General features: G+C 47.2%; 2 protein-coding genes across 2 annotated transcripts in view; one reads left to right on the top strand and one right to left on the bottom strand.

Annotated features, from left to right (window-relative positions):
- The window catches only part of SCUBE1 (signal peptide, CUB domain and EGF like domain containing 1), a 233593-nt gene extending 222273 nt beyond the window's left edge, over positions 1–11320 (top strand). Inside the window, exons 18-23 of the mRNA XM_044679293.1 lie at positions 469–636; positions 2820–2981; positions 4983–5180; positions 7235–7387; positions 7685–7764; positions 10291–11320. Coding sequence (XP_044535228.1) covers positions 469–636; positions 2820–2981; positions 4983–5180; positions 7235–7387; positions 7685–7764; positions 10291–10443 — 914 coding nt within the window. The 3' untranslated portion in view covers positions 10444–11320. The remainder of the gene's footprint in view (positions 1–468; positions 637–2819; positions 2982–4982; positions 5181–7234; positions 7388–7684; positions 7765–10290) is intronic.
- A 16181-nt stretch (positions 11321–27501) lies between these two features.
- On the bottom strand, positions 27502–62409 carry SULT4A1 (sulfotransferase family 4A member 1). The gene is made up of 7 exons (XM_044678627.1): positions 62241–62409; positions 36845–36975; positions 34992–35072; positions 34771–34897; positions 34057–34151; positions 32376–32514; positions 27502–27614 (listed from the first exon to the last, which is right to left on the bottom strand). Exons 1-7 carry the CDS (start codon positions 62407–62409, stop codon positions 27502–27504), a joined length of 855 nt encoding a protein of 284 aa, XP_044534562.1.
- Positions 62410–71197: the final 8788 nt, after the last annotated feature.

Genomic DNA, 71197 nt, shown 5'->3' with positions numbered 1-71197 from the left:
TGTTTCTGTAAAATGAGTTTGTACTACATGACCTGTAGGGTCCTTTCTAGCTCTGAACCCAGTGAATTCCTACAAAATTTTTTTGCCAAAGAAAAACAAACGAAACAAAAACTGGGATGACAGTCCAGTCAGTGGCTCTCTCAGAGGGATTCACAAGTGGTCCCTCTGTCCTCAACTTTGAATTTCCCATCTTTTTGGCTCTAGAGCTATGGGTTCCACTCTCTAAACTCTAAAGACCTAAACAACCTCTAACTGGCCAGGTTTAGAATTTCTCTCCTCTCTAGAATTTGCCAGAAGAAGTACCTTTTTCCCTCTACTTGTGGGTTGGAGAAAGAGCTAAATCACAGGTGTAGTTGAGAACCCCATCACTGGTCTGCTGGTGGGGCCCTTGTTTCAGAAGCTGTCCCCAGGCTGCTGGTCCCTATTGGACCAGCTTCCTCCCATAAGAGATGACTTTTAATTTTTCAGGACAGTGTTCTCCTGGCTTCTACTCATCAGATGGCTTCAAACCTTGCAGGCCATGCCCTCTGGGCACATACCAGCCTGAGCCAGGACGTACCCTGTGCTTCCCCTGCGGAGGGGGGCTGGTGACCAAATATGAACGAGCTGTTTCTTTCCAAGACTGTGAGACAAAAGGTAAGCGCTCCCTCTCCACATTCCCACTCCTATCCTCTGATGTTTAGCCATAGAAGTGGAGATAGGATAATGCAGCTGCCATCATAGATCAGGGAGGAAGTTCACTTGGCAAGTGAGAGGATTGCAAGAGGGGTCATGCTATAGCACAATCCAGTGCAAGGAGCTATCCTAGGTACTGAGGCTACAGAGACAAAATGAAATGCCAGCTGCCAGCTCCCAGAACACATTCTCTCGGGTTTTAGATCCGATTTCCATCTTTAGTCATGCATATGTGTGGGCACACATATGCGCACACACATGCATACAGACATACACACATATACCTAGAGACACACGCACACATCTATACACATTCATTTGCAAATATACACATATGTGCATAAACACACACATACAAGATGGAGCCTGGAGACCCAGACCAACACAACTAGGCCACCTCACTGGAATGAATCTCTCTCTCTCTACTTGTGCTTTGACTTTCTGGCTAAGTGCTCCATAAAAAAGGGGGGCTGAGCGAGACAGGTTCTATCACTGCTCTAGACCGCTCTAGGTCTCTGTTTTCTCTTCTGTAAAATGAGGAAGCTGGCCTAAATGATGTCTCCAGTGGGTCCTTCAAGCTCCCAAGCTAGGATCTGTTTATTAACAGGTTATTCTTGCGACAGAGGATGGGGCAATCTGCCGAAGACTAACAATAAATTCTCTAGTTCAGAGGAAGGTAAGAATCAGGGAATGTAGAGGTAATAAAGGCAGACTTCATAAAGGAACTGTGTATTAACTAGATTTTTAAGAATGAGTAAGGTTGGGGCAGCCAGGTGGCTCAGTGGATTGAGAGCCAGGCCCAGAGATGAGAGGTCCTGGGTTCAAATTTGGTTTCAGATACTTATGACCTTGGGCAAGTCACTCAGCCTCAACCACCTAGCCCTTATGGCTCTTCTGCCTTGGAACAGATATTTAGTATCAATTCTAAGACGGATTTTTTAAAAAAAGAATCAATATTAAGTATTGATTCCAAGACAGAAAAGTGGTAAGGACCAAGCAATTAGGGTTCAGTGATTTGCCCAGCATCATACAACTAGGAAAGGTCTAAAGCCAGATTTGAACCCAGAATCTCCAAATTCCAGGTCTGGCTCTCCATCCACCCAGCTGCCTGTTAGTATTAATTCTAAGACAGAAGGTAAGAATTTAAAAAAAAAAAGAATGAGTAAGGTTTGGAGAAGGTTATGCTATGATTAAAATTATTTGAGTGGGAGCAGCTAGATGGCTCAATGAGAGCCAGGACTAGAGACTGCAGATCTTGGGTTCAAAACTGACTTGTCTAGGGTCACACAGCTAGGAAGTATCTAAAACAGATTTGAACCCAAGATCTGCAGTCTCTAGTCCAGTGGCTTGATTCTAAGATGGAAGAGTTTTAAAAAATTAATCAAGAGCCTGGTTTTGGGGTAAGGATATCAATTTATTGATAGGCTAGCCCAGAGATGGGCAAACTATTCCCTGTGGGCCAGATCCAGGCTATAGTTTGCCCATCACTGCCTTAAGCATCTGGAAGTGGGGGGCGAGTGATTAGGGAACTGCTTAAGGCAGTGATGGGAAAACTACGGCTTGGATCTGGCCCGCAGGGAATAGTTTGCCCATCTCTGGGCTAGCATATAACCAATAAACTAAGAGGTCAGTTGCCCTCTCAATGACTAAAGACCTTAAGGGTTCTCCAGGCACATCTATAAATATAGCTTGGAAGCTTATTATTCTTCCCAAGGAGATCCCAAGACATCTGATTGATGAACAGTTAATGAGAAGGTTATTCATGAAGGCTCTCAACCCCTCCCCATTCCCATAAGGTAATGGAGTCACAAAGACAGGAAAAGTCTTTATCAATTAACCAGCTTTTATGGTGGGACATTCCTAAGAACAAAGAAGATGCAAAAGTCAACAGACTGGTTGGATTCTTTACAACCCAGGATCCTGACACAAAAATAACACAGTTAGAGAGAAATTGAGAGTTTAGCTGATTTACAAACCTGGACAGAAGCAATTCTTACTTCTGATCCAATCCCAGCAACTTGAGCTTTCTGAAATATTAGTTATAGAGATCATCAGAAAGAGCACAGAAATGCAATGTGCTGCACCCCAATAGTTCTGCATCTGATCATGACTGTGGTAACGATTTCTCCTCTCCCTCTCTCCAGTCCACTGCTCCCCTGGACACTACTACAACTCCTCCACCCATCGCTGTATCCGCTGTCCCATCGGCACCTACCAGCCAGAATTTGGCCAGAACTACTGTATAACTTGCCCTGGTAACACAAGCACTGATTTTGATGGCTCAACCAATGTCACTCACTGTAAAAGTAAGTCATTTCTCTTTCTGAAATGACAGCCATAAACACAGCACTGAAGAGTCTGGGATTCCATTATTGTGAAATATAGTCATTGTTATTATGCATGGCTAAGTAATGATTAAGATCACTGTTCACATCTACATGGCATTTATATATAGTTAACAAAGCACCTTCACGTACATTCTCTTGTTTTAACCATCTCCTTAATTATGAGAAAAGCAGGACAGGCATTATTGTTTCCATTTTTAGAGGGAAAGATGAAGCTCGGGGCTGGAGGCACAAGTATTACTTGGAGACCATCATAGGCAGCTGGGTAACCCAGTAGATAGAGTACTGGATCTGGGATCAGGAAGCCCCGAGTGCAAATACAGCCTCAGACACTTATTAGCTATGTGACCCAAGGTAAATCACTTGGTCATTTTTTGCCTTGTTTTCCTCATTTGTAAAATGAAGATAAGAGCAGCACATCCCTTCCAAGATTGTTGTGAGGGTCAAATGAGATCTTATTTGCAAACCATAAAATGCTAGGTAAATGCTGGATAAAGGTTAGCTCTTTTTCTTACACTGATTCCCAGATAAAATTCATTTTCTTGAAGCAACGTGAGGTAGTTCACTAGGTGTGAAATTAGAGACTAGGTTTAAAACCTGAATTTTGCATTTGTTGACCACATGACTCTGAGCAAGCCAGGCCTCTACTGTAAGTCTGTTTCTTCCTCTACCATACTATAGATGGTTCAGGATATGAGAGGAAGGTAGAGAGGAAAGGTCTTCAGGAGTCCTGATGCCCCTTCTGGCCCTAGGCCTCAAGTTGGATTTCACCAGTCCTGGAAGCGATCATGCCAATACAGAAGTGGGTTGGGAGCACTTGAGAAGCCAATGCCTAGAGCCTGACTTCCCTCTGGATTGGCTCCACATTTTCCATTTGACTTCAAAGGGCTAGCTTTGCAGTCCTGTGTTCCCCTGCTCTCACTAGCAGCACTTCTGTCTCATTAGTGGAGATGAGTTAGAGAAAAGACAGCCTCCATGTGCCATTCCCAGGCCTTGCGGTCACCCACAAGGCTGTGGGGTCAATTTAGAGCCTCCACCCAGGCAGGCTGTATCCATCATAGCCATTCCTAAATGGACAATTCCCTTCAAACTTGGAGGAACCCATGAGGTAGCACTCCCAGATCAAGGCCTAAGAGTCAGAGCCTGAACAGATCCTTTGTTGTCAGATGTCAGACCTGAGGTTTATAGAAAGAACCGAAGAATGTTTTAGGGACAACTTACTGTGATGCCACCAGCTAAGTCACTTGTATGGCTTGGGGCTTTGTTTTTTTGGGGGGGGGTTTGTTTTTTTTTTAATTTTAAAACCCTTACCTTCTATCTTGGAGTCAATACTGCATATTGGCTCCAAGGCAGAAGAGTGGTAAGGGCTAGGCAATGGGGGTCAAGTGACTTGCCCAGGGTCACTATGGTTTGGGTTTTAACCCTACCCAATGTTATGGATGTCATCCTTGTTTAACTATTTATTTCTGGCCTCAACCTCAGGATCAAAGGATTGAAAGCCTCTACTTAATAATCTCCTGTGACAGGAAACCTCTTCCCTCCCCAGAGAGTCTGTTTCACTTTGGGATAGTGCCAGTTATTAAAGAAGCTTCTCATTACAGGAAGCCGGAATTGGTGTTTTTGTACCTTCCACCTACTGATTCTAGTTCTGTGCCCTGGGGCCATGCAGGACAAGGTGAATAGTTCTTCTGCCTTACAGTCAATCAGATTCTTGAAGCTACTGATCATGTCCTCACCATCTTCTCTTACTGATGGGGGTAGGAGACAAAGGTGCTGCTTAGAAGCCCATCAATCCTCACTCCCAGGGCCAATGAAACTAACCATGTGTGGCCAGCAGGAAGCCCAATTCCAATTTTAGTTTCATTCATTCTTCAAACATTAAGGGTGATTAAGGGCTGGGATCAGTACCAAGTTGAGTAAAACATGGACCCTGTCCTCAAGAAGCCTCTGGTTTCTCCACAGACCAGCACTGTGGAGGAGAACTGGGGGATTACACTGGCTACATCGAATCTCCCAATTACCCCGGTGACTACCCAGCCAATGTTGAATGTATATGGAACATCAACCCTCCACCTAAGAGGAGAATTCTGATTGTGGTGCCAGAGATATTCCTGCCAATTGAAGATGAATGTGGTGATGTTTTAGTGATGAGAAAAAGTGGTAAGTGGCTGGAGAGAAGGAACTATGGGGACCTTCAAGTCAAAGGCTACATCTGTTAATGATGAACTAAATTCCAACCATTGTCATTACTACTACTCCTAGCATGATCTGCTTCATAAATGCCATAGCCAAAGAATTCCCTGCTGAATGGTGCAGGTCCTGTCTACGTTGAGATCTAAGCTAGTTTCTGAAGAGCTGAAATAGCCTGTCAGTGGCTATTTCTGTTCCAGTAAAGGGAGTGCTCACATTGGTAAGCCCACCAGAACACCAAGTATTGTCATTATCATTATTACTAACATCTCATTTTTATGATTTGTAAAAGGACTTTCCTCACAGTATCCCATGTCAGGTGAGTATTAAGAGGATTCCTATCCACATTTTACAAATGAGGAAACTAAGGCTTAGGGAGAGAAAATGACTTCTCCAGAATGACAATGTTAGTAAGTATCAGAGCTCAAATAAACAACATTTTTACTGAAGCTCAGCTCAGTGCCACTAACCTCTTGGGGCCAATTAAAGCCCCTGTATCACATTACTCCATAATAGGATGATAGAGGGTAGAATGTGGGAGGGAACCCTAGAAGTCACCCGGCCACCTCCTCATTTTGCAGATGAGAGAGAAAGATGCTCACAACCACCCTCACACAATCCTCTTTTTTTTTTTTAAACTCTTACTTTCCGTCTTGGAGTCAACACTGTGTATTGGCTCCAAGGCAGAAGAGCAGTAAGGGTTAGGCAATGGGGGGTCAAGTGACTTGCCCAGGGTCACACAGCTGGGAAGTGTGTGAGGCCAAATTTGAACCCAGGACCTCCGGTCTCTAGGTCTGGCTCTCAATCCACTGAGCTACCCAGCTGCCCCCACACAATCTTTTCTAAAAGCCTTCCTTAGACCAGGCTCCTCCCAGCATACAGGCCTATTATGTAAATAACACTATTACCAATGTCTTGCAATTTTTTTCAAGGCAATTTCATCTATGTCACTGTCTCTGAGAAGCAGTATGGTGCATCGACGGGAGCCCTGGATTTTGGAGTCACACTGGCCCCCTGGCTTAGGCCAGGCTCTACTAGTTAGGAGCGGTGTGACTGGCAAATTCCTTTCATCATCTTTTTCGGCATCTTAGCCAGGAAATGGAAATAATAATCCCTGCCCTGCACCCCGCCCCCAAGCACTGTTATTAGAATGAATGAGAATAACTAAACAGATGTTTGTTAAACAGGACCTTTTACCTAAGACATAGGCCCTGACCTCAAAGCACTCACCTCCTACTAGAGTGGAGGAGGGCCCGGGATGACCTGACACATACCCAAAGAAGTGTGACGTGAATTAGAGCCAAAGAAAAGGTCCACACAGAGTCCCCTAGGAAAGCTGCAGTGGAGGGAGATCACTTTCACCTGGGAGCAAAGGCAGGGGTGGCCTGAGCAGGGCTCAAAGAGCACTAAGGCAGCGCCTGAGCTAGGCCTAGTAAGGAAAAAGAAGACTGCAACAGGTAGAGAGAAGCAGTGTGTGTTCCAGGTATGGGGCATATTCTGGGCAAAAGCACTAAGGCAACAGAGGAAAGCAAGGGAGCACAAAACATCAAATGGTCCCCATTAGTGGGAGGGGCGGTAAAACTTGGAATGGCTGGACGAGTTGGGTTGAGCCAGAAAACTGGAAGGCTGAAGTCTTTATTTATTCACTAAGCAATTCATGAAATGGCTAGCCCCCGGCATTGGTTACAGTGAGGAGGTGAGTGGGGAAGTCCAATTAGGAACCAATCACCATCACCAGTGGGGGTTGGGTGAGTGGAGAGATGATGGAGAGGGAAAAATCAACAGGACCTGGGCATGGATTGGAGGCAGGGAAGGGAAAGAGAAGAGCCTCAGATGACCCCTCCAGTTTTGAGCATGTGTAGCTGGGCAGGAAGTGGTGGCCAAGAGGAAAGTTAGGGCCCTCCCTTCCCAGGGTATCTGCACCTTCCCACTGGGAAGCATGATGATCTTCATCTTGTCATGACAACATCAGGCAGGCCCCGCGGAACAGCCTCCAACATGGTGATGTCTGCTTCACTTTGCAGCCTCACCCACATCCATCACCACTTATGAAACCTGCCAGACGTATGAGAGGCCCATAGCCTTTACATCCCGATCTCGAAAGCTCTGGATTCAGTTTAAGTCAAATGAAGGGAACAGCGGCAAAGGATTCCAAGTCCCCTACGTGACCTATGATGGTAAGGCTGGAATCATTTCCCATCTTCTGTCCAATCAAATTCAACAGATGTTTTCTAGGCATCCTAAGTGCTAGATACGAAGACCAAGCAAAAATAAAACTGGCTGTGGGTCGGCTGGGGGCCCAAAGCAGATATCTGGGGTGAGGACAGAGACATAAAGAGCCGGAGTCCCTTGAACCTCTACATTAGCCAAATGCCGATATAGTAACTTCCTGGCCAAAAGGAGACAGAAGGAAGGAGGCAACTTCAAGCTGATGGTCTCAAATCACTTTTTTCCTCTCTACCTTCATTTTACAGAGGATTATCAACAGTTAATAGAAGACATAGTGCGAGATGGAAGATTGTATGCATCAGAAAATCATCAAGAAATTTTAAAAGTGAGTGTTTTGCTTAAATTCCTGCAGGGCATGAACGTGGTAACAGACTGTGGCATGTAAGTAGCGTGACATTTGAGGCAGGAAGCCAGGGGACAAATGGCTGATTCAGAATTTCCATTTTTCAAGGACTGATGAATCCCTAAAGTGTCACCTTTCTGTGTATGTATTCCTCAGAGGGACTTCATTCTTAGGGGTTTACTTGGTTGTCATATTAATTTGAAAATGCCCAGGGTGCCTGGCTCCACAGCAGAGAACATGGAATAAGACAGGGCTCTTTAAAAGTGTTTAAAAGCACTTTGCACACATTGCATGCCATCACTTCCACTATTCAATCCGCCTTGTACAGACATCTTCCCCATTTAACAGAGAAAGGTCAGAGGCCCAGAGAAATGACATCATTTGCTCAGCCAACTGGTGGCTGTCAGAGGGAGGTTTCAAGCCCAGGTTTCTCCTGACTATATCTAGCTCCCATTCCTCAATACAAGCTGGTCCTACCCTACATAAAAGGGAAGAGAAAGTGCAGGTTTGATGCAATGCCTTAAGGTTCTCCATTGCCCTGGGTCTTTTACCCTGGGTGTCCCAAAAGTCTTAGGACAATTGTAAACAGAGCTTTTTAAGCTATGGAAGAGCCCAGCAATTCTAAGTTCACAATCATTCTTATATCTGCCTCCTATGCTATTCCTGGACCCCACACTAGTCTAGGCACTTATCCCTACCTATGGGGACTAGGATAACAGGCTCTTACCAGGCCTCCTGCCTCTACCCTCATCCCTACTCCCAACAATAGCATTCAGAATAATCTTCCTTCTACAGCAATCTGGTCCTGTCACTCATCTGTCCTCAAGTCTTCAGTGGCTCCCTACAACCTACCAAGAAAAACTCATACTCCCTGATGTCCAGTTATCTTGGATGCCCAAGGTCCTCCACAGCTGGAGTCATCCTCCCTTGCTAGTCAAACCTGACCGTATTCCCCTCAATCTACAGCCAAACTGGATGTCCCAAAAATGTCCCTTTAAGACACCCTGTATTCTACCACCAGGCCTCTGCCCAGACCAGTTCCTATACTTGAAATGTCACCCCTTCTCCTCTTTGCCTGCTGAAGACCAACTCGAAAGCTGTCAAAAAGACTTCCAAATCAAAGTGGGGGACAAAGTCCTCAAAGTCTATTCTCAGAGTCTGTGCAGTGCCAAAAAGGGGCCTCAGTTTCATTTGATGATTGAAAGTCTGTAACAGAGTCATGTTGGCTCGGATGGGATTCCTGCACGAGCTAACATGGAGATGACCTGTGGTTCTGGTCCATGGTTTTGACAGTAACAGATTGACAGCAGCCAAGTTTACCCTGAGCGTATGTGAGCCAAGGAGCGTTGTGTGCCAAGCTCACAACACTCCTGCCTGGGTGAGAGATGCACAGCTGCTAAGTCTGGGCCTGGGGAATGTGAAAACTGAGGGAAAAAAATGAGTCATTAACGAGGGGTTAATCTGGGGGTTAGTAATATAGTCATCTATAACAGTGCCCTCGTTTCTCTCCTGAGCCCCAGTCACACAGACATCTCAAACTCAACATGTCTGAAAAGGAATTTCCCCCCAAAAAATGTATCTTTTTCTAAACTTGCCTATTTCTGCCCAGATCATCACCATCCTTCCAGTCACTCTGGCTGTTCACATGCTCATGGTCATCTATCTCCGTTCTCTCTAGATCTTCTTAATTCTACCTCCATCCACCCATTTCCTTCTCTCCCCTCACACTGTGGCCTATCTCAGGTCCTCCTTACCTTTCACATGGATTGCTGCAGTAACCTCCTTATTAGTTTCTGCCTCCAGGCACTCTCTTCTCCAGTCCACATTCCACACAGTGAGATGATCACTACCCGCCACTGAAGAGTTCCCATTCTGTTAGTGGAGCTAATTCTGTTGTCCTCCGTGGCTCTTCCCATCAGTCCATTAACGTCATGTCTCTAGTGTCTTTCCTCTTTTGGGTACTATCTTCCCAGTGCAAGATAGAAGTTAAATCTCCATCATCGATCTTTTCACTATGAATGTCATTAGTCCTCTGCCTCTGATTCAGTTTCTTTCATTTTTCTTTTCCAGTATCCAGTAACTCCCTATTTCTATCCACTATCATATATGATTTAGAGGGAAATAGCATTTAGTCTCTGGAAAAGACCCAGGGGAAAATGCCAGCCTCACTATAATGTTGTTGTTGTCTCTGGTTAAAGCTGGGTTTGGAACAAAGGCAATAAGCTGGAAGTAAAGAAGCTGTTAAAAAAATTATGCTAAGGGGGCAGCTAGGTAGCTCAGTGGATTGAGAGGCAGGCCTGGAGACAGGACTGGGTTCAAATCTGGCCTCAGACACTTCCAAGCTGTGTGACCCTGGACAAATTGCTTAATACTCAGTGCCTATAGCCCTTCCTGCTCTTCTGTCTTGGAACCAATATTGCATATTGTATGGGCTTAAAAATATAAGTCATGCTAAGAGTATCACATAATGACCATATTCCTCATGCCATTTTCTCTCTTCTTCCATAGGACAAGAAGTTGATTAAAGCCCTCTTTGATGTGCTGGCACACCCTCAGAATTATTTTAAATATACAGCACAAGAGTCCAAGGAGATGTTCCCAAGATCATTTATCAAGCTACTACGGTCCAAAGTTTCCAGATTTCTACGACCATACAAATAACTTTCCTAGAGCTATGCAATTGGGGGATGGTTGGGGTTTTGGTCCACTTGGTTGGGGGGGAAGATTTTTTTTTGGTTTTGCATTTGTGTCAAGTATTTTATTTCCCTCCACAGTAGAAACATTTGCTGACTGAAAAGCTCTTCCAGAATTCTTGAATTCAGTTCCATATTGAAGAATTTTGCTAACGATTTATATTCATTAAAAGCCCGTGGGGGTAGATATTTTAACCTGGAAGAGAATGTGGGGGAGCCGAGGGCATGACCAGATGAAGACACTGATGCATGCCTGCACCAGCACTATCTGTTTTCAGCGATCTGAAAACATCTGTTTGGAAAAACACTTCTTGGCCCCAAACTTCTTTATTTCCTAGGAAGCCATACAGTACCTTTCTTCTGAGCCAAGGAGAAAGCCCTTAACCCCAACCGAGGCCAATACACTGTGGGAAGGGAAGACATCCAGCAGAAGAAACAGCATTTGGAATCTGAATTGCACCTGAACTTTGTATTTGGAATTTTCCAGGGGAAAGGAATTAAATTGTGATGTTTTCCCCCTTAGTTTCCTAGAGACTTGGGTACAGCAGAAACCAAACAAGGACAAGGAATACTGATGGAGAACTCTTGTTTCACAGTCTACCAAAAATTAAGCTCTACATCCTAAGTTTTTGTCTGCTCTCTTCTAATTTTCTTGAGATCTCATTCCCACATTCCATCTCTCATGCTATGGACACAATGACAATATTTGTCTGCAATCTGGACTCCAAAGAACTTTAAAATACAATGGATTCAAAGTTGTGGAGGGGAAGGGGGCAATAGATGTTTCCCTCTCCATAAAAGAGCATCTTAATTAAGTACTATATATATATAAATATAAAAATATATATACTTCTATTTGTGGGTACATTAGAACTACTACCTTTAGTGACTGTAAATAATAAGTATGCAGACATCTCTTCTCCCAAATATACAGGCACGCATGCAAACACACACACACACACACACACACACACACACACACACACACACACTTTTTTTAGTTTTCCTAAAATTATTAAATCACTGCTCCAAGGCCTTGCAACTTACCTTTATCCCAAAAAAAGAAGTCTACTGAGTTTAAGGAAATTCATTTTTTTATCAGTTGGTCTTTTTAATCTTAAGTTATTTGGTAAAATTAAAGTATTTAACTCCCATTTCCCTTGCTTTAAGGAAGTGCAGAAATTACCCTCATTTTACAGAGAAATAATTTCAGGAAGATGAAGTAACATCTTAGCCTCTTAGGAGTGAAAGAACTCAAAGGGACCTTAGAAATGATCTAGGTCAGTGGTCTTTATACAAGTGTCCCTGAAGGCTACAGATTGCCTTAGAAAGCCACATGTTATCATTATCATGTTGAACTGTATTTTTATTTATTTTGCTAAATATTCTCCAATGACATTTTAATCCGGCTCTGGCCACATTCCCTGGCCTGGTTTGTGACACCTCTGCTCAAAGTCTCCCCTCATATCACGGAGGAGAAAGGGCTTGCCTTTTATTAACTGGAGCTAATCAGTCCTTGAGCCTATATTAAAACTCTCTACTTACACTGTACTTCGTCCAGAAGGGGAAAATACTTAGAAGACATTTGGAATACCACCATTGCGCCAACTTCTCAATGCCTATGCTCAGTCACCGAACAGAGAAGAATTTACTGGTTGGGAATGAGCAGATCTGGCTTGAAATCTGTTCAAAGGGATTTAGTAATGAAGAAACAAAGTTTGCTGTGAGACTGTGTTCCTGAATAAACTCTCAGGACGCTGTAGGGAAGTTTGGTGTATTAACTTTGCTGACTGAGATTCTATTCAAAGAACACTGGCTAAATAGACAATCCTTTCAAACAAAATATCCTAGAATAGCAGAGCAAATAGACCTCAGAGGTCACCTGATTCTCAATGCCTCACACATAGTAGACACTACATAAATGCTTATTCCCTTCCCTCTCACAGGTAAGGAAAATGACAGGGTGGGAAAGGTCACAGAGAATTGGCGAACAAGCCAGGCCTTGAACCCAAGTCTATAAATCCCAGGCCAGAGTTCCTTCTAATACAGGATACAGATTCCACCTAGAATAGTATTCCCTTTAAAAACGAGGATTCCAATGAAAAAGGGATTTACCTTTGGTTATTAAATTATTAAAATTAAATCATGCCCACTCAAGTTCAATTGTCTATGTACATAGAATCACTTAACTTTAGAACTGGAAGAGACCACAGGCAATCCCTTACTAAGAGCAAGTCTAAGGACTGCTAAGAGTTCCAGTCTTTCTATCTTAAAGCAGCTCACCATTTTGGAGCTGAATACAGCACTATCTTCCAGCAAATGGACCAATCTATTGCCACTGACTACAGAATATAATTATGTCACTACTGGTTTTTTTAAATTACAGACATCCTATGGCACAGGTGCCAAATAGGGCACACAGAGGCCTCTCTGTGGGCACATGCACCATCACCCACCAGAGTTAGTTACCAGAAAGGCAGAGGGACGAAGACAGAGCTGCTCCCCTCCCCCTCTCCACTGAGCCTCCCCGTCCCTCTGCCCAACAGCCCAAAGGGAGTGCTTCCTCCATCCCCTGAGAAGAGCACTCAGGCATGGCACATGGTCTCTAAAAGGTTTGCCATTACTGCTTTAGGATGTCAAAGATTCTTTAGTTCATTGGGATGCTTTAAGCTTGAGTAGAATGTCTTCATGAGGTCATGTAACCAAAAAAAATTTACCATGGAGTGGCCACCACTATGATGGTGGTTCTCTCTACCCTTCAATAAGCTAATGCCAAGGGCATCAGCATCCCCAGGCCCATCCTCAAAGCCTGCCCAACTTGATAGGACAGAGCTGGCAGAGCTTGTGCTGTCCTAAAGCCCTAAGGATGCATCAGCGAAGGGGACGATGTTAGTGGATAACTTAAAAGTTATGAATGAAAGAAGAGAATTTTAAAGTGACCTCTGAATCATTGGAGAATCTGCCTCTATGAAATGAAGGGGTTGGACAAAATGGTCCCCCAGATCTCTTCTACCTCAGCATTCCCTGTTCCCAAGTTAATTCCAGTTGTCACATTTGATGTTTTATGGTCCTTTCCAGCTATAACATCCTGTATCATACTGTCCTTTCCATCTCAGACTCTTCCTAGGCTATCATATGTTCTCCTAGGCCAATAATCGAAACATTTAGAAGCAGTTTCCAAATGACTGACTGCTCAAGGAAGCTTCTTAGAAGAGAGGGAGAGGCTGTGACATGAAACATGTCACCATGAAAAAGCAGCTGGGTACCTACTAACAGATAGGAAACTTGCATCAATTATTCCTAAGATTCCAACTGGCAGGGTCTTTCAGGAGGCCCTAGGTTTTAGAGCTGGGAGGAGCCACAAAGGTCATCTAGCCCAGCCCCCTTATTCTACAAAGAAAGCCAGAGAAGGAAAGTGAGTTGATCTAAGTTACAGAGGTGTTAAATAACAGGAACCTTAACTTGAACCCAGGGCCCCTGCCTCTAAAACCACCGACATCTGTTCAGCCTAAATAAAGAAGAAGCCCTGAGGTGAAAAATTATTTCATCTCTAGGTTTTATCTGCTAGCTAAGTGACCTCAAAGAACAATCATTAAAATTGAAATAAACTGAATTGATTTGGATAGCAGAAGCTAGATGCTCTGGTTCTTGACTCCATTCAAAATGCAAATCTAGGCATTTTTCCAAGGCATAAACAGCTGACCAGATATGTGTTTGACTGCATGTACCTTCTGCTGGTTGCATAATATAATTATATCACTTATATTCTTTAAAATGTGGCTACTGACAGACCTTAAAACCAGGGACCATTCTGGACTCCCTCCTCCCCATATCAGATAGGAAGCCACTGTGAGGAAGCATGCACTAACAGAATTGGAATGAAAGTCAGGAATTCGTTCAGCTAGGCTTTGAACTAATTGACTGCAGGATCTCAAACAAATCAGTTCTCTCCTTTGGCCTCCAATTCCTCCTCTGTAAAATGAGGTGGCTATGCTAGATAATATCTCTAACATTCTAAAAGTAGGGACAGAGAAAAAGCTCTGGATTTGAAGGTAAGGGGTTAAGGGGCTGAACTTACTGCTGTTATGGCCTTTAGCAAATCACATAATATTTCTGGATCTCAATTTTTTTCCCAGAAAAATGAGTTTAGACCAGATCATTTTTAAGGTCCCAGTTAATTCTAATAGCCTAGGAATGTGAAAAATATGCTAATTTCCCATCTATCCCTAAAGTCTTCTGCAGGGTTTATGAAGCAAAATGTCTCTTTTTTTTCATCTTCCATCTTGGCCATGAAATATGAGCATAATGGGACTTCATTTCCTAAAGAAGGCATATGGATATCCAAAGTGGCATCTTTTCTAAAAGCCAAGATCATGGTGTTATTCTAGGTCACCATCATCATCCCACCAACAAATCGTGCTTTCCCTTCGATGGTGGGAGTCACAGGATTGGATCTCAGAGCTGGAAAGGGCTCTGAATTCTAGGCCAAACCAACAAAGGCATTCCCTTTCAAGCCTCTCTGACAGCTTCTGCCACAAGACATCTGGTAGATAGGAAACTTATTGGAGCTCAAGGATCTTCTTCTTTGATATAGCTCTTGTTAAAGGAAATCTTTTTTTGCTTTGAGCCAAAATATATCCCTCTGGAGATTCCACCCAACTTTCCGTCCTACCACCATTCTTCTCTCTACTTTAGCCACAAAGAACTACCGGTGACATCTCCTGGAGCATTAATCTCTCACCACAACCCACATGGGTCAGAGACAACCAAAGCCTAACACATGGACTGGGAGGTCAGAGTTCTAGGAAATCTGTCTACCTTCAATTTACTCTTCCACAGTACATTAATATTTGGGTTAAAAAGTACAGCTGCTTAGAGCCTGCCACAACTTCTACTGGGAATCCTCAGTAGAAACAATCTACTATTTTCTACTCATCCAAGAGACCTCAGTACTTTGGTGAAAAAAGAGCCCTCATGGACTGGAATAAGGAAATCTACATTAAGTTTCTCTTCCACTACCAGTTTGCTATTTGACCTTGGATATAATCAATCAAAGATTCTTCTAAGCATCAATCTCCTGATCTGCAAAGTGCCTTGCTTACCTCACGGGTTGTTAAGAGTCAAATGAGTTAACAGAGCTAAAAAGCACAATGAAAAATTAAAAAAAAAAAAACACTAATAGAAATACAAGGAACTATTGTTACATTCCTCATTACATTCCACTCAAGTTGTTTTCCGTTACTGCTTGGTGCTTCCATCAGATTGCTTGGCTTGGAATTTTGGCTCTCCTACTTCCAGTACGATCCTGGCAATATCACTTGTCCCTTTCTCTTATTTCTGGTTTCCTTTATCTGTAAACTAAGGTGGTTCAAACAGATCTCCTGAGACCCCTTCTACCCTAAATTCTATAAACTTATCTATGGTAGGTATCTTTTCACAATGAAATCACCAAGGACCATAAAGGCTAAAGTAAAAGTCCCCTGGATTTCCAGGTCACAGAATCCCAGGAGTGGAAAGAACCTTGGAAGCCATCTAGACCAATCTGAGCAAGGTCTCTACAATCCTCATGATGTAGAAGACAACTGGATCCTCTAAGAGCCAAAACTTCCCTCCCAGCTACATGTGGCTGGTTTTCAATTCATCGCCAGTGATACTCTATTAATTAGCAGCAGAGACACAAGGACTTGAGGAGCCAAATTTTAGAAATCGAAGCAAAAGGTGTCCCATCCATGCAGCTAAAGGTAAAGTCTGTCCATAAGATGACTGAACTAGTTTAAAAAAAAAGAGCACTCCATGTTCCTCCTGTCCATTAGCAAAAATTAAAAATAAAAAAAAACCCTAGGAGCCCAAGTATACCACCCCAAAAGAAAATACTTACCAACGAATCAGTAGTTATTCAAGGAGTGCGTTCTAAGTTCTGGGGCCTGTGTCAAGTGTTATGGGGATGCCAACAATTATAAGATCTGGACCCTGCCTGTGGGGAGCATACAATCCCCCAGCCAATGAACAGCCACGAGGAGCTTGGACCTAGACTTCCTGACATAGTCAGTACCTTCTTATAGGCTCACTTTTCCTGAGTCCCAGCTCAGCATGGTGCTGAGCAAAAGGCCAATTGAAAACTCCCTTAGACACAAGGCACATTCTCAAATTAGCCATGGAGTGTCTTAGGACAAATTAACCACAGGTGACCCATAAATCTAATTTATGCACATTAAATCGCCTTATTACTGACCCTAATTATAAAATTAGAGGTATATTCCTCTGGGGAAAAAATGCACACCCCCACAGCACAATCAAATCATATCCTAAAACCTACTCCAAACAAAATCATTTCTGTGCAAGATGCAAATTACCATGCTGGCCTCACATTTTTTATATGTTCTAAATTTCACAGTATGCTTTCTCCATTAAATGATCCTTCTCTCACAAAACCTCCCAAAATCTCTGTGGAAATAAGTAAAATGGCAAATGAAGAAGTCATGTTTGACCCAAATGGACTCAAAATGTGGTTAAGTTTGCTTTCTGGGGTCAAAAACTACTTGAAAGCAAAGGGTTCTATCCCTACTGAGACTCATTAGTGGAAGAAATCATTTTATTTATACGTTATATTGCCATTTTGCACTTCATCATGGAATCAGGAGAGAAGGCTTTCACAAAATCTTTCCTATGAGAAACCACGTACAGGAAGGGCAGCCATTAGCAGACCACCTTCTTGAGTTACAATCTGCATCTATTACGCCATTTGAGGACAGGAGTCCAACATTTCACAAATGTTTTCTGGATCCTCATTCCATTTTCAATGTCTGAATTTCACATGCCGTACACAGTAATAAATGGACAAGGGACCTTCCTTGGCATGTTCATTCCTAAGGCTGGCTCTCAGAGAGCCAAGGGAAGAAGTTTAAATAACAGTGGTTTCTTTCCATTTAAATCCAAGGACAGAGGAATTCAGAAAAACCTAGGTTTGGAAGATGGCCCTAAATGCTGGGAGTTTCGCTGTATTGTGTCTTGAGAAAGAATTCTGCATTGTATTCAAACTGATCAAGGTTGTAGCCAAGGAGATTCCATTTATAATCTCTATCTTCCTACTCGTTGGGGTGTCAGCACTTAATCCCAGCACACTCTGAATAAAATTCAGATATGACTAAGCTACATGTTACTGAAAAAAAGGTGATTCATTTAATTCCATTCTTCATTGAGCCTGTGGCCATACCATCCAATGGTGTAAAATGCCATTCATTCGTCCTCTTCCATATCTTTCTGTAAATCTCTAGAGGAATAATCAAAGGTACAGTGGGCCTTCCTCTAGCTCTTCAGAGAGGTGCCATATGAAAATGTCTGTCTCCTGAGGACATTTTTCTCTTACGTGAATGAGAAAGTGGCTGGGTCTCTTTGCTTCATTTCTCAAACATCTTTCTTTTCTCCCTGCCTGTTTCTTTTTATTTGCCTTTTCAAAAAATATTGCTTTTCAATCTTTTTGTCCTACAAAAGACATTCCAAAGTTGATAGAAGTAAATCTTAGAGTAAATAAGGGCTGCACAGTGTCTAAGGTCTTGTCCAATCGAATTTTCCTTCTGCTAACACCTGGGGAGGGGTTTTGAGGGCAAAGAGGAGTGTATTTGTCAATGGAATCAAAACCCTCAGCACAGAGAATCCTTCTTCAAAACAGGAAGAAAGCAGGTCTGATGGAGACAAAATGGTTTTCCACCATTATTTCCATCAAACGCTGGGCAAGCAGGGCAATTAGACCAGTGACACATGGCAATGTCTCCTGGAAGAACTCAGGCTGCCATGCTGCCCCTGAATGGTCTATTTTTCATGGTTAGCTGCTCCCCATGGTATTCCAAAGAAGAAAAGCAAAGGTCTGGATCTTTCATTTTACCACGGAAGATTCTGATCATTCTGGCAGGACTCGTCATCTGCAAGAGATCCCAGGAAATGTGTTACAGCATCAACTGTGCTTAGAGTTAAGCAATGAGATGAAGGTGAAAAAAGTCGTGGGGAGCATACAAAGCCATGTCCTTCTCACCACTGAAAGAACCAGATAGACATTTTAGTGTGGCGTGCCCACTAGAGAAGGTGTCACCATCTACATAGTCTGGATCTTGTCTCTCAGACATGACTGAAATAAGAAGCCCCGGCTTACTGACCTGGGATCCAAGACAATTCAGGATGGAGCAGGGGCAGCAGAATATAATGGAAAGGGTACTGGATTAGGAGTCCGAGACCTAGATTGGAATGCTGGATTTGCTATTTACTACTTCTATGACCCTGAATAAACTACTACCCTTTTTTGGACCTCAAAATCAAGCTCCCAGTAAAAGGATTGGGTTGAAAATCATAATCTTAAAGGTTTGTCCCAGCTCTGAATCCAGTGACTCTGTGATCCTAGCGCTACCTAACTGCTGCTGGTGACCCTAAATTTTATCCACTTTGTAAAATGATTTTAATTGTAAATTGATCACAAAAGATGATTTCCCCATAAGTCTGCCCATCTTAGGATGGAGCAATGTTTGCAGATAACCAGAGTTTTTTAAGAGGAGCTAACATGCCAGAGTCTGAACTGTCCCAACACCAGTCGACATCAAAGGCAGAAAAGAAAGACATATTATCTTCTGGCTTTTTTGCCTTGATATATCAAAAACTTCGTTTTCTATGTCAAAGCTGTAGGCAAATAATGTAATTACACTTTTTGAAAAACATTTTAATAAAATAAACATGGAATGGAACTATACAATTCTTCTAGCTTATTTCTGAGACAATATTAGGCATGTGCTAAGTACAGTGGATACAAAAGAGGATAAACGCATGGTCCTTGCCCTCGAGGAGATCACATTTTGATGGATGAGCCAACATGCAAATAACTCTGGCCATACGAAATACATACAGTATAAATTGTAGGCAATATCATACAAGAAGGCGTTACAATTGAGGAAATGGGGGTCTCCTCTTTGAGAAGGTAGGAAAATGATTTATTAGCTGAGTTTTGAAGGAAGTTGGACAATCAGGGATGCAAGGGCACTTAGGGCATACAAGTGGTCCAGGATAAATATCTATCTCGCACATCAAATTTCTGCACAACCAATCTTTTTTTTTTTTTTTTTTTTTGCTAAATTTCATTATAAAATTGGAGATGTGTTCCTCCAAAGTACATTTTGGCCCCAATACATAATTTCACTTTCTAGCCAAGTCAATTCAAAGAAATATATATCCTGCATCTACTTGTAATGTACCGACTTGAGCCCTAGGGATACAAAGATGAAATAAAACTTGGTCCTTGTTCTCAATAAGTTTGCCACCTAATACAAGGGATATGTCATATAAATTTTAGGGGGACCTGCCCTATGATTTCATTTTCAACTCCCCAAGAGAAAACTTCTTTCACCAATGCAGGCCAGCCACCTGCTCTGTAATTTGCAGTCTTTTTTTCCTTTTTAAAACCTTCATTTCTGTCTTAAAATCAATATTATGCGTTAGTTCTAAGGCAAAAGAGTAATGAGGGAGAGGCAAAGGAGGGAAAGTGACTTGCCCAAAGAATTTACAGTCTTAAGGAGCTGTCTCGGCCATTAAAAAGTTAAGGGACCTTCCCAAAATCACACAGCTGTATGGATCAGAAGTAGGACTTAATCCCAGGTCTTTCTGACACTGAAACTGGATCTCTATCCACTATGCTACACTACTGACCACTCACACCATGGAAATAAGTATAACACTATACAATGGTGTGGTGATATAAAAGGAACTATCTAGGTAGAATGTTCTAGGAAATTTTAACACAAGATGTTACATATTTAATAAGAAAACAATTGCTTAAGAAAATATTAATCCTCTAAATATAAAATCCAAATTCATTTGAGCTCTCTTATCAAAATATTTGCTGCAATAACTAAAATGACTAATAACAATTTCAAAGAACAAAATCTACTGGACCAAACAGGTCTCCATGTTCCTCCTTAAGCTTGCTCTGTGAGGACAAAAAATGGTGAGGCCTTCTTACGCTTGGGAAGATGAGAGCAAGAAACCTAGAGAAAGCACTCAACTTGAAGTCAAAAGACCTGAATATAATAACTTCTATGACAATCTTTCTGAAACTCAAGCTTTCTTATCATTAAAATAGGAAAGAAGTACTTCCACTGTAGATCTGGCTTCTGTGGGGAGATTCATGAGATAATAATCATAAGAGTATATAGCTCTGGAGCCAGAAGAGGCCTTACAGGTCATCCCCTATAAGCCTTTCATTGGAAAAGGAAACCAAGGCTGAGAGGTGAACTGCCCAAAGTCACATTGTTTAACCAAAACTCCAAATCCAATGCTCTCCACAATGCCCAGTGTCAAGACACATTGGTAAAGGCCAAAATGCTATATCTGTTAGCTATTCTACATGAGATGTTCACATCTCAAGGGTCCATTGGTAGGCTTCCTCCCTTCATCAAAGCTGATCACAACCCATCCCATTCTTTCTCCTGATTCTAGTCTATTCTTCCACAAATCTTTATAAAAGATCCACCCAAGGTTTGGGAGGCCTCCCTCTGGTTCTTTTAAGATCCCTACTAGAGGACCTTCTCACTCTTGCTCTGTTGTTGGTCATACCCAATCCCAGATGATGAGCTTCAGGCCACTTCTCATATGAAACTCACTATTGGGAAGGTTCTCCAAGCTGCTTTCACTGAATGAAGAAGAGGAGGAGGAGAATGATAATCGATGAAAATGATTAAAGATGATGATAATGATTATAATGAAATGAGGATGATTGAGAATGCCAACTGATAAGGATGATAATGATTGATGATGCTGATTGAATAGGATGATGATTGAAGACAATAATGACTGAGGAGGATGAAAATTAATTATTGAAGTTGATATCAACTGAAGATGATGATGATTGCTGATAATTAGAGATTGATGATGGTTGAAGATAAAGGACAATGAAAACTAATGATTGATGACCCTAACTGATCACGATGATTGCTGATAACACTGGCAATTGATAATTTTTTTTAAACCTTCACCTTCCGTCCTAGAATCAGTACTGTGTCTTGGTTCTAAGGTAGAAGAGTGGTAAGGGCAAAGGGGGTTAAGTGACTTGCCCAGGGTCACAAAGCTAGGAAGTGACTTGCCCAGGGTCACAAAGACCTCCAGTCTCTGGGCCTGACTCTCAATCCACTGAGCCATCTAGCTGCCCCCTCATTGATAAATTAATGACCATGACAGGAGGGGCCACAGGAACCATCTGGCCCAAACCCTTTGGGCCTTTCCCGCCCTTGCCCAAGGGACTCCTCCCCTCCCCCTCCCTTAGAAGAAGCATGAGCTTCTCCATTGCCAAAGGACTCCAGCCATAGCAGAAAGCAAGGGAGATCCGCCCCGCGTGACTCGTTCCTCCCTAAGCCCTTGAAGTGTGGAAGGTGCGGTGGCTGCCTTCCAGACGGGTACCTCCACACCGGAAGCCCCCCTCCCGCGGCTGCTAGGGGCCGCTCTCAGCGCCACGGCCACGCCTCTCTCCGTGGCGGGCTTTTGTCTTCTACCTCACAGAGAGTGGGTGGGGGGCGGGGGAGGGGGGAGGGACCGGATTCGGGGGCACAAATTTCTCCACCTGTTCCTGGAGAGGTTCCACTCCTGGGGAGGCAGCCTCGCCGCCAGCGCCCCTAGAGCCTCGGCCAGACTCAAGGTCTCACTTCAGGCCTCGTCCACGTCCCTCTCAGACTCTTCGGGCCTCGCAGCCTGAGGGAGGGACTTCCGAAGCCCGCGCTCCCGCTCCATCTAATCCAGATCCGGCAATATGGGCCTCAGCGCTAGTCCCAGACGTCCAGGAGCTGACGCACCCTGGGATCGCCCAATGAGCGGCACCCGTAGAGAGCCCGGAGGCCAATCAAGGCGCAGTACCAGATGGAAGGCGGGTTGTCTAGCCCAGGAGGCTCTGAGGAGCCGAGGGCGGGCCTATGGCCTATAGTTCAGAGGAAAAAAAAGAGAGGCACGTGGGCCTTATTGATGGGTGAGGGGAGCAAGAGGGAGGAGAAGGGGGTGGGCCTTAGGGGAGAGGGGCGGGGCGGGGCCCATACAGGGCAGGTTAAGAAAAGGGCGGACCTAGGAGAAGAGGAGGGTCAGGGGTGGAATCACAGTGGGGAGGGGAAGGGCTCAGACAGAGGTAGGACGATGGGCGTGGCCTAAGAGGGAGGAGGTGAAGGGGGAGGGGCCGAATAGAGGGGAGGAGACTGCATGAGACCTGACTTTCTACATCTATTTCAGTCCTCCCTAGATTTCCTGCTTGGAGCATCTTGATTGCTTTCTGGTTCCAGGCTTTGGGCTGCACCCTGATCCCTGATTAGGAAGCCCCCGCCCAGGGCCTTTCCTGCATGGAGGGAAGGAATTTCCCCATCTGGGAGTTCCTGATACCATCCCCAGCCTTTTCTCTCAAAACCATCCCTTTGCTCTTTCAAGCTCTCCAGATGTCAGGCTTGTGGATGATCCACAAGCTTTTGGCCACCCTCCTTTCTTTGTCCTGAGCATGGGCCCCTGTGCTCATCTTCCTATCAAAGTCACCCAGAATCACGGACCTTCTGGACTTGGTCTGAAGGATTTTATCACCTCATTCTCTGCCACAGATGTTGCCAAATTCATGATTATGGGTCTTATGTGTGGGAGTCTCTGCAACATTGCAAGGATTGACCTCACCATCTGGAAGGAATCCCTCTTTGCTTTCCACTTTGTTTTGAACTGACTACAAGTGGCAAATGCTTTGGGTGTGCTTACATTTTCCTGTGCCATCCCTCCCTTAATAAAAGAGGACCGCTGAGCAAGATTATTTCTTGCTTTCTCTTGTATAATTTTGACATGTGCTTTGGAGGGAAGGCTTTCATGTGGCATGTGTCCTCTACACCTTCCCATTAATTTTGTGTTGGTAAAGAAATTGGCTACTGAGAAACTGGGGAATCTTGCTTGCAGACGTATACCTGTTCCCTTCTAATAGCTTTATCATGGATGTCCTCAGTACATATGTAGAACCTTATATAGGGGGAACACTACATCGCTCAGTGGATTGAAAGCCAACCCCAGAGAGGGGAGGTCCTGGGTTCAAATGTAGCCTCAGATATTTTCTTGCTGTATGACCCTAGGCAAGTCACTTAATCCCTATTGCCTAGCCCTGACTACCCTTCTGCCTTGGAACCAATACACAGCATTAATTCTAAAAAACAAAACAAAAGGAAAACTGAATATAGATAGGAAAGCACAGAATTTGGACCTTTGTTTCAAGAAGTTTAGCAGGAGCGGAGTGGCTTCTCAAAGACAATCCTGTCTACCATTTCCCCAGAACCTCTTGATTGTTTTGACTAGCATTTCTCTTATTTTTAGTGATTTGAAGCAACCTTTCATAAGTCTCTTAATTATTTTCAATTCATCTTTTGAGAACTACTTGTTCCACTTTGACCACTAATCTATTGGTCTCTGATCTTATATATTTGTATTACATTTTTTGTATATCTTGGATATCACACCCTTTTGAAAGATATTTTTCACCACTTGACTGCTTTTCCTTATTATCCTAGTTGCATTAATCTTGTTCATGTGAAATCAATTTTAAGTCAAAATTGTATTTCTTCTTTTATGAACACTCTTAGAACTCACCTCAGGAGCTATAGATATGAAGGGATCTGATGTGATTCTTTTCTAATTTTGTGATATTCAGATCTTACATGCTTTTTGAGCTTATTGTATATTGTGTAGAATATTGGTTTATACTTCATTTCTGCCAAATTGCTTTGCATTTCTCTCAACAATATTTGTCAAAACAAGGAGTTCTTCCCTAAAGAATTTATGTTCTTGAATTTATTAAAGATTGTCTTAGTGAGTTCAGCTTTCTCTAGTACTTCCTTACCTTGTCTTTCCCTCTGATCTACTTTAATTTTGAACTAGCACTAAATATTATTTTATAGTATTTATAATTATTACTTTATAGTATAATTTGAGGTCTAAGTGTACAGCAAAGCTTTTTAGATAGTTTCCTCTCTTTTTCATCTTGAGATCAAGAAAGTAAGCATTTATTAAGTACCTACTGTGTCCCAGGTACTTTGCTAGGTTCTGAAGAAAAAGACAGAAATGGCAGCATTGCCTGCTTTGGTGTAGTGGAACAAGCGTTTGTTTGAAGTCAGAAAAACCTGGATTCGAACCACCCCCTCTGGCACTTATGAGCCATGTGATCCTGGAGAAGTTCTTTCTTTCCTTCGCTAGGTCTCTGTGGTAGACCAAAGAGGTTAGACTTGACCTCAAAAATCCCTTCCGACTTCTAAAGTTATCTTTCTATGTAACACAATATGTTCAGCCGGGGGAGGTGGCATGTATGTAGACGGGCCACATAGCCTCCTCTCTCAGGATGAAATATGGGGCTGACTTTAGAGCTGTGGCCGCTCAGTAGGCACCCAAGAATTTTTAATGGAATGTAGGAGCTATTTGGAAGTGTGACTACAAAACTGTCCAATGGACTTCGGGAGAGGTAGCGGATACATAAAGTATTAGGTGGTCAGTGAGTGGAAACTCCACTTTTGCAAAGGTATTGGACCTAATGTGACAATGAGGAAAACTGGCTGTGACCTTGGTCGTGCCTAGACAAAGGGGATGGGGTAGAGCTGGGTTTGGAGTGTTTGTGTGTCAGTTTAAAAGGATTGGAAAGGACAACTCTGGATTAAGTGCTAGGGGCCATAGATGGAAAACCGTTCCAGGTTCCTTTGAGGTCCTGTCTCAGACCGTCATCAGCTGGGTGATAGCAAGCAAGTCACGGCCCTTGCTGAGATCAGCTTCTTCTCCTAAGGTGGCGGGGGGAGCTAGGTGATTCAGTGGATAGAGTGCTAAGCCTAAGCCTAGAAACTGGAGGTCCTGAGTTCAAATCTGAACTCAGTCATTCTCTAGCTGTATGGCCTTGTCAAGTCACTTAACCCCCACTATGTAGCCCTTACCACTCTTCTGCCTTAGAACCAATACCTAGTATTCATTCTAAGATGGAAAAGAAGTTTAAAAGAAAACCAAAAACACCTGGACTCTATGCAGTCCTTTGTGGCTAAGAAAGCCTAAGAGCACTGTAAACCATGATGACGGCGGCATCCAAAAGGACCCTGGGGCACAGAACATGTCTTTATTAGAGAAGCAAGCAAGCACACAGAAAACACGCAGTGCTTAAGGTCAATACAGTACGAAAAATAGAAAAATAGAAATAAAATTTCATGGCAAACAGCCTCACACACACGGCTAAACAAGAGGAGGTACTGGGCCAGCCGTGGGCCACCTGCCCTCCAAACAGCTTCTTCTTCTTTATTTTTAAAAAGGAAAAAAGTATAAATACAGCGTCTACACCTGTGTTTCAAAGGAAGCAGCACAGAACTGAGCCCTTTAGGGTGGTATCTGCCTTTCTAGCCTTAGAACCTGGGTAACTACTGCATCTTGGCTGCTGGTTCGCCCTAGAAGATCCAAGCGTTCTTGTGGCCCCATCAAGAAGGTGATTCAGAATCAGGTGTCAGCAGCCCACCTCCCTTCCCACCGCCCTGCTGACTCTCCTCCCCATGCTTTTCTCTGATAGCCTCGAGGGTGTCTCTCCTTAACCCGCTGGGTTCCCTGTGCTTGGGACCTAGTGGGAAGGCAATGGCCACATCCTCTTTCCCTTCAGATACCACGAGGTTCTGGGCTCACGTAAACAGGACTGAGAACCGGTCTGTGTGAAGTACTGTGGCCACCTGGCAAAATGATTCTCCTGCAGCCAAGAACCCAAGGACAGACAGAACAACATACACGGGATGGAAAGAGGAAGCGTATTTTGGAAGTCTCAGAGGGCCAGTCTGCTCGCCAGCTTCAGCCAGTCACCCGTTGTCTTAGGGGACAAAAAGGCAGCCCTGGAGTAAAACATAATTTCCAGGGGCAATCCGTGACTAATGCTTTCTGTCACTACGAATGTCATCTTCTGTGGGACTACTTCAGACCGGCTCCGTGCCCTCGTGCTGGATTCCTCTTGCCGGGCCTCCCTCACCCAAGTTCTCCTGACAGCCTTCACGCTCACCCGCTGAAAGCCATGTGGAAGGTCTCCCCCTCAGCCCCACCTGGAAAATGGAGTGGCCAGCGCCCACAGCGAGGGGTACCCTCTCTCTCCCCAGTGTGTCCTCTTCCGACACCCTCTCGGGCTGACGTGGCTCACGCGTTACAACCCACCACTATCACTTCACACAGACGTCACTCGACGCATCACTTGACTATTTGCCTCAGACCAAATCTGATGGTCAGGAGCGTGCGAGCACCATTAACACCAAGCTGCTTCCTTTCCAATCTGTAACACCCTCCTTTAGGTCCTAACTACCCTACGAGCGTTGCTTTTACTAGCGCCATGCTTTTATGCTGTTACGCGAGATGTGCCTACATTTCAGAAGAGATCCCAAAGCCTGGGCCCTGGAAAATCACAGAAGGAGAAGCCTTCTTCCTGACTCTCACCCCATCCCTGTCTCCATCGTGGGGCCATTCCTTATCGAAGAACCAGGTAATTGTGCCCTTTGTGATAAAACTACAAAAATAAAGAGAACAGTTAACCCCTGAGATCATTCTGGCATTCCATTGGGCTTGTCACTAATTCCCCTCTGAAATGAACATTTATTTGGTTTACTATGTTTATTCAGAGTCTTGGTGAAAAGCTCTATAAAATACAATAAATAACCAGGAAGGGGCTGAAAAGGTATACATTCTAATTGCATATATGTTACATACTTTATAGTTTTCTATATAATACAGTCCATGATTGCTGCATGTTTTTGTAATGACTTATGTTCATAGGAATAGATAAGGGACTTCAGACACTACAGGTTAGAGGGCTGCTCGGGACTGAAGGTAATTACATGGCCTACAGTTACTTAGCCGTCAGCTTTTTCCAGTTGTTTTACACAGAGCTACCAATGTTTGTCCAGCAAGTCATAAGGGAACGCATCAAGGGCTTCTAGCTAGTCGTACAGGGCACGGGTGCTGCGAGCATGCAAAGTTTTTTGTAGTTTGAGTTTTCTCTGTCTTATAAATAAAAGTCAAAGGTGAGATCACACTTTCCCATCTTCTGTTTGTATACCAGATCAAACTTCTCATTCATGGAAACAGTGAAGATGTCCTTCCATAGCCCGACTCTTCCTGAAATGAAAAGTAGACAAGGTGTCATTTGATCTCTAGACGCTTGCTATGTCAGCTTCTAAACCTGGCAATGTGGCCAATGGAAACAGCAGGCCCCAGATTTCACTTTAGAACATGGTGGAACCAGCAGATCATTTGTAGGACGGCCCTGCTTCCGTGGTTGGACTTTGGCAGACTGAAGTTGTTGGTTTGGGGGAAATATGGCCTGGCCTCAGGCATACCTGAGGACAAGATCACAGAATCTCAGTGTGGATGGGGACCTCCTCCAACCCAGACCCAAACAGGAACGAGTCACCATCCAGTCTCTGTTTTTTAACCCTTCCCTTCCCTCTTAGAATCAATGCTAAGTATCTGTTCTAAGGCAGGAGAGCAGTAAAGGCTAACCAATTGGGCTTAAGTGACTTTCCCAGGGTCACAAAGCTAAGAAGTATCTGAGGCCAGATTAGAAGCCAGGACCTCCTATTCCTGGTCCCACATCCAGTCTCCTTTGAAGATCACAACTGACGAGAAGCTCACTCTTCATAGTGCCTGGCATAGAGCCATCACTTAAGAAGTGCCTGTTTGTTCATTGATTCATCAATTACCTCCTAGGGCAGTCTGGGCTATTTTGGGGTAGTCTTGCCACTTGGGGCCAAGCAGGAGAAGGCTACTCTTATTCTATGATGGCCCTTTCAATGAGGACAATGACCATTTCCTACTAATTCTTCTCTTCACTAGGCTAAGTAGTATCCTTGAGGTAGAGCTAGAAAAGAACTTAGACTCATCCATCCCCCCTTGCTTTGCAGAAGAGGAAACTGAGACCCATAGAAGGCCAATGACCTGCCCAAGGTGACCCAAGTAGTAAATGGTAGACCTAGGGCTCAAGACCGGATCCTATGACTACAAGCTCCACACTTTCCATTGTCTCATTCTGTCTACCAGACGGGATGGATACTACAAAATAGACCACTTTTTGGACAGAAAATTCTCTGGGTAGGCCTCAAGTGTCCAGGATGCACATGTCCCTGTGCTCTAATATGGGCCCGATTCAATGTTGGATTGGTCAAAGCCCAGGAGAAAACTTCTTAGCAGCAATAGAAGAATTTCTCTGTATTACAACATGATTTGCAGCTCCCAAGTAGTAACAAAGGATCCCACCTCTGATGCAGGCTCTCTGTCTGGCCATTGACAAGTGTGATTCGCCACGCTGTGGCTCAGGTTCCTCCTGTGAAAGATGGCGATTCATCCATAGGGTGGCCAGGCAGTGTAGGAGTGAGCTGCCTTTCAGTACAGTGCATGCTACATATTAAAAAGGACAACCTCCTTCTTGGAGGAATCATAGCACGGGAACCTGCTTTGGCTCCGAATAGAATGCGCCCTTCCTACTTTGCTCACAGCTAAAGAAAACGTTCATACTGGGTAGGAACCCTGGCAAGACTGGATTACCTTATCCTGTCTTTTCTTGGGATACGGAAAGAACCCAAAGGGCCTCTCAGAGGCGTGATCTGTTCCACAGAAGGTGGTAAGAGATAGCAGTTATCTAGATTGTCGGACTGCAAATGACCGGATCAGACCACAGAATGGACTTTTTAACTGTAAACTATGCAGCGTGGCTGCCTTCATAGATCACCAAACCCGTACGTTTGCCATTGGACTATTCAGACTAGCTAATAAAAGGTGTGCCTGTACCTCACCATTCAACCACTAACAACACAGTTAAATTGATATTTTTCAGCCAGACAACTTGTCAGCCTTTAGCAACAGATACAATCTGATGGGTTGCTCCATGGTTGGACCTAAATTATTAACGATTGTGCCCCAATCCAGGGAAAATCAATAGTCACGCTATTGTCTGCCCTGGTCAGACTTCATGGGACTCCTGTGGTTAAGGACACCCACAAGCTGAGCATGGACAGGAGAGTCACCAGGATGGGGTGGTAGCAGGAAACCCTATTACGTGATGATTGATGGAAGGAACTGGAGGATTTAGTTTGAAAAAGGAAAAACTTAGGGGAAACATGGCAGGGAGCTTCAAGCATCTGAAGGGTTGGCACAAGACAGAAAGAAGAGTCTGGTTCTGCTTGGTCCCTGAGAATAGCTCCAGGAGCCACAGGAGGACTAGAGGGAAGGGCATTTTGGCTCAACACAAGTTAATACTTCCCTAACCATTAGAGGTGTCCCAAAATAGAGTATGCTGCATCTTTTTTTTTAACTGGAGGCCTTCCAAGCAACATGGGGTAATGGGAAGAATATTGGATTGGCAATCAGGAGAAAGGTGGTATTGGATTCCACCTTGGATGCACACTAGCTGATGACGATGGGTAAATCCAATGAACCCTTCTGGGTTTCCACTTCCTCAGCCCGAAAGTGGTGACACCCACTCTCTCTAGTGCCTGGCACCATGCCGGGCACCCAGTGGGCACTGGTTGGTTGGCCTACTTTTCAGGCACAAGCTGCGCTAGCACTCAGGGGGGATATTGAAGAAAGGAGTCACAGTATGGAAAGGAATGAACTGGAGGCCTTTGAGATATGATCCAACTGGGATCGGGGATGCACTGGGATGCAGAAGTCTTAAAGAAACTCTTGGCTAGAAGGGACTGTAAAGATTGACTTCATTTCAACAAGCATTTATCAATTGCCCCTTGGGAGCTAGGCCCTGTACTTGGTCCTGGGGATCCAAAAAAAAAAAAAAAAGGAAATAGTCCCTGCCCTCAAAGAACTTACATTCTCCTGGAAGAAAGTAGCGTGTGCACAAATAAATGTATATGGCCTACATGCAGATTAGATGGAGAGCGGTTTTGGCAGGTAGGATGAATACAACCAGCCTGGAAAGAAGCTAAGGCAGAAAGGAGAAAGGGTATTCCAGGCATGAGGCACAGCTGAAGCAAAGGCCTACAGTAGTAGAAATGACCAAACTATGAAGGTCTTTAAAGGCCCAACAGGAATGTTGATATTTGATCTTTGAGTCATCAGGAGCCTGAAACCAGCTATTCCAATTGCTTCATTTCACAAATGAGGAAACTGAGGCTCAGAGAGGTAATGAATGTCCTGCCCAAGAAACAGCCAGGCTTGGAACAAGTTTTCTTATCTCAGTCTAGGACCCTTTCAGCTCTCCCACACTCTCCTCTGATGACCGAGTGACAACACTAAAATCATTAAAAAGAGAAATGGAGTCTGAGGTCACTTAGGCTGAGATTAATAGCCGATTAAGATGTCAGGAGCAGGAACTCCAGACAACCAGTTATTGGAGCAGGAAATGTCACCCAGAGTATTCTTTGCTGTCCAGTATGCTGAGGGGGTCTGTAATGTGTTTTTCAAGAGCTTCCTTTCTCCATCAGCCCCTCAAGATCAAGTTTCGGGGCTCCCTGCCACCATCCATTCCAAGAGCCTTCAAGAAATGGCATCCATTTGCTCCCTTATAAGGACTCCTTGTAGAAGCAGGCTCCTGGGTAGGAAATGGCAACCTTGCAAAGGCAGAAATCATAACTGGCATAGAACCAGGGGATTTTTTTTGAGTTCATTAAAAAACTTTCTCCCCACTGGAGGAAAGGAAGTCATATGGGGACTGGTTGGAAAACTTGGAAATGTCCCTCCTGAAAAGGAAAAGATTGAAGTGGGGACAGAGGATGGGGAGGGGATGGGAAGGTGGACTGTGTCCATGAGTATTTGAGAGGCGGCCACAGGAAAGGAACTGAGCCGCGTTGCGCTTGACCCCGAGGGGCAGATCCTGGAGCAGGGAGGGAAGCCCAGAGGAAGATGCCCAATGACTACCCTTAATGAGAGCTGTCCAGGAGCACAGTAGCACAGGCTGCTGGGCTCCAAAGTGCAGAGTTCAAGGGGAGAGAGAGAGGACTTTATTCACACATGGGTTGCATTAGATATTCACTGAGGTCTTTCTCTGAACTTCCTTCCACCCTCCAAGGAGACCAGGGGACAAAGTTAGAAGCTGGTGGGTAGAGCCCGAAAGATCTCCTCTCCGTGGTTAGTGCTCACCTGGGGCAGTTTAGAGCTCGCCGGGCAGTCACTACTTGGTTTGAGTTTTAGGATAAAGATGGTGGAATGTGCAGTCCCTGCATTCTCATCGGACCGATGACCACAACAAAGCCAACAAAAGAAATGACAAACACGCCAGCCAACCAAACCAGAGGCCTGCCTCTAGCCAAATGACTTGGAATCAGTGAGAAGCCTGCGGGGAGAAGCTGGTACTAGAGGGGAGTCTAGAAAACAGGAAGGAGGCAGACAGGAGAGGATTCCAGGCCAAGGGGAGAGATGGAGAAACAGCAAGAAAGCCAACGTGGCCTTCTAGACCTTAGAGTTCGGGATTGTAATGAGCCTGGAAAGTAGGTTGGGAAGAAGATTGTGTGGGGAGGGGGGCGTCCCATGCCAGAGGAGACTTTATAATTGATCCTAGAGGCAATGAGAGGATGAGGAAAGACAGGGGCATCCCTCTGCTTCAGGAACATCTCTGGCTACTGAGCGGCAAACTGATTGGAGTGGGGAGAGACTGGAGGGCAGGAGACCAATTAAATGGCATTTGCAAGGTTGTCGAAGGCCTCGGAAGCCATCTCCTTCCAGCCCCCTCCTTTGGTTCCTTCTGTCAGTGCTGACCTCCCCCTGGCCAGGCCGACCCTCACAGAAATCTCACATCCCTTACTAAGCAGGGAGTGCGGCCCCCGTGGCCACTATCCGCGTTTGTCTTACTGCCAGGACAGCGGGGACTAAACCTTGTGTACGCACACAAGAGAGGTTGGATAATGGCGAACGAGGAAGGAAAAAACGTACCCCTCCCAACAGGCAGGGCCTCCGCGTTGCAGCACTGGTCAATGAGCTGGTGGCAGTGCTCCACCATGGACTCCAGCTGGGCCTTGTCATAAGATACACCCAGGAACCTCACCAACTGCTCCACCATGGTGGCCAGGTCCTAGGGGAGAAGCACAGGAAGCGTGAGGACCACCCGGGCTTGGCGGCACCGACATCCCTCTCCCCCTCGCCCTGTCCTCAGCCACGGGAGGACTTAGGCTGAGTCCATACAGGGCCAAAAAGGACGGATGGGGACAGCAAGGAGCTGAGCCAGAGCTGAGAATCCAGCCAGGGAGGCCGGAGGCTGAGCACCAGCCCCATCCCGCGTGTTAAGAATCAGAAATTGCCAGAGGGGGAAGGGGCGACCCTGCCTAAACGGCCGGCTGCAGGCAGCTCATCCTGTCACAGTCTCGGCTCTGGAGCTTCCTGGGGCCTGGAAAGCATCTAGCCTCCCCTCTCGTTTTACACACGAGGCCCACAGAGGCAGGTGATGGCTCAAAAGCGCACGAAGTGGGCAGTGAAGCCGGGATTCCAACTTCCGGTCACTTCCAAAAAAAGGCCAAAGAGGAAGGCCAGAGGCGGAGGGCTTGTCCCACACAAGGACTCTGCTGGCCAAGAGAGTAAAGTAGCCAAGGGACGGCGCTCCCACCCCTGTGAGACCTCATTTGGCCCGAGTGCTGGTCAGAAAAGGGGCCTCTAGACGGGGCAGACCTCCACTAGCACAGGGGAGAAGGACATCATCAAGAAAATGGATGCGTGAGGGTGTTCTAAGTAATAATAATAATAAAGCGAACACCTACTATGTGCCAGGCGTTTTATAATCATTCTCATGTGGTCCTCACAACAACCTTGGGAAGTAGGTGCTATTCTGGCTGACAAGTGTCCAAGCCAGATTTGAACTCAGTACTCTTGGAGTCCCAGATCCAGCATCATAGCGCCCAGGTGCTGACAGGCCACACCCAACACGTGTGCCTTCAGCAGGGGATGGTGGTGGGTCAGTGGTTTGTGCCCAGGAGAAGCAGAAAACATCACGAGTGTGACTGACAGGGGAGAGTATTTGTGGAGATGACCGTGAAAGAGTGTCTGAGGTGTGAAGGCGCCCAGAGTGGCCGGTGCGCGTGAGACACATGGCGGCTCTGAGCACGTCTGCTGAGAAGGGCTCCGGCGGGGGGCTCGGGAGCCCTGCGTGGGCCGCTCGCCGGCTCTTTGATCTTGGCCCAGCCGCACGTCCTTCTTCTGTAAAATGAGGGTCTTGGCGGGACCCTTCCAATTCTGACATGACACCCCTCGAGTCTTTTCATAGCAATGAGACGCAGTTACCTCCATCGTTTCACAGAGATGATTCTCTGTGTGTCTGTCTCCCTCTGTGTGTCTGTGTGTCTGTCCATCTCTCTTTCCCTCCCTTCCTCTGTGTGTGTGTGTGTGTGTGTGTGTGTGTGTGTGTGTGTGTAGGAATAGGAAGGCTGGCTTGGCTCTTCCTTACACATTTCCTGCAGGTGTCCGCCCCAGGCCCTCGCTGTGGGGGAGCCCATCCAATTTCAGACCAAGCTTGGGAGAGGCTGAGGGTGCCCGCTGATGGGGTGGGCATGGTGGGCGTGTTGCCCGAGGGGCACAGTCATTCCTACGGTCACGGAGACCCCACGGCACTCCGGATGCCACTCACCCGATGCATGTCTTCATACTTGAGGAAGAGGACGTTGGAATCCATATGATGGTCCCAGAACTCCTGGACGTGCTCGAACCACGAGCCGTAGCCTACTGCAGAGACAACAGGGAACGGCTCATCTGCGCGGCTGATCGGGGCAGAGGAAACCTCCCTCCCAGGGCTGCCCCTCCCGGTACTGAGCAAAGGGACGCCCAAGGCCAGCCGGCCCCTGGGAAAGAGCGTCCACTCCTCGGCAGTGGCTGGCCTGTCACTGCCTCGGGTGGCCCCTTCCACTTCTTGCGACGGAGAGCGCCGCCCTGGCCTTCCTGGCTGCTAGTCCTAGCTCTGAGGTCAAAGAACACCAATCCAATGAGGACTGGGAGGAGGAGGAGGAGGAGAGGCCATGCCGCCCTCATCAGTGGCAGCACTTGAGCCGCTCCTACAGACACCCCAACTCCACCCCCATCAGGCTCCTCTTCTTCAAGCTCTGCCCGTGACCTTGAGCCCTCCTAGTCTTCTGCCCCTGCCATCTTGGCTATCCTGTCTGTTAATACCCTCGAGGGTGATTTAGGGAGCAAAAACAGAGGGCCTGAGTTCAAATCCTGAACCCCTCCCAGAGAACATGCGCATTCTCGTAATAGACCTTCAGTTCCACGCCGCCCCCCAATAACTTAAAGCGGGAATCCCAGGCACACGGCCGGCGGGTGGGAGAGGCTCTTCTTGCCCCCTTACGTTTATCGTTCATGAACCTCCGACAGAATTCTTGGAACGTGCCCCTGTAGCTCATGGTCCTCAGAGAGCGGTGGAACTGGTAGTAGGACACCACCAGGTCTTTGGGGTTGCGAGCCATGTAGATCACCTGCCGACGGGAAGACACATTAGCAGCTACTCCCCAACCTCCCCAGGCTGCCCCCCGCACCCCGGGAATGGTGGGGGGAAGGGGTGGCTTTTACCTTGGAGTCCCCGTTGTGGAGGTCGGAAGGCAGGAAGCGGTAGGGGAGGTGGCTTTTGATGAGTCGAGGGGACGTGAGCTCCTGCAGGACCATAAGGAAGGGGAATGACTGTTAATAATAATTTTAATAGCTCACGCTTCCAGAAGGCCCTCCTCACAACTACCCTGTGGAGCAGGGGCTTCCCCTCCTGCAGAATAAAGGAATTGGACTCGGTGACCGCTAAGGACCCCGAATCCCCTAATCCAGTGTCACGGCTGTCTGAGCCTGTTTGCTCCTCTGTAAAATGGGTATCATCGTGCTCACGATGTTTGCAAAGAGCTTCCCTTAAACTGCTCTCTAAGGCAGGGAACAATCGCCACAACAAAAGCCTTTATACAGCCCTGTCAGGTAGGCAAAGGGCTTTACAGAGGTCTCTCTGGACTCTTTTCTAACCCTAAATTCGTTTCTAAATTCAGTCATAACCCTGGAAGGAAGGCGCTGCTATGATGATCTTCATTTTATAGAGGAGGAAACTGAGGCAGGCGGGGTTAAGCCACTTCATGGGTGTCACACAGTTAGTGTCTGAGGTGGGTTTTGAACTCAGGGCTTTCTGATCCCGGGCCTCGCATTCTGACCTACGCATATTTGTATGGATTCTGTATTTGTCTTTTTACGGGCCTGATTCCTCCCTTCACAGACTCATTTTTGTTTAGGGGTCTCCAGTGCCTAGCACAGTGCTTGGCAAACAGCGGGTGCCAAATGAGTGTTGGCGGATGGGTTTGTGCGGCATCAATCTGAATACCACCTAGAATCCACACCGCCAATGACGAGGCCTCCCCGAGCCCTTCGCTTGTACCTCCCGGATACGGTTCGGTTCCGTTCACAAAGCATTTATCACGCTCCGGCCTTTGAAGCCCGTGAATGGGGAGCTCTATGAGGGCGCTTGGTGGGAGTCGTGAAAGGACAGCTTTTACTCTGTCGGGGCCCCCGAGGCCGAGGAGTCCCGACCGGAACCCGAGCAGCCAGGCACCGGCACCCTCCGGAGCGGCCCATCCCACGTCAGCTCCGCTCGCAGCTTCGGAAGCTTTTTTATGTTTTCTGTTTCGTGAAATAGCTCTCGAAGGGCGTTTTTCAGGCACGAACATTTATCCCTGAATATTACTCAGCATTTCTAGGGCCGTTCTAGTTTCTACATCGGCACAGCTTTGGGGCTGGGGTCAGGGACCAGCAATCAGGATGATAACCAGCATTTAATTGCTCTCATAGCATTTAAATCATCATAATAGGGGTTTGTGTGAGCTTGAAGCTTCCACACCCCTCTGTGTGTCCTCCCAACAGCCCTAAGTCTGCGGGAAGCGCCACCAGCCTCGCCCTCCCATGGTGCAGAGGAGAAACCAAGGGGCAGGGCAGGAGGGGCCCCGGCTACCAAGGGGCAGGGCAGGAGGGGCCCCGGCTACCAAGGGGCAGGGCAGGAGGGGGCCCTCTTAACTCCAGGTCTGCTGCTCTCTGCTGCCCCCTGAGACGCTGTATAAACCCGGCACCCAGAGCAGGAGCGTGGCGCAGCGGGTCATCACCGAATGTTTCTTTTCCTTTTTCTTTTTCAACTCTTGCCTTCTCTTGTGGAATCAATACTAAGTATCAGGGCCAAGGCACAAGAGCCGCAAGGGCTAGGCTTTGGGGGTTAAGTGGCTTGCCCAGGGTCACAGAGTTAGGAAGATGCCAGATTTGAACCCAGGACCTCCCCTGTCCAGATCTGACTCTATCCGCTGTGCCACCCAGTCGCCCCTTCATGTTTCCTCCGCCGAAGGCTCCCTCAGTTGAACCGAAGCAGACTATGCCTGAGATTGAGGGGCAGACGGCGGGCAGCCGGTCACCTTGATGATGTCCAGCCCTGGCTGAGGGTACTCCAGGACAGGAAGCTGTTCGTCGATGTTCATTAAGCCGATTTCATCAGGGTCGGCCCCCTGACTCACCAGGTAGACCACTTCCTGGAGTAAGCCTGTGCCTGGAAAAGAAAAGGAAGGAATGAGCCACCCAATGTGCCTGCAGTAGAGGGACAGAGGCCAGGGATTGTCCCCGGAGCCCACCCCGTCCTGTGAAGTAAATCCTCACCTTTTGTCTGTTTAGCAGAGGAGGTCAAAGGAAGAGACTGTCCCAGGGACACACGTCCAGGAAGGAGCAAAGGGAGGACTTGAACCTGCGTCTTCTGACTTCATCTGGGGTCCCTGAACGCATCCCCCCTCATTCTGTCCTAAGCAAGCACCCCGCCTCAAGCCCCTGGCCGTCCCAGGATCCGCACAAGGGGCCTGAGTGGATTCAGATCCAGAGTCCAAACCCTCAAAGCTTTGCCGGGTTGGGCTTGTAGCCCAAGAAAATGGGTTCGACTTAGTGGGCTCAATACACGGAAGCTAGGCTTCGCGCCCTCCCTCCCCTGTCCCAGGCGCTGGCTCACATGGCCCAGGGAGAAGTGGGTCTTTGGGGCATCTGGCCCTCCTTCCTCTTCCCTATGAGGCCACGTCCCCCGGCCGGAGCATCTCCTCATCTTCCCGGGATGCCGGGGCCATCTCCTCTTTGCTCTTTAGAAATCCGGGCCTTTAAGCTAGAGTTTGAACGCTATTGTAGCCCCGTTCTGCTCAGACAAGGGCTGCACCCCAATTCTGCTCCCCCCCCACCCCGGCATGGGTCCTCCCCTTGTGAAGAACAACCTGCTGTTCGCTACCATCCTGGCAAGGTGCTGCTGTTCTCCATCGGAACCGTTTCCTTCCCCTCTCAAGGGCAGCTCCTACATCTTTGTTTCTCTTCACTAGAGAAGGAGAGTGGACCAGACCTACCTGCTCACGTCCGGCGGTCAAGGCTTTTCACAATCTGGCCCCAGCGTCTCTCCTGAACCTCCCCAGACCACAGCCGGTCTCCTCCTCACTGGCCCTCTCCTTCCTGCTCTGGCTCCTGCCCACTCTCTTCCCTCTAGTCTGAATTGCTTTCCCCTCCCCGCTTCCTGTCCAAATCCTAACCATCCACAAGGCCCATCTCAAGCCTCACCCCCCGTCCCACCCCCAGGAAGCTGCCCCGTCTGTTGCAGCCCGAGAATCCCAGAATCAGAGGGACCTCGTCCCTGGGCCGCTCCAACGCTTCCCTGAGAAGATAAGCCTTCTCCGACCTCCCCGGCGTTGACCCGCAGGGAGCATGGGCTGGCCCGTGTTCTGGGCCCACCCGTGCTCCCTGCTGGGTGCTCAGAACTCATGGCCTATCAGAGCAGCCCATTCCGCTTTGGGTCGGCGGTATTTGGGGAAAGCTCTTTGCTTCTGCTGAGCCCACACTGTGTGCAGGCAACGTCCCTCTCCACCCTGGAACCATCGTGTGGGGCCAGACGGCGACCCGCCGGTCCCCTTCCCACATCCATTACGCCCCTCCCTGGCCTCTCTCAGGTTTCGTGGCATCTGCCCCTCCTCGGCTTCACGGGAAACCAGCCGGCCCTCTCCACGCTCTCCATCTTCTGGCCTTGGCCACCCTCGTGTCTGGGATAGCTAAACCCTTCCCGGCTCACTTTGCAAGGCTTTCCAGGCCATGTTCTGTGATCCTCGCAGGCTCCATCCAAGCCTCGGACAACAAGATGGCGCCAGGAATCCAGAGGACTTGATAAGGGATGGGAGGAAGGACAGGGAAGGCTCCAAGGACCCAACGAGGCCACCACCGCAAACATGGAGCTCGCTCGATCGCCGAAGCCTCGTCGGCTCCTGTCTCTGGAGGGTCTCGTGCCTTTTCTCCTTCCCCGTTTCCTCCCTCCCCCCTGCGTCATCAGCACCCCCTGAGGTTTATGATCGATTTTCAGGTTGGAGATGAGCAGCTCAAGGACCAGCGCTTAACACAGAGCCTGGCAAAGGAGGCTCCCAATAATGGCTGGCTGCCTGGCCGACTGGCCACCTAGACGGCCCTCACTGAGCACAAGCCCTGTTTTAGGCTCTCGGGGGCTGTGTGAGCGGAAGAGGACTTGCCCCGGCCTCTGGGGGGAGGGACAGACAGGAGGCAAAGCACCTGGAGGGAAGGCCTCCAGGTTATCCAGGCCACGTTCTCACCCCTTCACAACCTCCCTGATGCCCATCATGGGAAGCTGAACTCTCGTGCATCTCCTCCAAGAAGCCCTCCCTCTTGCCAACAGCTTTCTCTCTCACAGGCCACACAGCTCTCGGTTTGCCCCCCTTTCCTGGCCGCTCGTCTCGTTAGAGCTTTCTGGGCTTTTGTCTTCTCCCCCTACTAGACCGTGAGCTCTATGAGTGCAGGGACCACCTCCAATCTAGACTCCAGACGTCCTCTAGAACTAAGCAGAGTGCTCTAGACACAGCACATGACTGGCGAGTCATTTCTTAGATCCAACCTTAGCTTCGACCCTTCTGGGATGGGGCACAAAGGTGGTTGGGGAGGTGGCGTGGAAAAGTAAAAAGCGAGTGCCAAAGTTGGAGCCGGAGTACCTGGGCCTAAATTCAGGCTTCTCCACTGTGTGACCTTTGCTTCACTTCGCTGGGCCTCGGTCTCCCCATCTCTAAAATGGGAGAATTGCATAAGCTGACCTCTAAGACCCCAGCCAACTCTTCATCTATGATTGAAGCAAGCCACAGTTCATCATGGTGGTCACGGTGAGGAAGAGGGGACAGAGGCACAATTTTTTTAAGCAACACTCTGCATGAGGAGTCGATTAAAGCTCTAGGAAACTGAGGCAAGAAGACACTTACAGCTAGGAAAATAGCGTGGGCAAAGGCTCAAAGGCAGAGTTCCAGCCCCTCTAGTTTTTCTTGGGAGGCCTTGCCTGTGTGGTCTGTTAATCATCTACAAAAAAGCACCACCCAGAAATGTCGTTCTCCAAAAGGTCCTTCCCAGGCTCTCTCTCTTTCTCTGGTACCTGTTTTATTTTTAGTGCTGACTTCCTCCACAGGCTAATGAGCCAGAGGAATATTTTGGAACAGTAAATTCTCTGATGGACCTTAGCCACTGCATGTCATCCTCATGAAATATTAAAGGCAGAAAAAGCAATGCAGGGAGGGAGACTTTTATTACAAGGAAATGCATGGCTGCAGCAATTCCTGTCTAGGCTCCGGAGGAGACACGGCAGCCTGGGGGCCTTTCTCCCTGAGCCATGGCATCATGGGACTTCAGAGCTGGAGGAGACCATCGGAGTCATCCATTGGTCCAATGGTCCCAATTGCCGTCCCATACAAGGATCTCTGCTCTAACCTCCTCAACGGGTGGCCATCCGGGCTCTTCATTGACCCTGTAGTGACTGCAGAGAGATCATTTGTTACCCAGTGAGGCAGCCGACTTCATCGGCTCATGCCTTTTCTTCCTCATCACGTCCACTGGGCTCCTCTGAAACCTCACAGTGGAAGGATCGGACTAGCCCTTCATTTACTCCAAGCTAGCAACGCTGTCCTCACCCAAGTCTTCTCTTCTCCAGGCCAAACCTCGTGGGTCAAGGTTTCCAATGCCCTTCCGTTAAGTCTCTTTCCCTTGGATGCTCCCCAGGCTGTTGAGGCCCTTCTAAATGCAGCAGGAGTTGGGCTGGAGTATCCTGCAGGGATCATGTACCCCTGGATGAGTCTGTAGGACCCATCCGATGGAGCATGCAGTCTCCCTGGCTGCTTCTGGGGACTCGTGCTCAACACTAAAGGACTTGGTGCTTTGGGATGACTCAGCAATTCCTAGATTCCCACAATGGCAGCATCCCCAGGGGAGGGGATGCCTCAAAAGAAGATTGATTGGGCCGGGAAGTCATCCACTGGGCAGACTCTAAAGGGAAAGACAAGTTCCACTCCCACTCTTTTCTTCCTCTCTCCAGAACACATAACATAGAACTCCCTCTCTCTCTCTTTCCTTCCCTCTCTCTGTCTCTTACTCTCTCTCTGTCTTTCCCTCTCTCCCTCCTTCCCTCTCTCTGTCTCTCTCTGTCTCTGCGTCTCTGTGTCTCTGTTTCTGTCTGTCTGTCTGTCTGTCTGTCTGTCTCTCTCTCTCTCTCTCTTTCCTTCCCTCTCTCTATCTCTGACTCTCTCTCTCTTTCCCTCTCTCCCTCCTTCCTTCCCTCTCTCTGTCTCTCTCTCTTTCCCTTCTTCTCTCCCTCTCCTTTTGTCTTTCATCTCTCTTTGCCTCTGCCTCTGTCTCTGTCTGTCTTATTGTGTGGAGGAGGGGGAGGGGGAGGGATTCCTCTGCCCTCATATCTGTGGAGTCTGTGCCCAGCTCAGTGAGGCTGAGTGGTCATCTCCAAGCTCTGGCTGCCTTGCCCCAAACAAAGGGCACCCGGCATCAAGTTTCCTTCTTTGAAGGTGACCTCCTGAATGTGAGGTTTGGCCTCCTGGATCGGTGCCAGTCGCCCTGGAGCGATGACAGTTTCTCAAAGAAGAGGATGAGTGCTGCCATGAGGATGAGTCCGGTCCCTGCCCTGGCTCTTCAGAAGGGGCAGAATTTGTGGAATTGTCTAGCTAGTGTAGATTTGTAGAACAAAGGGAAAGAGAAATGCTTGCTCAGCAGTCCAGTAAACGGTCTAGGTTTGAATGGTTAAGTAGCAACGGCCCAGCAAGCAGAATGGGAATTCTGGATTACCAGCCCATGGTTTAAGTCTCTGGCAGTGGGTGTCTGGGAGTCTGGCAGTTGGCATTTTTGCGTGAAGAAAGGAAATCATTGCCCCATATAGCCTTGACTTAAGTCAAACCTAAACTTGGTTCAAAGTAACTTTGCCCAGGGCTTTGGCATGGGGATCTGAAGAGCATTTGACTCCCACTATGGGGCCAGGCTTCCCAAGGAGCAAACTCAGTCTGCAGGAGCCTGGAGTGTCCCCGTAAAGGATAGGGCAGGCTTCCGAGCCCCAGTGTTGACACTGTGTTGAGCTCCCAGAAAGGGAGGGAGCTCTGCAAGTTAATTGGAATTGGGCAGGAGGAAAAGGGACTGGGCATCTCTAGAGTGTTTACCATGTGCCCACCCCAGTGCTAAGCATTTCTTAGAGATAGTTCATTTGAACCCTGTTGCTATCTCCATTTTATAGTTAAGGAAACTGAGGCAAATGGAGGTTAACTTGCTGTTCCCTGTACAGGACATTCTGACATCCTCCTTCCTCAGTGCACAATCTGTCTTCCTTTCCTGGTGAGAGCATGAATTTAGGGTTAGGGTTAGGGTTAGGGTTAGAGTCTGGAACCACAGCTTAGATCAGTGATGGTGAACCTTTTAGGCACGGAGTGCCATGCCCTGCGCCCCTCAGACTAAATGCCATGCCCCATCCACAGACCCAGTGATGCCCCCCTTACCCTAGACAGGGGAGGGAGAAATAGAGGGGAGTGGCTCGAGCTCTCTGCTCAGGGGAGAGAATAAGCACTTCCATTGGGCTGCTGGGCAGAGGGGCAGGGAGCCATGGTGGAGAGGGGGAGGGGAGCAGCTCCACCTGAGTCCCTCCGACTTTCTAGTAACTAACTCTGGCGGGGGACAGCGCATGTGCCCATAGAGAGGTCTTTACATGCCATCTTTGGCACGCATGCCATAGGTTCCCCATCATAGTCCTGGATAATTGACTTAAGTCAGAAGGGACCTTGGAGGTTGGAGAGTCCATCCTTCTGCTTTAGCATGAAGGGAAACTGAAGCCCAGAGAGGTTAAGTAATTCCCATGTTGTAGCTAACATGGCTGGTGTGTGAGGCAAGATTTGAATCCAGGGCTGCTCGCCTCCAAGTCTCATGTGCCTTCCACTCTGCCAACCTGCCTCCCTTCCTTTAAGAGTCTAGAGAGCAGGGAAATACCCTTCCAGTCAAGTCTGGTAACTGCTCTCTGTTGAAGCTCACAGTACATTCCAAGAACAGAATACTGCACAGCTAATACATACCCACACCCCACCCTCTGTGCTCACTGCCCTGTGCTGGGGGTGGGGGCTGATGAGATGGGGACTCCTTCCCCATCCCGGCAGAGAGGAGCTGTCCCAGCCCTGGCACCTCCTGGTCCCTTCCCTGGCTACTGTTGCCTATGAACTAGGGAAGTAGTAAGGGGGGCTCTGCTGTTAAGGAAGTGCTTTGGGATCTGGGGCAGAGTCCTTTGATTTACTCTGATGGATCATCCTTGAATGCCTTCAGAAAAATAATGACAAGCCTGCACACTTACCAGGGCGTTCTGCTCATTCACAAAGGTTTCGGGCATCACTGAGGCTTCCTGATGAGGCTTGTAACTGGAGCGTGAGTTCCAAAAATCTGCCTCAGGACAGGAAGCCTTGCAGCTGGTGTCCTCTAGGCCTTAAGCCCTTTTAAGCAGCAGCTCCATCCACTGCCTTCACGCTTGTGGTCACTGAGGCCATTCTCGATGACAGCCACGATCCCAGTCTTCCCTCCTTCCTCCTCCATGATCAAGCTGCAGCAGTCACAGCCCTTACCACGTGGTCCTCTCCTTGTACCTAAAGGCACGCTCAGCTCTCCTTAATTCTAAGAAAGAAAGGCCACATCTTGGATCCTTCTGCTCTTCCCAGATGCCATTCCAACTTTCTCTTTATTACTAAATTTCTTGAAAAAAAAAATGTCTACCAGATCAAGTCCCTGTCACTGCTGTGGCCAGGCGCACGGGCGCCAGTGGGCTCAGGCAGACGAGAGAGTTCTTAAGCAAACAAGGGGGACAGGGGACCCCAAAAGAGAAAGCGTGTCCCTTCAGAGACGTAAAATCGAAAAGCTTTTGCACCGGTGAAATAAATGCGTCTGGATCTCCTCATCCCTGAGATGTCTTATTCCTCTCCCTTCCTCGTCCCTTGGAAAAACACCGACACCACTCAGGGTCCACTTCTTTCCTCTCATTCCGAACGAAAACCTCCGTCTGCAAACTGGTTCCTGGCCTCGTCACTCGACGGAAACTGCCCCTTCCCAAACGGCCAGTGACCAATCTAATCTGTGCCAAACCCTTTGGCCTCTTCTCACCCCTCGCCCTCCTCGACCTCTTGGAAGCATTTGGCGCTGTTGACCACCTTCTGCTCCTGGATATGCTCTCCTCTCTGGGTGTCGGGATGCCGCTTCCTTCTCCTTCTCCTCCCTCTGGTGTGATCCATCCTGGTGCAAAGGAGGAGGGGCCTTGGGAAGGCGCCTGGACCACGAGGGGCCCTTCCCGGTGGGTCACGTGGGACGTGTGCCATATGGCCTCCCTGGTCCCAATGCACCACGCCGAGGGTTGATGAGCTGATTTCTGGCCATGAGTCACGAAGGGGCTGCTGCTGTGGAGCAGTGAGTCTTCTGGCAGACTGCTGAGGAGATTCAGCGAATCGATTAGACAAGCCTCGCCCAGCAGTGAGAGTGGGGAGCGGAGTCTGCCCCAATATTTGTTTTTTAACCCTTGTACTTCGGTGTATTGTCTCATAGGTGGAAGAGTGGTAAGGGTGGGCAATGGGGGTCAAGTGACTTGCCCAGGGTCACACAGCTGGGAAGGGTCTGAGGCCAGATTTGAATGTAGGACCTCCCGTCTCTAGGCCTGGCTCTCCATCCACTGAGCTACCCAGCTGCCCCTGAATAATATCATTTATTTATTTGCTTTTAAACCTTCATCTTCCGTCTTGGAGTCATTACTGTGTATTGGCTCCAAGGCAGAAGAGCGGTCAGGGTGGGCCATGGGGGTCAAGTGACTTGCCCAGGGTCACCCAGCGAGGAAGTGTCTGAGGCCAGATTTGAACCCAGGACCTCCCGTCTCTAGGCCTGGCTCTCAATCCACTGAGCTCCCCAGCTGCCCCCCCCCGAATATTTGTTTTGTATTCATTCTGCACACACTTAGTCAGTCTGGGTTTAGAGCTGTACATGTTGTCTCCTCTGACACTCTCTTACCTCCCTGCCACTGGAACTTGAGAGCTGCACTTGGGTCCCCGGTGCCTAGCGCACAGAAGGCACTCAATCATGCTCAGTAACTTGGTTCTGTTTCTTATTCACACTAACCGCCCCACCTGCTGCCACTGAAGTCCTCAAAGGCGTCCTGATCCCCAGATTCGGACCTCACCTTCCTGGGCCTCTCTTCAGCCTTGATACTCTCCCCCCGCCTTGGCCCTTCCTTGGCTTCAGAGACATCCCACTCTCTGGCATGTGCCCTCTCCTCTCTCTCCTCTGCTCCCTTCTCTCCTCTTCCAGACCCCTTCATGTGAGTGTCTGCCTAGGATCTGCCTTTGACCCTCTTCACTTCCTTCTCTAAACTCTCTCCTGCGGTAGCCTGACCTGCTCCCACAAAACCAGTCGTCACTTTAGTGCAGGTGACTCGAGACTCTGTCTCCAGGCCTGACCTCCTCTCTGAGCATTTTTTCCAAAAACATTAGGACGTAGAGTATACAAGTCCGATTATCCCTATTTTGTAGGAGAGAAAATGGAATCCAGTAGAATATAAGCTTAAAAACCCTCTTCCCTTCTGTCTTAGAATCATACTAAATATCAATTCCAAAGAAAAGAGCAGAAAGGGCTATGCAGGTGGAGTTACGTGACTTACCTAAGGTCACACAGCTAGGAAGTTTCTGGGGCCAGACAAACGTTAATGGAATTGACTGAAGCTCTGAAAGGGAAAGTGCTTCTCAGTCATGTAGAGATGGTCACTCACCCCTAGAGATTCTGACCAGCGTGTCGACGTCCCTCTCCTACCAACAACCACCTCCTCCAAGGTAATGATAATGAAATGCCAGCTTGGATGGAGTCCAGGTCACAAATGCTTCAAGAAGTCAGCAAGGACTCGAAGGCTGTCCCCCATGCTCCAGATTCATGGGGACACCACCATGTTCCACGTGTGACCAAAGGGCTATTTTCAATGTGAAGACCCAGGAGGAAAAGGAGAAGGAACCTTGGGGCTATGGTGGAATGTTGGAGGGTGGTTAAAAAGGGAAAGCAGAGGAGGAGGGTCCTCGAATACAAGAAAGGCCTCCTAAGTATTGGCCTTTAAACTAAGGGGAGAAGGAAATTTGGGGCTCCAAGAGGCAAATATAAAAAAGAAATGCACCAGGTTTAAGGAACAGCCATGCAAAGGCAGGGAGGTGGGAGATGGAGTGGGTACAAGAAAGAAAAGTGGGCCAGTGGGCTGAACGGTAGAGCACAGGATGAAAATAACATAGAATATGCCTTCGAGGAGCAGAAATAGCCTGGAAAGATTGTGAAAGGCTTTAAATGCCAAACAAAGAAGAGTTTATATTTTTCTTCTAGAGAGACCAGGGAATCCATGAAGCTTTTTAAGTGGAAAAGTGGCCTGATGAAAACTGTGCCTTAAGAGTGTCCCTTTAACATGGGAACAAAGTAGGTGCCCACTGATTAGGGAATACATAAAAGCAGTGAATGTGTTATAAGAAATAATGGACATGATGAATGGAAAAACTTATATGGACTGGTGCAAAAGGAAGCAACCAGAGCCCGGAAATTGGTCTACCCAATGACCAAGTTGACCCCCAAGAAGAGAAAGGAGAAAGCACCCCCCCTGCCCCTTTGGAGAGGGTGGGACTAAGGCTGTGGACCACGGCAACATCATGGGGACTTTTGATTTGGTGGTCAGTTTTGCTATGGCGTTTTTTAAAACTCTCTTTTATTCTTTGCCATAAGGAATGGCTTTCTGGTAAGGGAAGGCTGAAAGGCTATATTGAGAAATGTGGGTGATAGAAAAAGAAAACAATCAATACAAATCCATTTTCCAAAAGAATTTCCTTTTGTTAACAGTGAGAAAGATGGACTGGAGAGGGGAGAGACGAAGCAAAGAGGCCAATGGGAAGGCTAGTGTCATAAGCAGACAAGAGGGGATGAGGGTCTGCATCCGGGGGCTTGTGCTGTGAGTACAGAGAAAGGGGCATATGGGGGAGATGTTGGGAAAGCAGAATCAGAGCGGACACAACCAGCTGGCTCTAGAAATGAGGGAGAGGGAAGGTTCAAGGTCAGCTCCAGGGTTGGGAACCTAGAAGGATGGTGGTAGCCTGAGCAGAAGGAAGGGAGGTGGGAGGAAGTTGGGGGGTGGAGAGATAATAAGCACAGGGAAGAGACTGACATGTGCAGGGTTCTAAGAGCAAAGCATCCAAGCTGAAAAGAATAAGGTGCTCCGGAAATGGGGAAGACATGCCTTTCCTTCTCTTTTTCCACCTCCTCATTCGGGAGAGACATCGGAGCCTGCTCCTGAGCCAGGGCAAAGCCATACAGTAGATGTAGCTCTTGCTCCCCCTGCTTCCTGAAATGTCCTTCTACTCCGGCTGCTCGAGAGTCCCTTAGAAGCATGTCAGATACCACCTTTGGAAATCCAGGTTCCAGGTTGCCCCCTGAATCGACCTGGTGAAAAGTGAGCCGTGCTGGGGAGTCAGGAAACCTGAGCTTCAGCGCCTGCTCGCTCCCTGAGGGACCTTGGACAGCTCTTCTCTGAGCTTCCTCCCCTAGACTAGGAGTGCACTGGACGAGAAGATGGCCAAGCTCCGCTCCCATGACCCTCCTGGCCCTAGTAGTCCTCTCGACCCCAAGTCAACGATTTCATGACTTTCTCATTGTGCCAGACTCTCCACTCCCAGGAAGGTCCAAGCAAGCATGGGCATCCTCTGGGAGGAAGCAAATGGAGAAAACCAAAAATAACTCTGAAGAAAACCCATAAAAAACCCAGCGTGCCCATCACCTCCCCTTAATGGCCTGTTTCTAGGCAGGCATGTCGATAGCAGGCCTGCAGCCACAGAGAGGACATCAAGACAGCAATAAATGAGGTTAGCATCTCTGTGGAAGGCTGAAAGATGGACTCTTCTATGTGGCAGGCGGTGGCCAGACCTACTCTTCACAGGCTGAGGACCCTTAAAGCCCCTTCCCCTGCTTTCTCACTTAGCCCTGCCTCCTTGGCCCCCCGATATTCCATTATGGGCCATAAATGTGATGTTCCTTATTTCATTTTTGCCTCTGAATCCCCAGGACTTAGCATAGTCCTCCAGCCTCGGAGGTGCCTATATCAGAAATGATTCCTGGGTTGATTATAATAAGCGTTGTGACCATGGGCAGAACACATCTCTCTGCTCCTTAGTTTTCTCACCTATAAAATGGAGGCAGATTTTTATCTTCGACCCTTTCCCCTGAGGTTATAAGGACCAAATGAGATCTTGTGTGTTAATGCTTGACGTACCTCGAGCCATTACACTGAGGCTCCCTGGCACTGGCGCTCACAGAAGGAGCCTCCTGTAGAAGCCTGAGCTGATTGATGGCCTGGGGTCCCAGAACCACTGTGGGACCTTTCTTTAGCAGTCCTAGAAAGTGAGCTAAAACACCTTCCCTCACCCCAGAGCCACCTCCTTCCTCTCCCTGCAGCCAAGATATTCAGTCTCTGAGCATTAAAAACTAAAGTAGGAGGGGCAGCTCAGTGGAGTGAGAGTCAGGCCTAGAGACCGGAGGTCCTGGGTTCAAATCCGGCCTCAGCCACTTCCCAGCTGTGTGACCCTGGGCAAGTCACTTGACCCCCATTGCCACCCTTACCACTCTTCTGCCTTGGAGCCAATACACAGTATTGACTCCAAGACAGAAGGTAAAGGTTTAAAAAAAAACAAAAAACTAAAGTAGGAGGGCATCTGGGTGACTCAGTGGATGCAGAACTAGGACTAGAGACAGGAGGTCCTGGGTTCAAATCTGGTCTCAGACACTTCCCAGCTGTATGACCCTGGGCAAGTCACTTAACCCCCATTGCCTAGCCCTTACCACTCTTCTGCCTTGGAGCCAATACACAGTATTGATTCTAAGAGGGAAGGTAAGGGTTTAAAAACAAACAAACAAAGTAGCCCCGGAGCCACTACAGCTTCTCTGGCACAGAATGATTTGTCAGCCCAGCAACTGTCCCTTGATTTGATCCTAGCCTTGGAGTACAGGCTGGCTAAGCCCCAGGACCACGTGCCCGACATGTGGTTGTCCACCTTTTGCTCAAAGACCTCCTGAGGCCACCCACCGAACTTAAGGACAGCTCCCAACTCCTGAGACCAAATACTCCACTCTGAAACTTAAAGGATCAGAGATTTAGAGCTAGAAGAGAACTTCGTGTTAATGGAATCCAACCTCCTTGTTGTACAGATGAGGAGAGGGAGGGCCAAGAGGGGAAATGACTTGCCCCAGGTAGCGAGTAGCAGAGATCGCATTTGACTTTAAATTCTGGTTCTCCAAGTCAGTGTTTCCCTGCCTCCATTTGGTTATATTTATTCCCCCCAAAAGTCAATGAGAATGAAATGTCTGTGCCACTCCTGCCCGGAGTGCCCACTCCTCTCATCTTTACCTACCTAGATCTCGCCCTCTGCTCTTCAGCTCTCAGCTCCTACACCAAGCGGGCCATGAAGTCATTCCAGAGTGCTGAAAGCCATCTGCTTCTGCAGGGAACCCCTACAGTCCAAGGCAAAAGCCCTTTGCCCTGTGCTTGTTATCTCCATGGGGGTAAATGGAATTAGCTCCAGCCCATTCATAGTCAAAACTCTACTTAGCCGAGGCACCTCCCCCAGGGGAGGGGAGACGAGTTACCCACCCGTGACCCACCCGTGACAATTCAGGTCAAATTAAGAACTGGGACGGCCCTTGGGGCAGGCCAAAGCAGTGTAGAGGCTGCCGTTGGTCCCCTTGAATTAGAGGTGGCCCACGGGAAGTGAGGAGAGACACTGTCTCTTTAAATACGTGGGTTACAACCTGGTAAAAAGTTCTTGCTTTGAACTTGGTGCTGAAGGATCTCGGCTGAGACCTCAGGCTGCTTCCCCTCAGAATGGTCACGTGGGCAGGTTAGGCTGACTTCCTGGGCCTACCTGGGCCGCTTCCAAACTCTGCCTATCTGGTTGCTGGGCCTTGTGGCTTGTAGCCTCATTTATTTAGTCTTAACCTTCTCTCTCTTGTCCAGGCCTCTGCAGGCCTGGACTAGCCTCTCCCTCTCTATTTACCTACCTTTTACCTTCCTGATTGTAAATAAACTACGTTAAACCGGATCCTGACTTGGGTCTGATTTAATTACGGAATCAACCTGAATGGTTGATTCCTGGCGGCCACACTTTAAATATATATCTATAAAATACCTAAAATCTCCCTCTTACACATCAAACTCCATATTATCGTTTACCCCTGCAGCCCATCCCTCCCCCATACTTCCCCGTTTCTGGGATGACACCGTCAGCCTTCCAGTAACTCAAGGTCAAAACTTTGGAATCATCCCCAAATCTAAGCATTGCCCCAGCTTGCTGACCTCAGCGTCTCTCACGTCCAGTTCCTTCTGGTCACTCCCAGGGCCACCATTCTACCTCGGGTCCAACGACCAGCACCTGAATTGCTTAAGCAGACTCCGGATTGGTCATCCTGCCTCCCCTCGCCAATCTCCCCTTCCCATCGCTGCGGAGTTGGTGTCCCCAAAGCACGGGACCCCATAAAGACATCTCGGCCACCCCCCTTGCCATTAGGGTCAGTGACAAACGCCTCTCTCCGGCACTTAAAGCCTTCCAGAGCCAGCCTTTCCTTCCAGGCTGCCTTCCCAGGACTCATGAATTCCCAGCATTCGGGAGTTGGCGACAGACACACCTCCAACCAGAGACCATCTGGTCCAGCCCTTCTGAAAAAGGGATTTGGTTTGCAAAGGATTTTCCTCCCAAGATCCTATTGGGTAGGTAAGGCAGGTGCAATAGATGAGGAAACCGAGGCTTCTAGAATCAAGAAGGGCCCTGGCCAAGGATGCCCACGTAGGAAAAGGTCAAATCCAGAATTCCGAGCGAGGCTCTGGGCCGGGCTAGCTCGTGCTTTGTGAAGCCTGCCAAGATGCCGATTCCAGCCCCGCCGCCGTGGACAGAAGAATGGCTGGAGCTGGGGAGGAAGCAAGGGTGCCCGGCTGAATGCCCTCTGTGGGCCAGCATGGCCACAGTTGTTTCCCGATGGGCCTGAAGATACCTCGGCCGCCGATGTCCCAAGCCATCCCTCAGTGGCTCTTTCGGCGGAGTCTGAGCCGGCTCCAGCTCCTGCCCCCATCCTCGCCAGGCAGAGGCTGCTTCCGGCGGGGCTGAGGTTAAATTCCCTTCAGAATCCAGCCACTCCCAAGACCCTTGGCAAGGGCTTGCTATTTGGGTTGTTGTCGGGAGCTATTAAGAGAAATTAGAATAATAAATGGCGACTTCCGTATTTTTTGGAGCCTGTGAGCTGACCAGCGGCTTCCAGTCTGTTTCATTCTTTGTGTCCGAAGCCCCCCCAGGCCACGTAGATGAGTCTCTGGTTCTCTATAGCTTGTGCAACCAGCGGCCACTCTGGGATCTTGGCCCGGCTCACCGCCTTGGCACGAGGGTGGTACCCAAGAAGCTGCATTTTATGTCCAGCCGGACTTGGCGATTGCCTAGATCATCTCCAGCATCCTTCCCAGCTCTGGAAGCCCAGAGTCCGTGATTGCACGAATCTAAAACAGCTTACACAGGTGGGGAAACGTGAGCCAGGGGCTAAGAGAGGTCCATCGGGCCCTTCTGGCTGACCTCCCTCCCCAGCAGGAGCCATCTGAACCCTCCTGGGCGTTCAAGCTACAACTGCCGCACAGACGCCAAAATGATCTTTAAATATATATTTCTTTTTTAAAAACCCCTTACCAGGGGGCAGCTGGTAGCTCAGTGGAGTGAGAGTCAGGCCTAGAGACAGGAGGTCCTAGGTTCAAATCCGGCCTCAGCCACTTCCCAGCTGTGTGACCCTGGGCAAGTCACTTGACCCCCATTGCTCACCCTTACCACTCTTCCACCTATGAGACAATACACCGAAGTACAAGGGTTTAAAAAAAACAAAACAAAAAAAACCCTTACCATCTGACTTAGAATTGACACGAGTATGGGTTCCAAAGCAGAAGGATAAGAGCTAAGCAACGGGACTTAAGTGACTTGCCCAAGGTCACCCAGCTAGGAAGTGTCTGAGGTAGATTTGAACCCAGGACCTCCCGTCTCTGGGTCTGACTCTCCATCCCCCGAGCCGCCCAGCTGCCCCCTGGAAGATTTCTGCTCAGGCACTGGTCGGTCTCGGTGTCCTCGCGCTTTGAGATGGGGAGGTTCTGGCCCCGGGTGTGCGGCGCCCAGAGGAGCTCTGTCACTCCTCTCCTTGGCTATGGCGAGCGGCTGAGGGTCTGAAAGCTGCCAAGAACGCCGGGGCCGCCGCCGGACATACGCCATAGAATTCCATGATGGCTCCATCCCTGTGGAAGGCCAGCACGGACACGTCGCCAGGCGCTGGAGCAGCTTCTGCCCCGGCCTGAGCAGGCGGCTGGCCCGCAGGAGTCGTTTTTTGTGCTGGGTCCTGGGTTCGAGGGCGCCAGGCGAGGACGAAGCAGTCCCTGCCCTCCGGAAGCGCACGGAGAGGTCTATGGAAAGAGGCGGCCGATTCCGAGAGGCGAGTCTCTGGCCGGGAGGGCCCGCAGCGGAGCGATGGGGAGAGGCTTCCCACGGAGGACGAGGAGCTTGAGCTGGGGTTGGGAGGGATCCTTAAGAGGCAGAGGCCAGGAGAAAGTGGGTGCCGGCGGGGGACAGGGGCAGCAAATGCTCGGAAGTGGGAGATGGAGAGCCGTGTATGAGGGACGGCCGGAAGGCGGTGGGGCAGGATGGCTCCATCTAATGAGGGCTGGGAAGGTCAGGCTGGCCGAGGCTGGCCGAGGTGGCGAGAGGAGGGACTACACTGAAATGAGGCCTGGAGACAGTCGCCCTTCTAGGCCGGGTCCTCTTCGGGTGTCTGGGGCTCCACGGGGCTCCTGGATTTGGGGTCCTTGTCTGAGCGGGGTCCCGCTCTCCGAGTGGGCTCAGCAGGAAGAGGGGAGCCCCTGGCAGGGAGAAAGGCTTGAGCAGGAGGGCGCCTCGCCCCCTCCAGGGGCCCGACTTCCATGGCTGCCGCCCTGCAGATCGCCGCAGCAAATCCATCTGGACGTCGCGGGGAGGCTCGCTCCCAAGAGAGAAGCGTGGCAGGGCGGTCCTTTGGAGCCACCTTGCTGGCTAGCTAAGAGGAGCCGAGCGCGCTTCGGTCAGATGGCAGCGATGGGGGAGCAGCCTCGCCGAGGCCCACGAAGGCCCAGAGATCCATGGCTGCCGCCCGGGGGCGGAAGATGGCCGAGGCTGCGCCGCAAGAGCAGAGGCCGTCCCGATTCCAGGAAGGAGACAGGAAACGTTTTGTCTAACCGAGGCAGAGAGCGGGGGAGCCCATGGGGACCAGGCGGTCAGAAGGAAGGGGAAGGACCTTACCCGAAGGCAGCAGAGCGGTCATGGATGGAGCCCTGGACCTGGAGTGAGGAACAAGGGTTCAAATCCGGCCTCGGACTTTACTGACCAAATCACCCTGGGCAAGTCACTTCCCTCCCGTCTCTTATTTTCCTCTTACGTAAAATGGGGCTAAGAATAGTACCTGTCTCCCAGGTTACTGTGAAGATAGCGTGAGATGACGTTTGCAGGCCTCATCGCATTCTATAAATGCCAGCTGCTGTTATTAAATAGGGCTCGGGAGCTTTTAAAATATTTGGATAACAGAACTTTAGCCTGCTTCGATTTCTTTTAATCCTGTGTATTTTATTTTGTCTTTGAAAATGCAATTCTGAGAAAGGTTGCACGGCTTTGCCAGACTTTCCAAGGGCCTTACAAAGCTAGGAACCCCGGAGGTACCGGAAGGGGCTTTCGAGGCCAATTCATTGAACATCTTCATTTTACAGATAAGGAGACTGGATTTGCCCAACGTCGAAGCTCTTGGCTGAGGCGGTGGGGTCAGGGGCTGCCGCCGGAGATGTGAAGGGGATGAGAAGGTTTGGAAGAGCCACTGTGGAGTGACGTGACTGGGGAGGTGCGGCAGGGTTGCCTAGAGGCAGTGAGGGTCCAGTCGTGTACCATAAAGCCGTAGTGGACCCAGTCAGAACAGTGGCAAGATCTCCTCCATCTTGGTTCAGAAAAACAGGTGAAGGCAACGAATGAGGAGAGTGATCCAAAGCTGAGTCTTGGCTAGGGGGGACTCAAGAGAGGAGGACAAAGTAGAGCTGAACTGGTTCACCAATGGGTCAAGAGCTATACGGATAATGGGAGGTGATCCCAGAAGGAAAGCACTAGCAGGAAAGGACCCAGGAAAACTGAGAAAGATCTCTTGCAGAAAGTGGAATTTGATCCTCACAATGCTTTATTATCCCCATTTTACAAATGAGAAAAATGAGGCAGTCAGAGGTTAAATGACTTGCCTAGGGTCACACAGCAAGTATGTATCTGATGCTGGATTTGAACTCAGGTCTGCCTGACTCTATGTCTAGACCTCTATATAATATGTCACTATTTAATAGAACCCTCATGATGTGCCTTGACTGAGCATAGAGTGTAGGACTTCAATTATTATAGAAGCTGTTGTCAATCCTTGCTGTATAGTTGTTACAGTCATGTCTGACTCTTCATTTGGGGTTTTTCTTGGCAAAGATACTGGAGGAGTCAGTCCTTCTCCAACTCATTTTAGAGATGAGAAAACTGAGGACAACAGGGTGAAGTGACTTGCCCAGGGTCACCCAGATAGGAGGTGTCTGGGGCCAGATTTGAACTCAGGAAGATTCATCTTCCTGATTCCCCGCCCAGTGCTCTACCTTATCTACTGTGCCACCTACAAATTAAAAGCTGAGCAATATGGGGAAGAGATCAGCTCTGGGAAGGATCTCAGAACCTAATTAGACTGTTAGAGCTGGGGACACCCTTGGAAAGGAAGCAATCATTTATGATGTACCTACTGTGTACCCGTTACTGTGCTAAGCACTTTACAAATTGATCGAATTTGATCTTCACAACAATTCTGGAACATAGGTGTTATTAAAGGGAAGGAAAAGCATTTACAGGGCACCTACTATGTGCCAGACACGGGGCCAACCACTTTACAAGTATTATCTGCATTACATATCTCATTTGATCCCCACAACAACCCTGCCTGATCTTACATTTAAATTCAGGACTTTCTGCCTCCAGACCCAGTACTCTATCCATTGCACCACCTGGCTTTCTCAGAACATAGAATACAGAACCGGAATGGGACTATAGAGATCATCTAACCCTCCTCCTCTTGCAAACGAAGAAACAGAGACCCAGGGAGATTGAGGCTTGACTGATTTCACATTGATAATTAAATGGCAGAAGCAAGATGGAAACCCAGGTCTCCTGTCTCCCACCCCAGCAGTTTTTCTACCACCACTGATGAGCTGATTACTGTGGGGACACATAGACCACAACTGAAGGGGAAACGACAAAAATCCACTATTTGAAAAAAAACCTGTTGGGAAAATTGGAAAACAGTATGGGAGAGATGAGGTCTAGATCAACATCTCACATCCTACACCAAGATAAATTCAGAATGGGTAAATGACAAATGACATGACTATAAAGAAGGAAACTATAAGTAAATTAGGCAAACACAGAATAGTATACTTGTCAGATCTCTGGGAAAGGAAAGATTTTAAAACCAAGAAAGAGTTAGAAAAAAATTACAAAATGTAAAATAAATAATTTTGACTACATTAAACGAAAAAGGTTTTGTACAGACAAAACCAATGCTACCAAAATTAGAAGGGAAGCAACAAATTGGGAAAAAATCTTTATAACAAAAAACTCTGACAAAAGTCTATTTACTCAAATATATAAAGAGCTAAATCAATTCTACAAAAAATCAAATCATTCCCCAATTGATAAATGGGCACAGGACATGGAAAGGAAATGTTCAGTTATAGAAATCAAAACGATCAATAGGCACATGAAAAAGTGTTCTAAATCTCTTATAATTAGAGAAATGCAAATCAGCTGAAGGGGAAACAGAAAACATTCATCTGTACATCAAATATGTATTATATACTCACTCTGGGCAAGGTCTTGGGCACTGCATATGATAGATAACTAAGATATATAACCCTCCATTTGCTTTTCTATGAAACTCTAAAATCCAGTGGTATTTTACTTAATTCAATTCAAATACATTTTATTTGATTCAACAAACATTTATTAAATATCTACTGTATACAGAGGGTATTCTTATTCATTGTCTAGTCAATTCTGCCTATCCACTATTTATGTGCTTATGAACCAGGTAATATGATTTTGGAAAGGAAAGGCTGTTCTAATGTGTCTTTGTTTTACCCACAATGCTTTGTAGAGTCCTTCTCAAAAATTTACATTTCTCAGAGCTTTCAGATTTACAAAGGGCTTTCCCCCACAGCAGTCTTAGGAGGTAGGTCATTTTAGGATTACTCTACTTAACAAATATAGGAGCAAATGTAAGCTCACCAGGTGAGGAGACTAGCCCGGGGTCACATAACTAGGAATCACAGAAGCAGGATTGAGATAAAAGTCCCTCCTGATGCCAAGTCAATGATCCTCCTACTAGTCTATGATTACTCTCAAAAAGACTTGTTAGCACCAACTGGGGCTCATTAGACCTGATTGGTGAAGCAGGCTTGAAAAGCAGGAAGCTCTCAACAGAATCTGAACAACCGAGTATCTTTCATCATGATTTTTTCTCCCTCATCTTCCCCTTCAATTGGATTGTTTCTTGTCGGGTCCCTTGAACCCAGCCTAGAAAATTAATTGACACTCCTTTGAGTGATTTCTCTAGGTCCTTTTCCTTCTCACCAAGTGTATCCTGGAGCTAACTTGGAAAAGTTGATTGTTAAATTTTAAGTGTGAGCATCTATTCCTCATAAATTAGCAAATGCTATAAACTGAAGCTTGACTTGCTGCTTTGTTGATTATCTAGACTTAATAAAGTCTATTATAATTGTCTTTAAGTCTATTATAATAATGCAGATTAAACTTTAAAGGGTATCATGCCTTTCAGAGTTATTAAACCATTTATCAGCATACCCTAGTTTCTTGCTCACTATATGGACTGAACTCCATGAAGGATCCCAGCTTGGACCAGAGGAAGGTCACTCCCTCCTTCCAACAGCCTGTCTCAGTAAAGAGGATTTTGGTTTTGGAGCCCTGGGTTTCAGGTCCTACTCTGACACTCCTTGGCTCTGTGACTCTGAGCAGGTCATTTAACTCCATTTGCCTTCAGTTTCCTCATCTATAAAATCAGGAAAATAATCCTCACCCTCTCTACTTCCTGAGACTGCTGTGGGAAAAAGAGTCAATATTCTAGCCCTAAATAAAAAGTGTTCCTTCCTCTACTACCTGTTTGCTTCCCAACCAGGCTCCCCTTCTCATCAATATCACCAGTGAACTTCCTGGCTAGACTCTCCCTAGACCTCAGAATGCTCTGGCACCAGGAACAACCAGCACCAGGGACAGAGCTATGGATGGTGGATTGTCTAAATAGCCTTCTTCTCCCAGAGGATGATGGATTTGATGAAGACATGACCTTCAGGAAACCCCACAAATGCCAACTTTCAAGTAACTTCAGGAAAATTTTCCTGTGAGAAATGCCCAAAGCAGACTTGCATGCCCCTTCCCCAATAGCTTCTGGCCTCCTCTTCTTTCCAAAGAGTCATTCCACAAAACTCAGGGAATGCAAATATTTCAGAACTGGAAAGATCAAGTTTTAGCCCTAAGTCATTAAACACCCCAAAGCTACATCTAAATGTTTCAGCTCGCTCCCATCTCCAATCTGTCCTTCATATGCTAGAATAATCTGACTAACGGGTAGATCCCTCCTCTGCTTGAGGTCTTTTGAGGGCTCCCTATTTCCCACCTAGTAAAGTTCTACATAGGCATTCATGAGCCTTCACAATCTCTCATGATCCACTTCTCCAACCTTCTCATAACATTTCATTCATGCAATCTATGTTCAACCAAGCTAGAGAACTCTCTGTCCTCTGCATCCTTTGTACCCACTCCTGCCTCTGTGCATCAGTTTATACCCTATACACAGAGTGTCCTTCCTTCCACTGCCATTCCTTTCAAGTCCAACTTAAATACCATCTCTTCCAGGAAGCTTTCTTAGATCCACCATAGAAGCCATCAACTTCCCCATTAGATCTCTCCTGAGCTTTTGTTTTGCTATTCTCTTATCCACTTGTCTATCAGCAAAGAATCTGAAATACAGCATTGGGTTTTAATTCTGAAGACCTGATTTATGTCCTAGTTCTGCACTTTACTGCCTCTGTGACTTTTGCTCTCTGGACTTCAACTGAATCATTTGTGAAACCAAAAACACGAATATAAGTGGTCATTATTTTATTCTTTAGACTTGCCCAGTTTGGACATTCTGTGTCCCCGTTGATAAATGGTCCAAGGATATTAAGTCATTTTTCAGAAGAAGAAATCAAAGCTAGCAACAGTTACATGAATAAAAGCTCTAAATCACTGCTGATTAGAGAAATGCAAATTAAGACAACTCTGAAGTACTACCATACACCTATCAAATTGGCTGACCTGGCATAATACAAAATGACAAATGCTGGAGGGGATGTGGATAAACAGACACACTAATGCACTTTTGAAGGAGTTGTGAACTAGTCCAAGTATTCTGGTAAAAAGTTGGAACTATACCCAGAAAGCTATAAACTGTGCAGGCCCTCTGACCCAACAACACCACTCGTAAGTCTGTATTCCAAAGAGATTTTTAAAGGTTCTATATGTAAAAAATAGCATCTTTTTCTAGTGGCAAACAATTGGAGCCTGATTACTCCATCAACTGGGTAATGAGTGAACAAGTTGTGGTATATGTTGTAATGGAATACTATTGTGCTATAAGAAATGACAAGGATGGTGGTTCAAGAAGAAAGCTGGGATGATTTATAAGAACTGATGTAAAGTGAAATACGCAGAACCAGGAGAACACTACACAGTAACAGCAATATTTTAAGGATGATTAAATGTGAAAGACTTAGTTGCTCCAATTAAGACAATGATCCAAGACAATTCCAAAGGCCCCATTCCACATCCAGAAAGAGGACTAATGAACTCTGAATGTAAGTTGGAGCATACTTTTAATTTTTTTCTTTATTTTGGGGGGACTTTTTGTCTGTTTTCTTTCATAACACGGCTTATATGGAAATGTGTTTTGGATGACTTCATATAAATAATTGATACTAAATTTCTTGCCTTTTCAAGAAGTGGAATGGTGGGAGAGAGGGAGAAAATTTGGAATTGAAAAAACTTTTTAAAGAATTGTTTAAAAACATTTTACTTGTAGTGGAAAATACTTAATGAAAGTAATAAAAATATATAACATTTGAAAAACAAGGAGTCAGTCCATGTCAGTGGATTCCTGAATTTGGATGGAAAAATGACATCTTTATTTTCACTGAGCTCTAACTGAAATTAGTCATTCTCTTCAAGTATTTAAAAACATTGTCCTAGGGGGCAGCTGGGTAGCTCAGTGGATTGAGAGCCAGGCCTAGAGACGGGAGGTCTTAGGTTCAAATCTGGCCTCAGACACTTCCCAGCTGTGTGACCCTGGGCAAGTCACTTGACCCCCATTGCCTACCCTTACCATTCTTCTGCCTTGGAGCCAATACACAGTATTGACTCCAAGACGGAAGGTAAGGGTTTAAAAACAAAAACAAAAAAACATTGTCCTAGGAGGGGAGGAAAGAATTTGGAACTCAAAATTTTGAGAAACTAATGTTCAAATTGTTATTACATCTAATTAGAGAAAAATAAAATATGTTAAATTTTTAAAAGAAAAAAATTCTAAGAAATTTCTCCAAAGGAATTATGAAGAAAATAGGGTTTAAAACACTTGAACAGGAGTAAAAACCCTCCCCAACCCTTTGGGTGGGCCCTCCTCTCCCCATAGGATTTTCAAAAGGACATCACCAAGACACAAGATAGGGAGATGTAGAGAGGGGATTATTTGTGTCACTGGGGTGAGGCTCCCACATGGATGAGAACACAGAAATACTGAAGAATCAAAAGCAGTTGGTATTCAAAATACCCAAATCTCTGAGGAACCCGACTATGTTTAACTTTCTTGGAAGGTGATGAAGACCTTGGAGGGAAGTGAGAAGGACCCAATAACTTTTTTTTAATCCAGTAATCTGAAGAAAACATGAGGCTTATGTGCAATCCCATTATAGAGTACAGACGAATTGTGCATTCTCTAGATCTGCTCTATAGGAAGGACACAGAGCCTTGGTCCTTGGAGATCACCAAAGAGAATCTTGAAAAAAAAAGTAGACAAAAAAATCCTCCAAAAGTAGAATTGTCAGGAGCAATATAGGGTAGGAGCACAGAGTCCAGCACAAGACCCCTTAGGCATCCCTGAACTTTTCATTCATGCATTTGGCATTAAGCATCTATTGTGTGTAGAGCCCTGAAGATGTAGAGGCTGGGGAAGATGCAAAGTTTAGGGAACACGGGTTCTATGTACTTGGTGGAGCTGGCCTAGGTCTAATAAGAGGAGAGGACTCCCACCTAATAATTCTAATGCACTTCCTATCCAGAAAAGCATATTAAACAGAGGCAAATCCAATGTCAGGTGAAGTTGGAGGGGAATTCACAGAGCACTTCTAGGCATAATGTTGCCTTTAACCTACCTGACAGCAGAAATAGCAGCCCTGATGATCTCCTGGGATTCTTTCCAGCTCTGTTATTCTCATGATGTATGTCCTTTCTCTCCAACTACATTATAAGCCCCTCGGGGGCACAAAGTAGATCTTATATTTCAGAGAAACATACAGTCAGATTTGAGAGCATAAAACCCATCCCTCTCATTTTACAGAAAAAGAAATTGAGATCCAAAGAGGAGACTTCCCTAGTGTCATAGCTAATTAGTGACAGAGGCCATCCTAGAACCTAAGTCTTTTCCCATTATGTCTCCCTGATTTTTTCTCTTCTATTCCCAGGAATACAATTCACATAGTAAGTACTTCCAATATAGTGGTTGATGAAGATGGATGATTCTACCATATTTTTAACTAGACCATTTCCTCTGAAGGCTCCCAAAGCTATTTGCAGACAAACAGCTTTCCCCTCTCTGGTATAGGTGGAGGTCAAGTCGAAACAGAGGTTAAATTAGTTGTCCAAGGTCACACAATAAATCAGGGATAGAACTGGTTCCCTTGATTCTGAGACAGTCTGGGGTCATCACATCTCCCTCTTTACGAGTCCCTGGAAAGCACCAGTTGAAGAGAGTCCTGGAGTTACCCAGGTAGCTTTAATTGATACAGAACTCTGAGATTACTGAACCACCCAAGGCATAAGTACATCCTGGCCAATTTTTAACCTGTCAGGTCGAACCTTCCTGTTAATAAAATGAATCGTGTTAGAAAAGGAAGAGACACTAGAGATCATCTAATCTAACATCCTAATTTTAGGTGGCTGTATGGGCGCAGAGATGTGTAGTGACTCACCTGAAGTCACACAGCAAGGGAACAGCAAAAGCATGACTAAAAACACAGATCTCCCGACTTCCAACCCAGCACTCATAGAATGTTGATGCTAGAAAAGAACCTGCAAAGGGTCAGTCCCCTCATTTTTTTCCTAAACCCTTCCCTTCCCTTCTGTCTTGGAGTCAATACAGTGTATTGGCTCCAAGACAGAAGAGTGGTAAGGGTAGGTAATGGGGGTCAAGTGACTTGCCCAGGGTCACACAGCTGGGAAGTGTCTAAGGCTAGATTTGAAGTCCCCTCATTTTAAAGAACTGAGGTTTTGTTGCACAGGATAGCCAAGCCACATTCAGAATGTCTGCCCAACCCTGCTTAGGTCGAGCTGGATTTGCGCTTTGGGAAGGCCTGACATCAAGTACCAGAAAGCCATTTCTGTTGAATCCTGGCCTGAGAAAGAGGAAAGCCAAGTCTGGAATATAGCTATTCCAAGCCCTGCAACCTGAGCGTCTCTCCCCTGCACCCACAACTCAGAAACCTGGAGCCTGCCAGGATCTTGGGTCATCCGAGGCACCTGTTAAATGTATGCCTCCTCCCCCCACCATCCCAAATTTTGCACATACACACACACATGCACACCATTCCTTTCTACCAACATCCTGGCCACAGGAAGCACCTGTGGTCTGAAGTCAAAACCTAGATTCAAATCCTGGCAAAGGCTCTTGTTTTCTCTGTGGCCTTAGGCAGCCCCTTACCCTCTCTGGGCCTCAGTACCCCAGGCCCTTTTCAGAACAAGGACTCGGACTAGCTGGACCCTAAGATTCCTTTCGATTTTAAAGCCGTGATCCCACTTCTCCCGGAGCCAGGAGCCAAGCTTGTCTCCCACCTGCTGCCCTGCCCCACCCCACCCCCAGCCTCCCCAACCTTCCCCCACTCCCTCTGGCCCCACCCCAGGCTGGGGCCAGACAAGTCCTCCTACAGCCCCCATCCTCCCTGTCCGAAAGAGGACCTGGGGAAAGGGGAGGGGGACCCCTCTGGACACAGATGTCCCCACAGAGGCCGGATGAGGGAAGGAGTGAGGCTCCCACCTGACTTAGGGTAGGTCACGATCCAGACGTCGCTGTCCCTCACGGGGAAATTGGAGATCTCCTCCATCTTCCCCCTGCAGAAGGGCGGCAGCCGGACCCCGTGGTGCTCAAAGTATTTGCTCTCGAACTCGCCTGGGGTGCTCGGGGTCTCCGCCTCGCTCTCCGCCATCCTGCCCCAATGCCTCCTTCCTGGCTGCGACTCCTGCAGCTTCGGCTGGAAGGACGGAGCTGGCCTGGCCCCTGGCCCTTAACCCCCGATTCTCCTCTCTCCTCCGGCAGCTGCTGCGGCGGAAAGAAAGCAGGGAGGATGCCGCTGTCCTTGGTCCTGCCGATCTGGTCCCCGGTCCTCCTTGCTCCCAGGAGGCCAGCCTCTGCCTCCTGCAGATGGATGGAGGCGAAGATGCTGCACTGATCCAGAGGAAGTCGCTGTCCTTGGTCCTGGGTCCCTGGCCCCCTGGTCTTCCTCGTGCCGCCTGCGGCTGCCTGAAACCCTGACAGGATGCTCAGCTGGTCCCCAGGCCCCCTCCCTCCCACCCTCCCCCGTGCGTCCTCCCCCAGCGAAGTCTGGACGCTCCGGGAGACAGACAGACAGACAGACGCGCAGGGGGACTGAGCTCCTTGGCCAGAGGCCCCGCCTCTGGAGATGCGGGGGCGGAGGACGAAGGAAGGTTCACCCGACTGGCTGGGTTTTTCCCCCCACGACGCTCACACACAGTACCGCGCCCCAGAGAGGAGTCCGCACCCGCAGCACCAGGGCTCGGAAGAAGGTGACGTAATGCACCGATGGCTCCTCCTCTCTTCTTCCTCCGCCCCGGCCCTGGGAGCCACCCTCTCCCTGAGCCCCGCCTCCCCTTAACCCTGCACCTGCCACCCTAGCCTGGATCCCAGAAGAGCAGGGATTGGAGCTTGATGAAACCTTATAGACGTCACCTGGACCAAACCCAAAAGGAAACTGAGGCCCAAAGAGTGGAAAGGTGGCGGGCCCAAATCACACAGGTGCTGGCGATGCTCGCCACAGGTGAGCAGGGCATTCCCATCAGCCTTCTCTTTCTCTCCTGCATCAGGACCGGAGGGCAGTAGCTGTAGTGCTGGGCTCCGCTTCCGTTCAGAGTTCTGGGCTGGGTCGAGAAGATGCCCTCACACCCTCCTCCTGGAGCTTCCAGCCTAGCAAGGGAGACTTCCCTCCATTTCAGGCGACACATTAGGATTACAAGAGCAATGCTAAGAGTCCACAACAGGTCCTTAGGGTTAGGAAGGACCTTGAAAAGCAGAAAACACTGTTTCAAGGGCCCTTAGAACCTACACTGTCACACCTGAGAGAGCCCGTGGGCCTGGGGTGGCACAGAGGAGATGGATCATGTGTTGTGGAATGTCATGCCAGAGATGCCCCCCATAGAAAGTCAGAGGCGACCTTGGACCTTGGAATAGGAACCTTAGAGCTGATAGAGACTTTAATCATGGAATGTACCGAGAACAATTGAGCTAGGAAAGAGCTTAGAATGGCAGATAGGAGCGACCTTAAAATAGAGAGAGCCAGGACTAAGAAGTTCCCTAGAACAGAGAATGTCAGAAGCAGAAGGGCTCTGAGTGAATAAAACATTGAGCTTGAAGATAGAAGTGGGGGGAAATGTTCGTGTCTATTACATGAGATGTTCTCTTCTAAGTCCAAATGAAGGAGATTCTCTCGAGATTGCAAGGTCCTGTTTTGCAGATGACAATAATGTAACTTTATCGATTCCGAGAATGCTTCAGAAATCTATGGCCACTCAGAAGAATTCAGTTCCACAAACTATGTATATAAACCAAGTGATGGTCTAGAAAATGCAGTGCAGTTGTAGAGACAGATTGGTCCATCAGTAGATATATTTTGAAAGGGCCCAGAACGGAGAAAGAAATTAGGCTAGTTGGAATTTGGTAAATTTTACTTTCAATGATTCCAAGCTGTTTCAAGCCATATGCATCATAAATGAGCATATTATTCACTAGAAATGTGAACAATGTGTTATGCTACAGGTTTAACCAACTCACAGAAGTAAGTCAGAGCTGGAAAGGATCCCAGAGTCTAGCAGGTCCAACCTGTACCAAACTGGGCATCCCCTCTGTAACATCTGTATCCAGCGACCATTTATCTGCTGCTTGGAACCCTTAATGCCAAATCAAGGGAAGCCAGGTGGCATCATAGTGCACAGCATTGTGCATACTAGGCCTGGAGTCAGGAAGACCCATCTTCCTGAGTTCAAATCTGGCCTCAGACACATCCTAGCTGTGCAAGTCACTTAACTCTGCCTTAGTTTCCTCATCTCTAAAATGAACTGAAGAAGGAAATGGCCAACCACTCTACTTTGTCAAGAAAACCCCAAATGGTGTCACAAAGAGTAGAAAATGACTGAATAGCACACGATGCTAAAGCAAACTGTACATAATGGAAAATTATGTTTTCATGCATGTGCATTTTCTGTTCTTCATTGAAGATATAAATATTTGTCTTTGTAGCTGACATTTGCCTGCTTCAGAATAACAAAAAATAAGAAATGTATTTTCAACAAAGATCTTTAGTTCAGGAGTACTCAATACTTTCCGAGGAAGCCGATCCCACTTTTGGCTGGTCCTTTCTCTCATCCCAGTGATCCAGAACCCCTGGAGCCTGATGTATTTACCCACTGCAAACTTAATGTTCCCTCAGGCCTATCCACCACCACCCTACTGCCTCCCCATCTGCTATTCTAAAGTTTCCACTGACGATCAAATGTAACTGACTTTACTACCAGCAGCAATGCGAAGATACAGGACAATTCTGGAGGGACAGATGAGAAAGAATGCTATCCACATCCAGAGAAAGAACTGTGGGAGCGGAAATGCAGAAGAAAATCATATGACTTATCATTTGTTTATTTGGATCTATGATTTGGGGTTTTGGTTTTAAAAGATTATTACAAAAATGAATAATATGGAAATAGGATTTGAAGGATAATATAGATATAACCCAGTGAGATTGCTTGTCATCTCTGGGTGGGGAGGGAAAAGGGGAGGGAGACAACATGAATCCATGTAACCATGGAAAAATTAAAAAATCAAATCAAAAATTAAAAATATCCACTATTTCCACTGTGCCTGTTGGAATGCCTTTCATATTATAATTAATAAACTTGCTTTCATCTATCTTTCTTATTCCTTCAGTCTAGAGCCATCACTAAAGTACAGATCCCTCTGACCATTTTGCTTCCCTCAGCATCTTTTCTTGTACTGACTACATTTTGTCTCATGCTGCCACTGACTCACTTATCAGGATATTCTTTTCTTCCCATTGCTTCCCTCCTTCAACCACCTTCACCAAACAGCATCTCCTCCTTTGGCATTCAAGTTATCTAAAATTTCCATCCAATCCAAATCCTATATGCCTCTAGAATTACAGAAGAACTTCCTTCCTCAATGAATTCAGCAGGTATGAAGGAAGGGAAGGAAGAAGTGGGTGAAATCATGAGTGAATAAATTAATTTATTGAATGAACAAAAGCATCAAATGAATGAATGCATGCATATCCTCCCTTTCGTCCAAAGGATCACTACCTTGAGGTCCCATAAAAGAAGGTAGGACACAGCAGAGAGCTTACCCACTAAGTCCCTTGTCCCCTCCTTTTGTCAGGATGTGCTGATTACAAGAGAAATCCAATGCATTAGATTTGGGTTGTATTTGTTAAACTGCCTCAGCTGCATGTTTGAAGCTTCTCCTCCTGGCTACAGCCTGTGACTCAATTCCTATTCATCCATGAGGGGGTGGAGAGGGCTAGGCAGGAGGGCCTGAGGGAAGCAGTCCATGAAAAAGAATATAATGTAAAAATTGGATTCCTAGGAGTGGGATTGAAAAAGGATATTTGCCACATGGCTAGAATTAATAAAGAAGATTTGGGTCTCCCTTGTAGTGACCTAGGACAGAGGGAGGAGAGCATGTGAAGATGGGCACCAGAGGGAAAACTTGGTCTTTGTCATAAGACACCGTCCCTCTTCAACCACTAACTTGATGATTCTCCTCCCAGCTCTGCTTCTGACTTTTAGGACGTTGCTATTGTGCCTCTATGAGGGCGTGTACCCTCTGCTTACCACCCAGCTCTTCGGCTCTTTTTTTGTAGCTTGTCTTCCCTTTTGAAGCTCCTTGAAGGCAGGGACCATCGTTATCCTCAGTAGTCAGCATAGTGCCCAGCACTTAAGAAGGGTAAAATTAATGTGTTTCTGCTCTGTTGTCTGTTTCACCCTAGGCCATTAGTTTCTTCCATAATTTGAGGACACTAAATATATATAATCTCTAAAATATAAAATTTCCCTTCCAGCTGACATTCTTCTTTAAGGGCCCTCTCTGCTCTGATGTTCTAAGGACCCTCCCAAATCTGATATTCTAAGTTCTAAAGCTTCTTCCAGATCTGGCATTCCATGTTCTAGATCTACCAAATTTTTTCCTATTCTGACATCCTCTATTCTAAAGTCCTTCTCCACTCCAACATAGATCTGACATTCTAGTCTAAGTCCCCTCTCAGGTCCAAGATGCCATGTCCTAAGACCTCTCCCACCTATGACATGCTCTGTTCTCAGATCCCTCTCAGTTCTGACATTCTCTGTTCTAAGGCTCTTCCAGCTCTGACATTCCTTGTACTAAGGCCTCTCCAAGCTCTAACATTCCTTGCTGTAAAGACCTTCCCAACTCTGATATGCCATGTTCTAAGGACCTCCTGACTCTGACATTCCCTGTTCTAGGACCCCTCCCAGCTCTGGCATTTCTCATTTTTACTTAGACCTATTTTTGTGAGTCTGAGGTCATATATATTTTCATTTACATTTCTTGGATTGTTAGGGAGTTTGAACAGTTTATCCACTAAGTATCTGAAGTTTATTTTTCCCCTTTCCAAAAAGATTGGTTCATATCCTTGAACCATTTAGCCATTAGAAAATGAATGTTTTCCTGGAATTTTATGATTTCCTTGTATATTTTCAATGCCAGGTTTTTATCTGTCATAAAATTTCCCAATTTGTGATTTTTCTACTTGTCTTAGCTGCATTGCTTTTTGTTACACAAATAAAAAAGTAAATAAGTAATCATAGTTTCTTAGAAGCAGTCTGAGATAGCAGAACTCAAGAGCCAGGACACTTTCTGTCTGTCATTTAGTAGGTGTGATATTGGGCAAGTCGATAAACTTGTCTGGGCTTCAATTTCCTCATTTATAAAATGAGGACAGTATAATTCCCCACTCCCACTTAGCGTTATCATGAGGGTCAAATGAGATAATGCTTAGAAGATATCCTATGAGTATTAATATTATTATAATTCTATTTCTCCAATACACAGACATTTCTCTTCTACCCACAGTTGAGTTAAAGACATTATTGCCTTTTTTTCTAACTTTGCTTATGTTCAGGTCTCTGATCCAAATGGAATTCCCTGTGGCCCATGGTTTCAATGCCTGGACCTCCCACCAAGGCCATCCTTCTCTTCACACAACTCTAACAAGACCCTGCAGATGGGCCAGGATCCAGGCCTGGAAGTGATGAGGAGGAATCAAATGGACTAGATCCCCTGGGGACATTGCTCAGAGCTGCCCAAGTGCTTCCTGCTACAAATTGAGGCCTGAGGGGTCAATGAGTCCAGAAAGTCTTGGAGGAACACACACACACACACACACACACACACACACACACACACACACACACACGAGGGAAATTGACTGTATTCTAACAGACAGGAAGTCACTCACTAATTGGCTGATTAAGAAATCAATTGCTAGTTAGAAGGAAAAAGAAAAATGGGAAGCTATCTTTGAGACGTCAACAGATCTGAGATTTCCTTGGTAGGGATACTCCTTTATTCAAGCCCAGCCATGGCTGCCCATCCTGTAAGATGCTGGCTTACGGCCTCCCATAAATTTACCATAGACAGTCCATCCTTCATGCTAGAGATCTCCCTTTCCATCTTCTGACCTTGCATGGATGCCGAGGGAACACACTGGCTCCCCATCAGTTGTTCATTCTTACTACGTGGCCAGTCTATCTTTTCTTTCAGTTGTACATCTTCCTGATGGTGTCCTTTCCACCAATTCTACTACACAATTTTTTGTAATATATTGCTGCTTGTCGATGGCCTCCACACACCTCTCCACTTATTTTTGGCTGATCTTTGGCTCCAGTTCTTAAGGGAGCAGTCTCCCATAACTATTGCCATGGAGCAAAGCCCCAATCATTCCAGCCTTGTTATAACTCTGGTGTTGTTTGATCATTTCAGTTGTGTTTGACTCTTGATGGCTTTTGTTGGGGTTTTCTTTTTTTACAGGTGAGGAAACTGAGGCAAACAAGGTTAAGTGACTTGTCCAGGGTCACTCAGCTAGTAAGTGACAATTCCATACAGCTCTGATAGTACTCCATGATAGCAAAACGAGAAGACCATTGACTCTAGAGCCATCTCTCTGGGTCTCAGTTCCCTCATCTGTAAAATGAGGGGTTTGATTGAACTAGAAGGTTTCTGAGGTTCTGTCTAATTATAGATTTAGGATTCTGCAATCCAAAGTCACACAGCATTACTGTGTTAGGATGTTAAGATAGATTTATTTCAGGAAAAAGTCTGGAGTCACTAAAAGGACTAGGAAATTTCCCAAATTATCCCCTCCTCTCTAGTTAAAATCTAGATGGACAGCTCATTGTCCATTTCTGGTATCTGTCCAAGGTTGGCATATTCATAAACGAGCTCTATAGGCACACCACTGAGCTGCCTGTGACAGTCTGGATGACAAACATCTCTCATCCATTTAGTTTTTCCCTTATAGATGATCAGGCCAAACTCTCGAGTGGCTCTAGAGCTTATTTGGGGGTCTCTCTCTGCAGTGCACTCTTGGACTTGGTGCTGATGCTGTGATCCCATTATCTATGAACAGAATCAGCTGAAGAGTTCAGTCCATCTTCAACCTGGACTGGATGGGACATCGTCCATGATGGCAGCCAGCAGCTGTAGGGAATCCAAATAGGGCCATTTTATGTGGAGGGCCACCATCAGGTCTTTCAATGAATCTTGTCAGCCTTGAACATCTCTGGGAACTGCCTCGTTGAGAGGATTTTGCAGTCACCAAACTAAGCCCAGGGGAGTCTTGGATACTCTAAACTTTTCAGATAATCTCGTGGTCATAAAGATGTGATCATAGTAAATAGTAATAGTAAAGAATAGGATTTCGCAAAGCCTGCCTGGTCCCTTCCAAAACTCCCTTCAAGGAAGACCTCCATGCCTATGCAGAGTATTCTTGTGAAAGAAGTACAAAGAGAGTTCTGTGGGGAAATGTTTTCCTTAACTAGCAGGGAGAGGGAATCATGGAAGGCTTCACGGAGGAGATACCATCTGAGTTGAGTTTTAAAGAACATAAGGTAAGGGTTGGTACATCATGCACAAGAAACACTGTCAGTAAAGACAGGGAGTCAGGAAAGCACAGGACCTATTTGGGAAACTGAGAATCACCCAGTTTGCCTGAACTGTGTGGAGGGACTGGCTGGGAATCACATAATATAAGTGTGGAAAGATCAGATCCAACCAGAATGCCAGGCCAAGGGGGTTGAAATTTACTGCCTGGGCAAAGAATACCTGGTCATGTGAGTGGAGTGGTGATGTGAACAGATCCTCACCCATAAAGCGAAGGGGTTGAACTAGATGGCCTCTGAAGGCTCTGGGACCGTATTGGCGAACCTATGGCACTCGTGCCGAGGGGCTGCTCCCTTCCCCCTCTCCACAAGCACCTGAGGACATTTCTCCCATCATCTGCCCCTCTGCCTGGCCCCCAGTGGGAGCACTTCCTCCCTCCCCTGTCTGGGGTAAGGCAGGGGGGCTCACATGCAGTGTGAGGGTACAGTTTGGGCACTTGGTCTCTAAAAGGTTCACCATCACTGCTCTAGGTCTGTGATTTCATTATCCCTGCTTTATGGATGATGATGCTGTCAGAGAGAAGCCAATTGCCCATGGCAGAATAGAGTCTAGTTTATTTGGTGGAGTCAGGGAGAGGGAGGAGTGCTGAGATATTTTGGTGCTTGAACCAAATAGGGCTTCTCAAAGCTGGTCTAGAGACAGGGGAGCCGGGGTGGTGGCTCTAGGAGAAGGGAAGATGGACTGTACAAATAGAAGCTCCTCAGGTAGTTTCACTTTTGTCCTCTCTATTGTGCCAGGATGTGATCGACATAAAAGCAACGCCTACTGAATTGGGTGGAATGGAATGGAATGGACAGAAGAGAGTAACAGAACATGAGGGATGCTCTGAAAACGGGAGGCTGGATGAACAATGGGGTCCCAGCCCCACTGCTGTCATGATTCACTCTGAATCATCCACACAGAAAAACCAAGTGGATGAAAGATGTCTGTGGTTCAGTTGGATGGTCAGCCCATAGAGCCGGCCCATGAATATGTATGTAGACCTTGGACAGGTACCATAAATGGACAGTGGACCCTCAGCCAGAAATAATCAGGGCGAAAAGAGGAGCCAAAAATGGCGGGAGGGGCACAGGGAGAGGTTGGGGAAAGAAAGAGGCCAGCTTGCAAAGGGAAACTCCTTGGGGGTCCCTTTGTATCCTTAGGGCCTAACAGAGTGCCTGGAATGTAGTCGGAGGCTTCCGATACATGTATGTTGATTCGCCGCAGCCAGGTGAGGGCCTCCTGGCAGGCACTCGGCCCCGGAGCTAAAGGCAGAGAAGTCGTTCCAAGAGTGAGCTGAAGTGCCTCGCCTCCAGGAGGGACCCAGGACTTCTGCCTGGGGGTGGCGACAGCCTGGGAGGAAGAGGAAAGAGGAAGAAAGGTTGGGGGAAGAGGAGACTGACATACAGGGGGAGGACAGGAGGAAGAGGAGGAGGAGGAGGAAGGTTAAAGGCGAGTTGAGGCCATTTTCCTAGGAGCTAGAAGGCTGTCACTAAGGAGTCAACCTTCCACAAGCCTGGCGTTCCTCTCAACAA

The sequence above is a fragment of the Gracilinanus agilis genome, chromosome 5, assembly GCF_016433145.1.
Source record: "Gracilinanus agilis isolate LMUSP501 chromosome 5, AgileGrace, whole genome shotgun sequence".
NCBI lineage: Eukaryota > Metazoa > Chordata > Mammalia > Didelphimorphia > Didelphidae > Gracilinanus > Gracilinanus agilis.
Note: the sequence above shows the minus strand (reverse complement) of the source record. Positions and strands in the feature narration are given on the sequence as shown.

Excerpts from the sequence above, each read along its gene's own strand:
- SULT4A1 (XM_044678627.1), bottom strand. The coding sequence starts at position 62,409 with ATGGCGGAGAGCGAGGCGGAGACCCCGAGCACCCCAGGCGAGTTCGAG. Across the intron at positions 35,073-36,844 it reads CAGGGCTGGACATCATCAAG|GAGCTCACGTCCCCTCGACT; the intron begins GTGACCGGCTGC and ends ATGGTCCTGCAG. Across the intron at positions 34,898-34,991 it reads TCCACAACGGGGACTCCAAG|GTGATCTACATGGCTCGCAA; the intron begins GTAAAAGCCACC and ends TCCCGTCGGCAG.